This window comes from Lethenteron reissneri, chromosome 7, assembly GCF_015708825.2.
Source record: "Lethenteron reissneri isolate LAM-NWPU_2019-01 chromosome 7, ASM1570882v1, whole genome shotgun sequence".
In the NCBI taxonomy this organism is placed as follows: Eukaryota; Metazoa; Chordata; class Hyperoartia; order Petromyzontiformes; family Petromyzontidae; genus Lethenteron; species Lethenteron reissneri.
Genome location: NC_083785.1, coordinates 2,593,350 through 2,665,438, shown reverse-complemented (window position 1 = coordinate 2,665,438; position 72,089 = coordinate 2,593,350). Strand labels below are relative to the sequence as shown.

The window sequence follows — 72,089 nt, the reverse complement described above, 5'->3', positions numbered from 1 at the left end:
CAGTGGTAACCCTCTGTACAGGACTGCAGTGATAATTCCATAACTCGATTCGCAGTCGGGCTGAGCTTGTAATTCTCGTGCAGACGCAACACACAAGTCGCCCGGGTCTAAAGAATTTACAATTCATGATCATTAATTTGTGGGTTAATTATTGCCATTATTTTGAAGCGTAATAGCATACGCATCATGACCAAAGCAACGCATATTTGTTTCTACGTTTGTAAGCAACATCAGCAAATGCGATTGTCACATTAGCGTGTACTATTAACGACCCTAAGCTCTAGTTAACACAATTAGCACTCAACGTGTGCTTGATATATTGTACATATCCCAGTACTTTGGTTTAAAATATATATATATGTATTTCTGAATCAATTATTGGGCTGTTGGGGCAAGTGCTGCTAGCAAGCATCGATTAAGGCCGGCACCACACCGGCCGCCTTTGTCTCCCCATCGCTGAAATTTACACACGACACCAACGCACCTCCGGTGAGCACGGTTGGCTATGTACGGCGCAAAAAAAGTTCAACGTTCGCGCAAAGATAAAGATCCCCCTGTCTAGCCTTGTCTGTAGACTGTTGAGGAACGCGTGGTTACCGGGCAGATATTTAGGCTCTTTGGTTCTTCGTAGTTATAAAATTAAATAAATCACGACGTTTCGATCGCAACACAAGCGGCCGTCATCAGGCAAAGGAAGGAGCTATCGAAACGTCGTGATTTGTTTTATTTTATTTCTAACCACGTGACTTTGCCGAAAGAACCAAAGAGTATGGATTCCTGCAGTCACGAAAGCTTAAAATCAATGTTAGATATTCAGGCCTTGATGGGACACGGCACGACCGGGTGGTGTGGTACAACTCACTTCCAGCCGCCTTTGTCTCTCCAGTGTCGATGTTTTAAACACATGCAGTACGTCGCGGCTCCCCAGCTGCATTCACACAAGAAAAAAAGCAAAGATCCCCCGGATTGCCTGAACAGACTGTGGGGACAAGTGCTGTCAGCGAGTAGTACCGATGAAGGCCGCCACGGAACACGAAGGGGTAGGTGACCAGCGCCACGCCAGGCCGCCTTTGTCTCCCCAAATGAGTACCTGCACCAGGTACTCATTTGAGTACCTGCACCAGGTACTCATTTGAGGCTGAGTCGACCTGGGGGAAACCCAGGACCGGTTCAGATAATCGTCACTGGTATTGGCCGTGAGAGAGAATCCACAAAGAAAAAGATCCCCCGTGTAGCCTTAAGATATTTTAGGGGAAAGTGCTGTTAGCGAGCACCTATGAAGGCCGGCACGGCACACGAAGGGGCGGGTGGCCAGCACCACGCCCGGCCGCCTTTGTCTCCCCAGTGGCGATGTTTACACACTGCACCAGCTACTCATTTGAGGCTGGGGAGCGATAGTGTAGCGGTGAGCGCTACGCTGCGCTATGAACCGGGTTCAATTCCCGCTCACGGCCAACACCGGTGACGATTATCTGAACCGGTCCTGGGCCTCCCCTAGCTCGACTCGGCCTCAAATACACACACACGCACACGCGCACACAAACTTCCTGCGGCATTTTAACTTGACGGTTGCAAGTGTCACTAACGAGCACCGCTGCAATGTTGAACAGATCTCACGTCCCACGCTCCGCTTGCTGCGTGTTGGTGTCAGCCGTGTGATGCGCCGTGGCCATTCGCAACCCCCTCCCCCCTTTCTCGACTAACGCAACATGCAGCCTCTGCGGTACAGCTCGACACGACGGCGGCCACATCCGACCTACAACGCAGAATAAGTATTCATACTGGCGGAATCCGATGAGCTATGAAGCTCTTTAACACAGATGTCCGGCGCGCGCGACAAAGCATGGAGTGTTGTCAGGGTCAGGTAGTCGTTTCACTGCACCAGCTGCGTTCTATCAATCAAACAAACCCTTGCTTCATTAAAAATGAAGGCGCGTATATATATCATTAATAAGCTGTAAACGAAACTATAAACGAATTGTTTTTATTTTACCAGGTAAGGCCCGCTGGGCTGTACAGCTGTTTTTCAGAAGCGACCTGGCCACAAACGATAGCTCAACGAAGTGGATTATCACGTGGAAATGTATCGTGGCCAAGTAATCGAAACGCATGTTTTTAAATGTGTTGGTAAAAACCGGAGGACCCGGATAACAATGCACGCGACCACGGAGAGAGAGATAGACACGCAAACTACAAATATACAGCACGCATCAGGGTCGGGATCGAACCCACGACCTCCTGTAGACCGGGCGAAGTAGTTAACATCTCACCCTCGTAGCCCTCCATTTTATAATTCTCTAACAACTTTAAACGGTACAATTAGCACACTCATAATAATCAGGTTGCTATAAGTCCACACATTTGGCGAGAATGTTCAATTAAATCGTCTACAAAAAGTAACCCAAACCTGCTTTACACGAACCTTTACGTAAGGAGAAATCAATTTAGTGGCTCTCCGTATAAATCAAACGATGGTTTAATCCACGAGCATCGGTGCCGGATTACCTTAGTAGCAAAAGTAGCTGCATATGTAGTAGCTACGGGCCCCGCACTTTCAAGGGCCCCGCGCTAAACGCTTTCAAGCTATCAATTCCGGTTCAGTGATTCTGCACTTGCTCTATTACTACAGTACTATGGCTTGAAAGCATTTAGCGCGGGGGCCCTTGAAAGTGCGGGGCCCGTAGCCACTACATAGTAGCTACTTTTTGCTGCTAGGATCATCCGGCACTGCGTTGGGTCAGTCCCGTGATGTTGATGCGTGTCGGTGGCACGCATCAACAAAGCGTTTCAGAAGTCACTCCGTCCAACCGACATTTTAGCGCGTGGCACCGAATCGAACTCAGGTTATCCGGAGCACTGACTGCCTGCCACCGCTCCACCTCGCCCGCGACTCCGCATTGTCGAGTGTCTGTGCATCCAAAATGCCAGCAGACGCCTGGAAATGACTCGGTCTGTTGCGAGTTTAGACGCATTTAGCGCATCTGGTCCGTTGTATGCGCTGCACGCGGCCTCCACGTGGAGTTGATAGCGAGGTGTGATGAATCGTTCACATGAGCCGTGCCTATGGAAACACAGGCCCCGTGGCGGGCACAGTCGCTTCAGTTTGATCTCACGAGTGAACTCGCTCCTGCCTGCGTGTGTTAACTATACCTCGCCTGATATACATGCAGGAGGTGTCGTAGGTTCGATCCTCGACCCTCACGCCTGCTGCTGTATATTTGGAGTTTGCGTGTCTCTCCCTCTCTCTCTCTCCCCGTGGTGGCGTGGATTTTTTTACCCGGGTCCTCCGGGTTTTCCTTCCACATTTATAATCAACTTGCATTTAGAGTATTTGTCTGCTAGAAATTCGCACGTGATAAGCCACTTTCGTTGAGCGATCATGTGTGATGTGCGGGTCGCTATTAATCTCAGTGGGCCTTCCCTGGTAAAACAACAACAACAACAATAGTTAAGTTTTTAGTTAGTTGATATGGGATCACAACATGGGCTCATGCGTGGATGCTCAATGCTGTCCCTGCAATTCACGTAGCTGCTTTATTTCTTTTCTTTTTACGTATCGGAGGAGTGACGCGAAGTTTCCATCGCCGTGTTCCTGTTGTCAGTGGCCGTACTTGAATTTTTCCCCAATCGCCAGTTCTTGCAAATTATATTTCGTGATGCTGCCGCCGCTGCCGCTGCCTCGTCGCTGGCAGTCAGTTTAGAACAAAACGAGCAACAACGCCCTCGGACCTTTGCCCGAAACGTCGCCGATTATATATTTATTTTCTTGTAAAACAGTGTTGTGATTTGGAGCCTCGCTGAGCTTCTCGCAAGAGAGACTGCCCTCTTTACTTGCCCGTCGCCTGCTATACCCAAAGATGTATTCGGCATTGTGTCTGTATGTGCCGTGAGCGCGAATCGATTCCAAGCTCACGGCCAACGCTGGTGACGAATATCTGGAACCGGTCCTGAGCCTCCCCAAGGTCGACTCAGCCTCAAATGAGTACCCGGTGCGGTGTGTAGTAAACATCGTCACTGGGGAGACAAAGGCAGCCGGGCGTGGTGTAGGCCACCCCATCCTCTCGTGTGCCGTGTCGACCTTCATAGGTGCTCGCTTAACAGCACTTGCCCCAACAGTCTGTTACAGGCTATACGGGGTATCTTTGTCTTTGCTTTTGTTCTGCGCCGGCCTTCATACTCGCTTAACAGCACTTGCCCCAACAGGCTGTTCAGGCTATACGGGGGATCTTTGTCTGTGTAATACAATACAGTTTTTTCCATGCAACACAATACAGCCCTTTGTCAACCCACTGCTGGATGAAGGCCTCCCATAAGGCGTACACGAGTCATCGCGGTATGGAGCCTGACCGTGCTTTCAACAGCACGCTGATGATATATGCAGACACCGGTTACGGTAGAGCGAGGTTATCGATCGCGCCACTCTTGTTGACCGTGGCCGGATATTGAACCTCGGCTTGTCGGGTTCAAAGTGCCAGCCAGAGGAAGGCGCCGGGGCGTGTGAGCAAACGAAGAAAAACAACAAACAAGGTCCAGGGTCCCCCCCCCCCCCCCCACTCGCTCAAGGGGTTCTAAATACAGGAACCACGAATGTATACAAAGTAACGTTTTCTTTACATTCAACGTGCATAAATATAGAATAATTCTCACGTCACTCTGAACAAAAGAATGTAACTGCATTTAGTCTGTCAACGTATTTATAGATGTATGTATGTCACACAACTGCGTCAGTTCATAAATATAGAACAGAGGCCTCTCCCAACCCCCAAAAAGGCCACGTTCTGATGGGATGGCACCACCACTGCATCGTGCAGTGCGCTAATCACTGCGCCACCGCTCCACGGTGGCCAGATGTTGACTACCTCGCCTGGTATACACAGGAGGGCGTGGGTTCGATCCCGACCCTGACGCCTGCTGCTGCTGTATATTTGGAGTTTGCGTGTCGCTCTCTCCCCCCGTGGTCGCGTTGATTTTTCTCCGGGTCCTCCGGTTTCCCCCTCCACATTTAGAATCAACGTCGCGCGTTTAGAAAGTGCACTGGCTGTTCTACATTTCCACCTGGTGATGATGATGATGATGAGGCACGTTCGTTCAGCTATGTTTCATGATAGCCAGATCGCTTCTGAAAAAGCGCTACATAGTTCAGTGGGGCCTTACCTGGTAAACTAAAAATAACAAAAATTCGTTTTTTTTGTATGTAAGAAACGAATTATCAACTGCTACTGCTGCGTTGGCACTGGTGCACAAGCACACTTAATAACAACAACACAAACTTCACACATCCGTCAATAATAACATCCCTGGGAACTGGAAAAGTAAACTACTTATAAAATGCGACATATAGCATGCGAAATATCGCCGATTCATAGATTTAAATTAGTAGGGTAAGATTTACACCTGCTCTGCAGGAGGGCCATTGCCCGAAACGTCGTTTCAAGGCCACGGCGTTATTGCCGCATGTGTGGAGCTTCGTGATGGCTTGCGCCTGTGACCACTGCCAACGCAGCAGAAGCAGCAGGTAATTCGTTCAACAGCTCTCTGCATATACAAACAAAAACGACTAAATGGAAGGCGATAAGCATACTCTAAGTTTTTTCGGTAAAGTCACGTAGGTAAAAAATGAAATAAAAATAATAAAAATAAAATAATAAAAATCACGACGTTTCGGATTATTATTTTATTCTTATTAATTTTTATTTCATTTTTTACCTTCGTGATTTTACCGAAAAAACTAAGAGTATGAATCTTTGCAGTCACGAACGCTTCAAATCTAGGGGATAAGCATCTCAATAATTATATTTGCCGGAACGCTGCTACGGCTGGCTTGTACAAGCGATTATCGGCTTAAGGCACTATCACTAGCAGGCAATGTACGCCTATCAATAACCCTAAATCATTGCAACCCACATTTATATAATCTGACGAACGGGTTTATCAATATACACACATAAATATGTAAAAACAAAATAAGGCGAAGTGGATCTGGCGTGGACAAATGAATCACTGAAACAGCGTCCCGAACTCTTCTGGCTGAAGTGAATCATTGCAGGATGCACGAATTGCGTGTCGCTGTGTTTGTGTCATTGTGTTTGTGCCGTTGTGATTGCGACATTGTGATTGTGTCGTTGTGTGTATGTAATTGTGCTTGTTTCATTGTGACTGCAATTGTGTCTGTGTCATTGCGTCTGTGTTATTGTGTTGTGTCATTGTGTCTGTGTCGTTGTCCTTTACGTGTAATTGTGTCTGTGTTAGTGTGTCTGTGTCATTGCATTTGTGTCAATGTGTTTGTGTCATTGTGTCTGTTTCATTGTGTGTGTAAGTGTGTTCGTGTCAATGTGTTTATGCAAGTGTATTTGCGTCAATGTGTTTGTGTCATTTTGTTTGTATCTGTGTAAGTGTGTTTGTGTCAGTGTGTTTGTGTACTTGCGTTTGTGTCCCTATGACTGTGTACTTGTGTTGTGTCACTGACATTGTGTACTTGTGGCGTGTGTTTGTGTCATTATGTTTGACATCTCCACGTGACTGCGTTTCCACTGACCTCTGTTCACTGCCGCACACGACAGATTTCAGTCGGTGGATGGATAAGTCGGTCCGTGGGTGTGTGAGTTGGTGGGTGAGTGAGTGAGTGAGTGGGTGGGTGAGTGGGTGAGTGGGTGGGTGAGTGAGTGAGTGAGTGGGTGGGTGAGTGGGTGGGTGAGTGGGTGGGTGAGTTGAGTGGGTGAGTGGGTGGGTGAGTGGGTGGGTGGGTGGGTGAGTGGGTGGGTGGTTGAGTGGGTGGGTGTGTGAGTGGGTGAGTGGGTGGGTGAGTGGGTGGGTGGTTGAGTGGGTGGGTGGGTGGTTGAGTGGGTGGTGGGTGGATGAGTGAGTGGGTGGGTGGTGGGTGGATGAATGATCGAGCTGTTGCCAACTGCGCAGCTCCCAAACTTTGCAACAGCCTTTGCCAATGAGTCAATCATTTGGAGACATGTAATTCTGTCCTTTAGCACTCACCTCTTTATCCTGGCCGTTTACCCTGCAGGATCTGTTGATTTCCTGCTTTCCTTGCACGGTGGCGCATTGGTGGGATCTACGGATGATAGGCGCCACTTTATAAATGTAATTTATTTTAATAAATGTATTATGTTCGCTCAACTCTGCTGGAGTGGTGGTTTGCGGATGAGCCCCTGTGATGGTGAAACGCGTCCGCCTCTCTCTCCCTCTCTTACGTTGCCCATTGTCCCAGTGGTTGTGTTGGAGGAGGCCTGACAGCCGTGATGATTGTCAGTGATTATCTGTGGTTGTCTGTGATTGTCTGTGACTGTCCGTGATTTGTCCGTGATTATCTGTGATTGTCGATGATTATCTGTGATTGTCGATGATTATCTGTGATTTTTCCGTGATTTGTCAGTGATTATCTGTGATTGTCCATGAATAATCCGGGATTGTGCTTGATTAGTCCGTGATTATGTTATCAATTATCTGTGATTGCCCGTGATTTATCCCTGATTAGTACGTGATTAGTCCGTGATAAAGAAGACTCTGCACCCTCTGGATTGTGCAGGGTTGACCCAAGACTCAGGACATGGAGAGTTATTATATTTATTTTAACAAATCACATGAGTCTACGTGTTAAACAAATCACGCGGGGCTACTTAATTTACTTTTTTAAATGTTCAAACTGACTTCCAGTAACATTCATGCACGATGCATGCATTTTTTTAAAATGAATTAAGGACTTTATTTATTAAAAATTTCGGGAGTAATCTCTGAGCATTCATCAATGATGTTTTCTCTCAATCAACTCGGAGGTTCTCGGTCGAGGTTTGTAAACGACCGATTTAAGGTGACCCCCAAGGGGAGAAATAAAAACATGAATATGAATAAAGAAAATAGATAACAAAAATCTTTTGAAAAATATACTATTAAAATGCTTTACATCGAAAGTTAAAATAATAGAAATAACACGATGTGTCCAGACGTCTGGGCCACCGGGTATATATGTAATCTGCACGGCTATGCGTGTGATCGTTATCACAGCACCTTTGTCAATCCACTGCTGGATGAAGGCCTCCTCTCAAGAGTCTGCTGTGGAACTAACCACCCAAGCGACTGTCACGAGGCAGCGGGTGTCGTTGATTTGTCAGCACGGAAGGCACGTTACATTTATAAGTAGTCGTGCAAATGATCCGGAAATCCGAAACGTTTCCACCCGAAAGTCATCCCTGACATATGTGCGTTTGTTGAACTTCTTTCGCGCCGTACGTAGCCAACCGTGCTAATCGAAGGTGCGGGGGGAAGGACAACTAACTAAACACAAAAGGCGGTTCTAAAGAAATGAGTTTTCAATGTAGAGTATTTAAAAGTGCATAGCTCCCAGCGGCTTCCCAGTGTCGGAAGGAAAGAGCGTTCCAGACGGCCGCAGAAGCGCATCTGAAAGCGCCGCGCGATGCGGTGACCACCGCCGTCTTTTTCCCGATGGTTGAGCCAAAAGCCGCCGTTGCGATGATGACCGGAGTTCACGTTGACGTTGGTTTATAGGCATGCACTGTATATGCAATGATTCGTACTTCCCGTAACGCTCATCATCCATGCATCTGTAATGCTCCTTAATAGGAGCTCGCTAACAGAGCTCGTTAAAGTTGTTTATATTAAGGCGTACAAAAAAAAACATAACACACGTACATGCGTACACCTACAAGAGACAAATAGCCCCCGTATAGCCTTTAATAGACTGTTGGGGCAAGTGCTGTTGTCCGACACAGAACACGAGGGGGTTGTATGGCCAGCAACCACGCGGGACCGCCTTTGTCTTCCTTAGTGGCGATGTTGACTACACACCGCACCAGGCGCTCATTTGAGGCTGAGTCGACCTAGGGGGAGGCCCAGCACCGGTTCGGATAATCGTCACTGGGTGTTGGGTGGCCGCGAGCGGCTATCGAACCGGGGTCTCTCACCAGGTTCGTAGCGCAGCGCGCTAACCGCTGCGCCACCGCTCCTCACGCACTCACACACCAGGCATCCGTGAACTCCACCGCGTTCGTTTGCGATTCGCCGGTCGATCGGAGTCGAGCGTTTGATGAGCGAGGCTGAAGGTGGAGGCATTCGGGATGTGATGCGCCGGGTGCCGAAATATATTCCGGATCGCACACTCGGACTGAACCCGGTTGAACGTAATCATTGCACACACAGACACGAATGCACATGCTGTATATGTATGTATATATGTGAGTATACCTGATGTGGTGTGCAGTAAACATCGCCACTGGGGAGACAAAGGCGGCCGGGGATTGGTGTTGCCCACCCACCCCCTCGTGTGCCCTGCCGGCCTGCATAGGTGCTACTCGATAACAGCACTTGCCCCTACCCTATGTTAGGGCTATACGGGGGACTTTGTCTTTTTTGCATGTATGTATATATGTGGGGAGCGGTAGTGCAGTGGTTAGCACGCTTAGCTACGAACCCCTGGGGTCAGAGTTCGAATCCTGGTCACGAACAATAGCAACGGTGAATATTTCAACCGGTCTTGGGCCTCCCCTATGTCGACTCATCCTTAAATAAGCGCCTTTTGCGGGGTGTCTAAACATCAACACTGGGGAGACAAAGGCGGCCGTGTTTGGTGTTGGCCACCTACCCCCTCGTGTGCCGTGCCGGCCTTCATAGGTGGCTCGCTAACAGCACTTGCCCCAGCAGCTTGTTGAAGGCTACGCAGGGGATCTTTGTATTTGTGTTTTTTGTATGTATATATATGAACGGTTATGAGTTTAACACGTAGGCTCTCGCGACCAATTTCATCCATGATAGAGGTGGTTTTGGGTTAGATCGCGTAAATATAAATGCGTCGTTAAACCCGCCACCACCCGACACGGCAAACTAGTAAGGGTTCGACACGTAAACAGAACGTGCCAATTCGTTACTAGTTCAGCACACCGCTTGTGTGTTGGATGGGAACGATTTGGCCACGTTCTGTTTACGTGACGAACCTTACGAATTGGCTGTGTCGGGTGGTGGCGGGTTTAACGACACATTTATATTGACGCGATCTACCCCCCCCCCCAAAAAAAACCCCTCTATGATGGTTCACATATCGTTACACGCATATGCAGTGTGTGTGTGTGTGCACGGTGTAACCGTGTGTTGATGTGTAGCCGTCGAGCGTTCCACAATACATCATGTCCTCATGCTGTCGATACGGTTTAATGTACGCAGCATGCATACACATAACGCCTCTTACATTAATGACGATGGTGGTGGTGATGATGATGATACTGTACGTACTGGATATTGGCACACCCATTGGGAGCAAGGCCTGCGTGTGCTTATATCCGAAGTGGTTTGCTTACATCACGAGCGAGACCTTTGCCTTTCTCCCATCCGTGTGATGTAAGCGTGCGTTGCTTCGATGGGAACTGTGCTTATAAGAGATGTGCTTTAATGCAGGGCCAGCTATAGTAGTAATAATAGTAGTACAGTATGCGATTTAATTATACAAAAAAAATACTCCATTCTCCGGAGTCAAAGACGCGCAGTCTCTCCCTCCCCATACAATTTAAAGTAACAACAACAACAACCAGTTTGGAGTGCGTCCTATAATCCGGTAGCTGTGCGTGTGCGTGACCAGGTTTGTGTTGTCTCATTGACAACGTGCAATGAATGAGGCCCATCGCACGAAACGTCGCCTCCACATATACATTTATGGCCGCGCAGAGTCCTTGACGAACGTGGTGAGCTGCTGTTGTTGTTGTTGTTACTTTCCGGCGCGTCTTATAATCAGCACAATCGTCAATGACACTGTGGTGTTCACAGGGGACAAGAATATAACGCGAGGCGACGTTTCGGGCAATGAGCCTTCTGCGTAGCACGCAGAGAGAGCTGCACAGAGGCGAGCGTGTTCGTGTGTACACGCGCGCATGACGCGTGGTGTGTGGGGGAGCGGTGGCGCAGCGGTTAGCGCAATGAGTTACGAACCCTAGCGAGTGAACGATAATTATCTCAACCGGTGCCGGGCATCCCCTAGATCGACTCAGCCACAAACGAGTGCCTCGCTCGTGCTGTGCGTAACAAACATTCGCCGTTCGAGAGTAAAAAGGCGGCCGGGCGTGGTGTGAGCCACAGCACGCGGGCAGTTTGTTGTTCCTTCCACGGCCTTCATCGGTTGCTGCTCGCCAACAGCACTTGCCCCAACAATCCGTAAAGGCTATACACTTGGGGGGCCCCTTCACCTTTGCGTGTGCAGGGACGCCGCGGGACTCGCTCGAGACGCAGCGAACGAAATCAAAATCCTCTTGAGTAAGGGCCTCGCGCGCAACGGGGGCCGCGTCTCGCGAGCCGCGTGGAAGGGCGCAATCCGCCTGCGAGTGGTGCCGCGGGAGGGGGTCACGTGTGGGACGTCCGTTGAACTTCTTTCGCACCGTACGTGGCGAAACGTGCTCAGCGAAGGACAAACTAACGCAACACAAAGGAGCAGGTACATTGCCCGAAACGTCGCCCAGTGTTGTTGACCCACGGCGTGGAGCCGTGCTTGTTGTCGTGAAGCTTCGAGTTTGCCGTTCCATCTCTCTCCTCCCTCCGTCTCTCTCCCGCAGAGCTCAACGCAACCCGTTCCGCGCTCTGAGGTGCGAGCGGGCGGCTTAGACAACCCCTGACTTGACCGGGTGGTCGATGTGGCGCATTGCGAGAGCGCGTCAGCCGATCTGCGACTGATCCGCGTGCCGCCGAACACAAGACAAAGAGCCCGTTGCGTCGATGTCGTCTCGAACTCGCTCGCCGCTGCCACCAGCGCCGCTCCGAGGCGTTCACGCGCGGCTCGATACAGAACGTGGACTCGCTCAGTCGTGTGCAACAGAGGAAACCACTCCCCAGTTTATTAATTTTTTTGTAGAGCAAAACCGATCGTCGTTTCCAAATCGTGTCGAAAAGCTTCGCCATAAAAAAAACGACACACACACTCACTCACAGCTCCACACTCACAGCTCCACACAAAAGACAAAGATCCACCGAATAGCCTCAACACAGACTTTTGGGGAAAGTGCTGTTAGCGAGCACATATGAAAGCCGGCACGAGGGGGTGGGTAGCCAACGCCAAGCCCGGCCGCCTTTGTCTCCCCAGCGGCAATGTTTACACACCTCACCAGCAACTCAATTGAGGCTGAGTCGACCTAGGGGGAGGCCCAGGACCGGTTCGGATAATCGTCACCGGTGTTGGTGGGCCGTGAGCGGGAATCGAACTCGGGAAGCTGCGGCCGTGTTCGTAGCGCAGCGCTAACCGCTGCACCACCGCTCGCCACACACACATACACCGACACACACCGACAGCCCCAGCACCACTGAGCACGCGAGATGAACGCAGCCGAGGGTTCTTGTCAAAAAACCCGGACGTGTAAACCAAAGAGCCGCGATTCCGACAGGCTCAACGCGAACACACACGCACACAAACGTCCCCCTGTGTAGGCTGAACAGACTGTTGGGGGCGAGCGCTGTTAGCGAGTAGCACCCTGTGAAGGCCGGCACTGTTTCCCCACAGACACACAAAGACAAGTATGCCCCGTGTAGCCTTAACAGAATGTTGGGGCAAGTGCTGTTTGCGAGCACCTATGAAGGTCGGAACGGTACACGAGGGGAGGGTGGGTGACCACCACGCCCCACTGCCTTTGCCTCCCCAGTGGCGATGTTTACACACCGCACCGGGTACTCATTTGAGGTTGAGTCTCCCTGGGGGAGGCCCACGACCGGTTAAAATAATTGTCACTGGTGCTGGCCGTGAGCTGGAATCGAACTCGGGTCACAGACACCCACAGACACCCACAGACACACACAGACACACACAGACACCCACAGACACACACAGACACCCACAGACACACACAGACACCCACAGACACCCACAGACACACACTGACACCCACAGACACACACAGACACACACAGACACGCACAGACACCCACAGACACCCACAGACACACACAGACACACACTGACACCCACAGACACACACAGACACACACAGACACACACAGACACCCACAGACACACACAGACACCCACAGACACAAACAGACACCCACAGACACCCACAGACACACACAGACACCCACAGACACACACAGACACCGACAGACACACACAGACACCAACAGACACACACAGACACTCAAAGACACCCACAGACACACACAGACACCAACAGAAACACACAGACACACACAGACATCCTGCCCCGGCACGGCCCTCGTCAGTGCCGAGCAGACGAACACATTGAGGTGGTGGTCTTGGTGCCACACCACGTGGTTTGTGTTCAAGATGTCCTGCACCCCACCACCCCCCCCTCTTGCCAAACCTCCAACCCCCCACACCCCAACTCGCATTTACACACGGCACGCAGCACGGACAACCGATCCGCTCGCTATGCACACACTCACTTCTGACACACGTGCACACACATGTACACTGTGTGATAACGCGTACCAGTCAACAAAATGCGTACACTCGTCTCCGACTCACACACGCACATTCACAACACCCAGTACACACACACGCACACGCTTGCTACATACAAAGACAAAGATCCCCGTGTAGCCGACACAGACTTTTGGGGCAAGCGTCGTGAGCGAGCACCTATGAAGGCCGGCACGGCACACGAGGGGGGGGGGGTGGCCAGCACCACGCCCCGGCCGCCTTTGTCTCCCCAGGGGCGATGTTTACACACCGCACCAGGTACTCAATTAGGGTTGAGTCGATCTGGGGGAGGCCCATGATCGGTTCACGACATGGACACACAGTGCACACACCCATAACACACAGAACCATTGGGTTGGCTACGTACGGTGCGAAACAACAGACTAAAGCAGTGGTTCTTCTTAACCCGAGTTGCACGCACAGTCACACACACACAAGACACAGTCTACAGCAGTGGTTCTTCTTAACCCGAGTTGCACGCACAGTCACACACACACAAGACACAGTCTACAGCAGTGGTTCTTCTTAACCCGAGTTGCACGCACAGTCACACACACACAAGACACAGTCTACAGCAGTGGTTCTTCTTAACCCGAGTTGCACGCACAGTCACACACACACAAGACACAGTCTACAGCAGTGGTTCTTCTTAACCCGAGTTGCACGCACAGTCACACACACACAAGACACAGTCTACAGCAGTGGTTCTTCTTAACCCGAGTTGCACGCACAGTCACACACACACAAGACACAGTATACAGCAGTGGTTCTTCTTAACCCGAGTTGCACGCACAGTCACACACACACAAGACACAGTCTACAGCAGTGGTTCTTTTTAACCTGGGTTGCATCACGCACCCCCTGGAGATGCACGATGTCCTTTCTGGGGGTGCGACACGTGGCCGGATTTTTGTTAGAAGGGAAATCGTCGAAACACATATTGAGCACGGGCACATGTGAAACAGCTTACGTTGTTTCATCAAACCCTCTGTGTTCATGGACATTATAAATGTTTAACGATTGAGAATCAATGGGGTGCAAGGCTGCAGTAGAAGTTAAGCACCACTGCTCTATACACACACACCCCAAACCCATAACCGACACACACACACTACACACACTACACGCCCACAAAACACACACACCCGTAACCGACAGAAACACGCACAAACCCCCACAACACACACGCACACACGCCTAAGGCAAGCGCTCCCTGCATCTGACAGCACGGGGTCACCTCAGCCAGGCAGACCTCAATCACCGCGCGGACTGAATGACCGCCACCACCCCCCTCCATGTCACCTCGGCTGGCCCAATCATCCACGACGCAGGGCGTGCCACGTGTGCTTGCAGATGCAGCCTTGTTCTCGCGACAAAAGACCTCCCTCGTGTAACCTGCAAGCGCTGTTCGCGAGTAGTAGCACCGACTACGAAGGCCGGCAGGACACACGAGGGAGGGAGGGTGGGTGGGTGGCCAGCACCACGCCCGAACCGCCTTTGTCTCTCCCTCCCTCTCTCTCTCCAGTGGCGATGTTTACTTCACACCGCACCGGGTACTTATTTGAGCCTGAGTCGACCTAGGGGGTGACACCAGGACCGGTGCAGATAACAATCGTCACTGGTTCGCCGGTGTTGGCCGTGAGCGGGAATCGAACTCGGGATCCGCCGGGTTCGTAGCGCAGCGCGCTAGCCGCTACACTACCGCTCCCCCATTTGTTAAAAAAAAACACGTACATACGCAACTGCACTATTACCATTACCTGCGTCATTGTATTTCGCCGTGAATATAAATCGCTCTGCGTCTTCGATTGCAAAGAAGCGATTCGCGAGGCAGGCGCGTGCCACACGCTCACTCCGTGCCAAATCAAGTATTCCATGTTGCCACTGTTCTTTGTTGCACACACACCACACAGAGGGACAGGGGTGTATAAAGTCATATTGCCATTTATATACAATTATAACAAAGACAAAGATCACCCGTATAGCCTGAACAGACTGTCAGGAGCAAGTGCTGTTCGCGAGCACCTATGAAGGCCAGAACGGCGCACGAGGGGGTGGGTGGCCAGCACCTTGCCCGGCCGCCTTTGTCTCCCCAGTGGCGATGTTTACTGCACACCGCACCAGGTACTCACCGCACAAGTTATTTATTTAAGGTCGAGTCGACCTAGGGGCGGCCCAGGACCGGTTCAGATAATCGTCACTGGGTGTTGACCGTGAGCGGGAATCGAACTCGGGTCGCCGGGTTCGTAGCGCGGCGGGATAACCGCTGCACCACCGCTCTCTCCCCCCACCCCCCACCCACATACAATTATAACTCACACAAAAACAAAGATCTCCCGTATAGCCTTCAACAGACTGTTGGGGCAAGTGCTGTTGGCGAGCACCTGTAATTCACACAGGCAGACACACACAGGCAGACATACACACAGGCAGATACACACAGGCACACACACACAGACACACACACAGGCAGACACACACTTGAACAACAGTCTGATGCTTCATTCGTAATAGGTCACCCAGAGCCGCCTGTGCACCACACCGAGTAAACCACCGCCGCTGCCTTTCATCTGAAGCCCCCTCCGTGACATCGCCCCCCCCCCCCAAACATCACCTCCCCCCCCCCCCCACACTGGTGCACTCTTACAACTGCTGCTGCACCGACGATCGGAGCCATAATCGCGTGCAGGCGCAGTTTCAAACAGGAGGGGTAGCGGTGGCGAGGAGATGTTAACTACCTCGCCTGGTCTACAGGAGGTTTTCGTGGGTTCGATCCCCACCCCTGACACTGCTGTTATATTTGTAGTTTGCGTGGCTCTCTCTCATCATAACGGTGGCTAGGAGATGTTAACTACCTCGCCTGGTCTACCGGAGTTGTCGTGGGTTCGATCCCGACCTCTGACGCCTGCTGTTACATTTGTAGTTTGCGTCGCTCTACCATCATCATCATGACGGTGGCTAGGAGATGTTAACTATCTCGCCTGGTCTACAGGAGGTGTCGTAGGTTCGATCCCGACCCCTGACACTGCTGTTACATTTGTAGTTTGCGTGTTTCTGTTCGCGTGGAGTTCCCCCCCCCCCTCCACATTTAGAATCAAAGTCGCGCGTTTTCGACTATTTGGCTGCTGCTAGCAACGTCTCACGTGACGACGATGACGACGACGACGACGATCCGCGTTCGTGTCGACCTCTAGTTCGTGACGGCCATGGAGCTTCTGACAAAAGAGCTACGGGAGCTCGGTGGTGGTAAAGTGAATTTTATTTTATTTTATACGAATAGGGCTTGGAGGAAGTGGGATTTGGATAAAGGGCACCCCCTATTGGATTCCTTGCACCATTGGAAGGGGGGGTCAGTGACCGTGTCACGGGGACGCACCGCACTATTTCTACGGGGGGAGTGGAGAGGATTTGCGACACACGACTATCCCCCCCCCCCCCCCTCCTTTCTCCCGACTACACTTTTACTGAAATAGCTACGGGTGGGATTTTTTTTGGTAACCCGATCTACAGTAACATGTAGACTACAACTATATATATTGCACTGTTCTCATATTTTTTTGTAAAAAATAAATGTTTTAATTAACAAAAACCCGCATGTATCCGTGGATTCGGGGGCCCCCTTGTGGCAGACTGGGCCCCTATTCTTCACATGAAGCTGCTGCATTACACCCTCCCCCCCAACACTGTGGTTAGTCCGGACTAGTTACCACTTCTCTCATCTCGCCTCTCTCAGTATTGCGATTTCACACCGCGCCGTTCAACCCCCGGCCCGAGCCCAGTCCCGAGTTGGAGACACAGCGCTCCAAAATTCGCCTCGGATCGGATCGCCCCCTCCTCCTCCTTCCTCCATCCCCCACCACCCAGGATCTGTAAACAGTTCTCGGAATCCGCGTCAACAAACGGGCGCGGTTCCCCTTCAAGCGATGATCGTCGACGAGGTTTCTACCACGGTCACCATCGCGAGAGAGCAGACGCGCAAAACACCGCACGCTTTGATGTCTCCTTCTCTCCCTCCTTGTCTCTCCCTCCTCCCCCACCACCCCCCTTCTCTCTCTTGTTCGCTCCGTGCATTTCTGTGAAATGAACCCGCACAGATAGATGGGGGGCGGGCGGGGGAGGTGTAATAAAACTTGAGTGCAATTTTTTGTTGTTTATAAAAAAACACAATAATATTCATTCATCATTCGCATTGTTTCTCTTCTCCGCCTCCGCACGCGTGCGCACAGAACGCTGCTCACTGGGGGCGAGGTGGCGTCTTTGTTGCCCTCCTTCCCTGAGCCACGACGAGACGTCGCGGTGGCGAGGAGATGTTAACTCCATCTCCCGGTATACAGGAGGTCGAGGCACCGCTCCCGACCCTGACGCCTGCTGCTGCTGCTGTATATTTGGAGTTTGCGTGTCTCTCTCTCTCTCCCCGTGGTCGCGTGGATTTTTCTCCGGGTCCTCCGGGTATTCCCCGAAACGTTTTAGAAGCAAGAAGAGTGCACGTTTCGTGTATTTGGCTGCGATAAAAGTCCACGTGACGAGCCACTTCTCGTTGGACTATCACTTACAATAGCCCGGTCGCGTCTGAAAACAAGCGATGTAGCTCAGTGGGCCTTACCTGGTCAAATAAAAAATAATAGATAGTCGAGTTTTAGTTGACATTTACCACCGCTGCTGCATTGCCTCACCCCCATCACACGCCGCCCAGGTTAAACCTCCTGAACCTGTAGCTGGGTGGCAACGGGGCCACCGCGGATCCGATGTGCCAGCTGACTCGTGGGTGGTATACAGCCCCACTCTGCAGCAGCTGCTGCTGCTGATGATGATTCTGCTGCTGCTGCTGTTGCTGTAGCAACAGCATTCCTCGGTATCGCCGCGTGGAATGTGCAGGGCACAGGTCACCGTCTCGACCCAGGGCGAGTGCTGCGGGAGTGGGGAAGTTCTCCATGAAGCTGAAGGGCCTCTTGCCGAGGAGACCCACCACACTTGCAGCAGCAGCACCAGCAGCAGCAGCAGCAGCACCAGCAGCACCAGCAGCAGCAGCACCAGCAGCAGCACCAGCAGCAGCACCAGCAGAAGCAGCGGCCCCCGCTCCCGTGTGAGCGGGGTTCGATCCTGGCACCAGCGCAGAGCCTGACCCAGCACCTGACCCAGCACCCGACCCAGCACCTGACCCACAGCCTGACCCAAGGCCTGACCCAGCACCTGACCCAGCACCTGACCCACAGCCTGACCCAGCACCTGACCCACAGCCTGGCCCAGCAACTGACCCAGAGCCTGGCCCAGCGAATGTTCCAGTTCCCACCGCCGTCTGACCCCGGGCGTGTGCGCTCGAGGCGCCCAGATGGTGCGATGGAGGAAGAGGAGGAGTGGGGGGAGCGGCTCGCCGCCTCTTGGGCCAGGCGATGACCTCCCGCGTGGAGGAGCCGCCATCATCATCACCATCATCGCCACCATCATCATCGTCACCACCACCACTATCGTCACCCTCCTCCTTCATTAGCAGCAGAGGAGGAGGATGAGGAGCGCGAGTTTTGGACTGCCTGAGGCTCCTGCGGGGGGACATCGCCTTGTCTCCCTGCTGCACCAGCGCACTGCCGTCACTGCTGCTGTTGTTGCTGCTGTTGTTGTTGCTGCTGTTGTTCTTGTTACCATCATGACTGATGCTGTTGCTGATCTTGCTGCTACTGCTATAGATATTATGAGCAATGCTGTTGCTGCTGCTGTTGGTATTGTGAGTGATGCTGTTACTGATCTTGCTGCTACTGCTGTTGCCATTATGATTGATGCTGTTGCTGATCTTGCTGCTACTGCTATTACGAGCAATGCTGTTGCTGCTGTTGTTGGTATTGTGAGTGATGCTGTTACTGCTGCAACGCTTGCTGCTGCTGTTGGTATTGTGAGTGATGCTGATGCTGATCTTGCTGCTACTGATATTGATATTATGAGCAATGCTGTTGCTGCTGCTGTTGGTATTGTGAGTGATGCTGTTACTGCTGCAACGCTTGCTGCTGCTGCTATTGTGAGTTATGCTGTTGCAACTCTTGCTGCTGCTGCTGGTATTGTGAGCGATGCTGTTACTGCTGCTGGTATTGTGAGTGATGCTGTTACTGCTGCAACGCTTGCTGCTGCTGCTATTGTGAGTGATGATGTTGCTACTGCACTTGCTGATACAACTGCTGCTGTTATTATGGCTGCTACTGCTGTTATTGTGACTGCTGCCGCTGCTGATGGCACCGTGGCTGTGTCTGCTATTGTAACCGCTGCTGTTGCTGCTATCGTCGTCGATGCTGTTGTGTTCATTGCTGATCGTGCTGCTGCTGCTGCTTCCTTTGCTGCTGTCACCGCCGTCGCTACTGCTGGCGTGACTGCAGTTGTTACTGCCACAGCTATCCATGCTGCTGCTGCTGCAGATACTGCTGTTGTTGTTTTGACTAGACCTGCATTTGCTGTTGTTAATGATTTTGGCATTAACAGTTTTTGCGCTACTGATATCAATTGCATTGCTAGTGCTGCTATTAATATTGTTGCTGCTGCTATGTATTCTCTTGCTCCTGTTTCTGCTGTTATCAGTTGTATTGCTATTGCTGCTTATGCTATGGATTGTATTGATGTTGATAGGGATTGCTTTGCTCTTTCTCGGAATTACACTGCTGCTGTTACTGCTATGAATTATCTTGCCGTGTGTACGAATTGTTCTGCTGTTGATATCAATTATACCGGTGCCGCTATTGGTCGTGTCGTTGTTGCTATTAACGCTATCGATATTTGTACGAATTGCACTGCTGCTGATAGCAGTCGTATTTCTGATGCTACTGCTCATCGTTATGCTGCTAGGGATCGTGTCGCTATTGCTGTTGCTGCTATCAACTCTCTTGTTGCCATGAGTTGCATTGCCGCTGCTGCTGCTGCGTTTGAGACGACTTTTATTACTGCTGCTGTTTTTTTTGCTGCCGCTATGAATTACACGTGTGATGCTGCTGTTCATTCTATTGCTGCTGCTCTTGCTACTGCGAATTACATTTGTGATGTTGCTGTTGTGAATTACATTTGTGATGTTGCTGCTGTTGTGAATTAAATTTGTGATGCTGCTGCTATGAATTGCATTTGTGATGTTGCTGTTGTGAATTATATTTGTGATGTTGCTTTGAATTCTCTTTGTGGTGGTGCTGCTGCTGTTCATTATTTTGCTACTGCTGCTGCTACTGCTGCTGCTATTACAGCTGCTATAGCCACCGTCCCCGTTGCTGGCTATTGTTGTTGTGAACGCCTCTGCTGCGGCTGCTGCAGCTACTGCTGCTTTTCCCACCGCCACCGTCTCCCACACACGAACCCCGACGGCTCCGCGACGGGACCGAGCGGGTTCGGTCGTTCGACCCCAGCCTCGTGTCCCCGGGTGACCCTGGGCACCCCTTTGCGAGCTCTCGTCTCCCGCCTCCCCCGTGACGGCCTCGTCGCCCGGGTCTCGGCGGCGTGGCGAGCGCGCCCGGCGTCGCGATTCGAGACAAAGAATCCGCGAGTCCACGTGGCAGGCGACCGTGAGCGGCGCATCCACGCGCGGGCGACGAGGGGGGAAAGCTGGGCGAGGTGGGCGATGACGGCGACGAGGAAGAGGACGAGGAGGAGGTAGAGGAGGAGGAGGAGCGGGATGGTGGCGATGATTCGGAGGAGACGCGAGCAGCTCGGCAGGACTCGGGCATTGTAAGGGTTTCTTTATCCGCACTTTGGGCGAGCGAGCTGCCGCCGCTGCCGCTGCTGTTACCGTTAATGTCCGCGGTGATGATGGTGATGATACTGATGGTGATGTTGATGATGATACTGATGGCGATGATGTTTTCGCTTTCGCCGTAGTGAGCGCAGGCTCCGCGCCGCGACCGTCCAACAACGACGCGAAATACGACGATGGTGGCGATGATGATGATGACGACCATGGCGGCGGCGGCGGTGGTGATGATGGGGCTGCAAGTGGCGACGTTGCCGACGCTCTCGTTTTTAACGACGTCAATGACGACGACGACGTTGACGACGTCGACGAGCCGAGCGACTGCCGCAGCCTCGCCTGGGCCTCGCTGCAGGCAGCGCCACGGGCACCCCCGGAGGGGTTCCGCGAGGCACACGCGGCGCGCTCCGCGAACGCGGCGCACAGAGACCACAACAAAGACGAGGAGCAGCAGGAGGAGGGTGACGATGTCGCTGATGCCACTGCTCCTGTCGTTGTTGTTGTACAGGCCGATCCGAACACACGAGGCGACGGCTCCGCCACGGATCTCCAGCCGAGGAAGGCGCACGGATTACCCGCCGATCCACCTCCACCTCCTCCTGCTCCTGCCTCGCTGAGCCGCGCTCGCGGGTCATGGCGAGGCGGCGCGGCAGCGGCACTCGGCTCCGTGCGCACGCGGCTGCCGAAGGCGGCGCCGGCGAAGGCGAACTGCGCGAACTGCGGGAAGCCGAACGGGGACGCGGGGAACGGGCGGCCGGGGCGCGCAGGAGGAGCGGGAGGATGGTGGCGATGATGAAGAGGAGGATGATGGTGGTGATGAGGAGCTGGAGGAGGAGGATGATGGAGGTGATGAAGAGGAGGATGATGGTGATGAAGAGGAGGATGATGGTGATGAAGAGGAGCTGAAGGAAGAGGATAGTGGTGATGATGAAGAGAAGCTGGAGGATGAAGAGGATGATGGTGGTGATGAGGAGCTGGAGGATGAAGAGGAGGAGGCAGGCAGCCGAAGCCGACTCTCACTCCTCCTTCTCCGCCATCGCTGCTGCTGCTGCTGCTACCGCCGCCGCCGAACCCCGCCCGCCGGTAGCGGATGCTGTGCAGGGACGCGCGACTCGAGGCCGAGCTCGAGCCCGAGCCGTAGCTACACGAGCTCTCATCATCATCATCATCCTCATCCTCCTCGCTCGAGTCGCAGTAGTCGAAGCCTTGCTGCTGCTGCTGCACACTCTTGGTCACTTCACCCTCCTCGTCTTCTCCGTCATCATCGTCATCCTCCTCCTCGGAGATTCCAGACGAGAGACTCATGCTGCTGCTGTCGATCCCGCCGCGCGTTGCTTCTGGCGCCGTCGCCTCCTCCTCCTCGCTCCCTGCGGGCTCGCTCACAGTCTCCCGGCCCGGACACACTCGACCACCGTCAGCCGGAGCTGCTGCTGCTAGGGCTGGGGCTGCTATTGCTGCTGTTGTTGCTGCTGCTGTTGCTGCTGCTAGAGCTGCTGCTGTTGCTGCGTCTTCACGGCAGCTCGACAGCCAGAGGCCGCGGTGGGCCGGAGCCGCGCATTTGATGTCTCCACCGCCGCCGCCTCCATCTCTCTCCCCGCGTCCCGACCTCTCGGCCTCTTTCCCTCCCGGCCGCCACCTTCGCCGCCACTGCCGCCGCCGGGGACCCCTCTCAGCCGCGGCGCTCGGCCGAGAGGGCGACTCGCGGGGCGGCCTCGGGGGAGAGGCGCCGGACCTGCCGGGAGGAGTGGAGCCGCCTCCGGGCACGACGGGGCGCGCTCTCGTCGCAGCCACCGGCCCCGCGTCCTCTCTTCCTCCTCCTCCTGCCGCCGCCGCCACTCGCCACGCGCTCCCACCTCGCGCGAGCGCCGACCGCGCTTCGTTCCCAATGATGGAAGCGTTGTTGGTGGAGCCGCTGGAGTCATTGGAGTTGTTGTTGGAGCCGCTGGAGGCGAAGTTTTCCCTTGCGGCGGCGGCGGCCGTGGAGGAGGAGGTGACTAGGAGGAGGCGTCGTCGTCGTCGCTTGGCCGCGCCGAGGACGCGCTCCGCGCGACACGAGCGGCACAGCAGGCGCACGTCCGCGCGCGAGATGAGCGTGCACCTGGCGGCGCGCAGGGCCACCGAGCGGATGGCCTTGAGACGACGCAGACCTGCGAGGCCGCAGCGCTGCTTGGCCACGCGCAGGCGGTCCATGCGCTTGTGCACGGTGGTGCGAGGCACGTGGCGCAGGAGGTCGGTGAACACCTGCGCCAGGGCGAACATCTGGCGGCCGTCGACCAGCAGGTAGCCGAGGGTCGCGCCGTTTACGCGGGCGAAGCCCGACGCGGGGACGGTGTCTCGCTCGCACGACATCGGGTGCCTGGCGGGGAGAGGGGGCGAAGGAGGGGTGGTGAGGAGGGATGGCGAGGAGGGATGGCGAGGAGGGATGGCGAGGAGGGATGGCGAGGAGGGATGAGGACGGCGAAAGAAGTAGACAACAGCAAATTACGATAAGAGGAGTGTTTGCTCGGGAGGCTGAACGTGGGTTTGGGGGGGGGGAGTTGGAAAGTGGATGCCGCCGTTGCTGCAACGCATCGTGATCGGTGAGTGGCGCGAGATGATCACCACTACCACCAGCACCACTCACCACTACCACCATCACCACCACCATCACCACTATCACCATCACCACGACTGCCAGCACCGCCATCACCACCACTACCACCAGCACCACTACTACCACCACCAGCACCACTACCACCATCACCACTACTACCACCACCAGCACCGCCACCAGCACTACTACCACCACCAGCACTACCACCACCACCATCACTACCACCAGCACCACTACTACCACCACCAGCACTATCACCATCACCACTACTACCACCACCACCACAACCACCATCAGCACTACCACCAGCACCGCCATCACCAGCACCACCACCCTGAGCACTACCACCACCATCATCACCACCACCATCACCACTATCACCATCACCACGACTGCCAGCACCGCCATCACCACTACTACCACTACCACCATCACCACTACTACCACCACCAGCACCGCCATCAGAACTACTACCACCACTACCACCATCACCACCACCACCATTACCACTACCACCACCACCATCACTACCATCACCACTACCATCACCACCACCATCACCACCACCACCACCACCATCACCACTACCACCACCACCACCATCACTACCATCACCATCACCACCACCACCATCGCCCTACCACGTGGGGATTGCGCCGACTCGCTCAGCGCAGACTCACACACCACTACGTCGGGAGTTGTCGCCGCATTCGTAACATCGATGTGTGTGTGTGTCTTTGTTAAGATGTGTGTGTGGTACGGTGTGTGTGCGTGTGTCACGGTATGTGTTACGATGCTTGTGCGTGTGTGCGCACGTGTTTTCCTCGATCGCTGGAGTGATAGTTGAGCTCACGAAGAGAGCAACGATGATGTAACGAACGTGAAGAAAGCACTTCGCAGCCAGAACACAGAGAGAGAGAGAACAAACACACACACACTGCGGCTATTTGCACCGGCAGGCTGGGAATGCGTCTCGTCAAATTGGCGCTATTCGTTTATCTGCTACGAAAAAACACACAAACTCAACAAAAACCCTACAAAGCTGTAAGGACATGGGGGAGACACACTTGGCTGGGGGTGGCAAGAGATTGTCCAAACTCCTCCCGTTGTCAACCCCTGCCTTCGCCCGTGATTGGGAAATTCGGCCAAATCTCCCTATGGTGGTGGTGCTCGTCGTTGTGGTGCTGGTGGTGCTGGTGCTGCTGGTGGTGGTGATGTTGGTGGTGCTGGTGGGGCTGGTGCTCGTGGTGGTGCTGATGGTGGTGCTGGTGGTGATAGTGGTGCTGGTGGTGCTGGTGGTGGTGCTGGCGGCCGCGTGCGAGCAGATCGTTCCGCGGCTTTCCAATTGGCGCGGAGCAATTGAAAGTAATAACTCGACGTTTCAGGACGTTACCCAAAATAACATAGATTTTTTTTTAAATACACGCTTTAACGTATGTGTCTGTGTATATATACGGGTGTGTATATATATATATACACGTGTAAAGATATCCATATAGCTTTAAGAGACCGCATACATTAAGACAAAGATCAACCTATAGTCTTGAACAGACTTTTGGGGCAAGTGCTGTTAAGCGCGAGCACCTTCGACAGCCGGCACGGCACACACGAGGAGTATCGTTGCCCCCCCCCGACCGCCTTTGTCTCCCCCAAGTGGCCACGTGTGTACACCGCGCCGGGTTACTCAGCCGCTGCACCACCGTTCCCCGCAGTGGGGGACGCGCGCGTACCTCGTAGAAGCAGCAGCAGCAGTAGCAGCAGTAGTAGTAGTAGCAGCAGCAGTAGTCGTCGTAGTAGCTCCGGTGGGTTGAGCAGTGAAGTGGTTCACTCATTCCGCGTCTGATGCAGGGTGTAAGAGGGCGAACACGGCGTCTCCACCATCATCACCATCACGATCACCATCATCACCACCACCGTCATCATCACGGGAGAGCGGAGACAGACGGGGAAGCTGTATCACTGCTGGCGACCAGACGAGAATACCCGGTCTCTCTCCTCTCTCTCTCCACTGCTATATACCTTCATCAATTAATTTCCTAGAACTCTGCTATGATTGGACGGCGCAGACAGGTCATGGAATGGAAAAGGGTGGGAGGAGGGGGAGGCGGGAGGAGAGATGGAGACGTGGGGGGGTGAGGTGGGAGGGAGCGAAGCAGAGCCGTCATCCCCCCCCCCCCCCCACCACCCCCCTCACCACCCCCCCACCTCCCATCAATGCACAATGCCGCACCAAGGCATACATTTGTACATACATACAATCCATATTCAACCTCTACCTACTCTCTCATCCCTCCCCACACTCCGACCCATTAAGATGATTAGCATACGACGGAGATCTGCATCTCTGTGCAAGGTCAATTAAAATGTAAATACTCTACGAACAAACTGCTCTCGTGCGCGCGCTCGCCGGGAGTTTTCATCCGCATTGTTAGGCGCGGAAAACAATGGACACGGATTCGGATGGATTTTTGACAATTTTTGGAGGCACGTGTGTGTGTGTCTCTATGTGTGTGTGTGTCTCTATGTGTGTGTGTGTGTGTCTATGTGTGTGTGTCTATGTGTGTGTGTGGCTCTATGTGTGTGTGTGTCTATGCTATGTGTGTGTGTCTCTATGTGTGTGTGTGTGTCTATGTGTGTGTGTCTATGTGTGTGTGTGTCTCTGTGTGTGTGTCTCTGTGTGTGTGTCTCTATGTGTGTGTGTGTCTATGTGTGTGTCTATGTGTGTGTGTGTGTCTCTGTGTGTGTGTCTCTATGTGTGTGTGTCTGTGTGTGTGTGTCTGTGTGTGCGTGTATGTGTGTGTGTCTCTATGTGTGTGTCTATGTGTGTGGGGAGCGGTAGTGTAGCGGTTAGCGCGCTGCGCTATGAACCTGGCGACCCGGGTTCGATTCCCGCTCACGGCTAACACCAGTGACGATTATCTGAACCGGTCCTGGGCCTCCCCTAGGTCGACTCAGCCTGAAATGAGTACCTGGTGCGGTGTGTAAACATCGTCACTAGGGAGACAAAGGCGGTCGGGCGTGGTGCTGGCCACCCACCCCCTCGTGTACCGTTCCGGCCTTCATAGGTGCTCGCTAACAGCACTTGCCCCTACAGTCTGTTCAGGCTATACGGGGGATCTTTGTCTTTGTCTTTGTCTATGTGTGTGTGTGGCTCTATGTGTGTGTGTGTCTATGTGTGTGTGTGGCTCTATGTGTGTGTGTGTGTGTGTCTCTATGTGTGTGTGTGTCTCTATGTGTGTGTGTGTGTCTCTATGTGTGTGTGTGTCTCTATGTGTGTGTGTGTCTCTATGTGTGTGTGTGTCTCTATGTGTGTGTGTGTCTCTATGTGTGTGTGGTCTATGTGTGTGTGTGTGTGTCTATGTGTGTGTGTGTGTGTCTATGTGTGTGTGTGTCTCTGTGTGTGTGTGTCTCTGTGTGTGTGTCTCTATGTGTGTGTGTCTCTATGTGTGTGTGTCTCTATGTGTGTGTGTCTCTATGTGTGTGTGTCTCTATGTGTGTGTGTCTCTATGTGTGTGTGTGTGTGTGTCTCTGTGTGTGCGTGTGTGTGTGTGTGTGTGTCTCTATGTGTGTGTGTGTGTCTCTATGTGTGTGTGTCTCTCTATATGTGTGTGTGTGTGGGGAGCGGTAGTGTAGCGGCCACCCGAGTTCGATTCCCGCTCACGGCCAACACCAGTGGCGATTATCTGAACCGGTGCTGGGCATCCCCTAGGTCGACTCAGCCTCAAATGATTAGCTGGTGCGGTGTGTAGTAAACATCGCCACTGGGGAGACAAAGGCGGTCTGGCGTGGTGCTGGCCACCCCCAACCCCCTCGTGTGCCGTGCCGGCCTTCATAGGTGCTCGCTAACACCACTTGCCCCTACAGTCTGTTCAGGCTAAACGGGGCATCTTTGTCTTTGTGTGTGTTCGTGTGTGGGGAGCGGTCGTGCAGTGGTTAGCGCTACGCTGCAAACCCGGCGACCCGAGTTCGATTCCCGCTCACGGCCACCGGCACCATTGACGATTATCTGAACCCGTCGTGGGCATCCCCTAGGTCGACTCAGCCTAAATTAGTATCTGGTGTGATTTCTAAATATATCACCACTGGGGAGACAAAGGCGGCCGAGCTTGGCGCTGGCTATCCACCCCCCTCATGTGCCACTCGCTAACAGCACTTGCCCTCAAAGTCTGTTAAGGCTACACGGGGATCTTCGTATGTGTGTACGTCTCTGCGTACGTGAGCATGCACGCGTACGTGTGTGTGTATGTGTGTGCGTGTGTAAAGCAAAGTGCACCTAGCCTTGCACAACCGCCTTGTGTTGTTTGTGTGTACGCGTGCATTTGTGTATGAGAGACTCTGTGTGTGTGTCTTGTATCGGTGAGAGAGAATGTCATTGTGTGCGTGTCCTTTTGTGTGCGAGAGATCTTGTGAGTGTATGTGTGTGTGTGTTACACTCTGTGCGTGTCTCCCTTTGTGTCTTTGTGCGTGTGTTGATGCAACTCCGATTAGCACGGTTGGCTACGTACGGTGCGAAAGAAGTTCAACATACATACGGATAACCTTTATGTATGTGCATATAATCGGTATGTGTATTTTGAGAGATGCGTCTGTATGATTTTGCATCTCTGTGCGTACGTTTGGACTGCATCAGCTTTCACGATGCTCCATTTGTATGACCCGAACCAGAGCTTTCATGATTCGCAATTTACATCTGATCCACGTAGTTCCTCCTCCAGGTCAACTCGGCCTTAAATGACGACCCCGGTGCAGTGTGTAATAATGATCACACCGCTCCATCTCTCACGCCTTGCCGGCCTTAATAGGTGATCGCAAACAGCACTTGGCCCAACAATCCCATACGGCTAGAATTTGTATTTCGCGTCTTTAAGTCACTTCGTGTGTGCGTGTTTTTGTCACTTGCTCTGCCTGCTTGTTAGTGTGTGTGTCTGTGTGTGTGTCTCTTGCTAAGCCTGTTTGTTAGTGTGTGTGTCTTTGTGTGTGTATCTTGCTAAGCCTGTTTGTTAGTGTGTGTGTGTGTCTGTGTGTGTCTCTTGCTATGCCTGTTTGTTAGTGTGTGTATGTCTTTGTGTATGTCTCTTGCTCTGCCTGTTTGTTAGTGTGTGCGTGTCTTTGTGTGTGTCTCTTGCTATGCCTGTTTGTTAGTGTGTGTGTGTGTGTCTCTTGCTATGCCTGTTTGTTAGTGTATGCGTGTCTTTGTGTGTCTCTTGCTATGCCTGTTTGTTAGTGTGTGTGTCTTTGTGTGTGTCTCTTGCTCTGCCTGTTTGTTAGTGTGTGTGTGTGTCTGTGTGTGTGTCTCTTGCTATGCCTGTTTGTTAGTGTATGCGTGTCTTTGTGTGTCTCTTGCTATGCCTGTTTGTTAGTGTGTGTGTGTGTCTGTGTGTGTGTCTCTTGCTATGCCTGTTTGTTAGTGTATGCGTGTCTTTGTGTGTCTCTTGCTATGCCTGTTTGTTAGTGTGTGTGTGTGTCAGTGTGTGTGTCTCTTGCTATGCCTGTTTGTTAGTGTATGAGTGTCTTTGTGTGTCTCTTGCTATGCCTGTTTGTTAGTGTGTGTGTGTGTCTGTGTGTGTGTCTCTTGCTATGCCTGTTTGTTAGTGTGTGTGTCTTTGTGTGTGTGTCTCTTGCTATGCCTGTTTGTTAGTGTGTGTGTGTCTTGCTCTGCCTGTTTGTTAGTGTGTGTGTGTCTTTGTGTGTGTCTCTTGCTCTGCCTGTTTGTTAGTGTGTGTGTGTCTTTGTGTGTGTGTCTCTTGCTCTGCCTGTTTGTTAGTGTGTGTGTGTCTTTGTGTGTGTGTCTTGCTCTGCCTGTTTGTTAGTGTGTGCGTGTCTTTGTGTGTGTGTCTCTTGCTATGCCTGTTTGTTAGTGTGTGTCTTTATGTGTCTCTTGCTCTGCCTGTTTGTTAGTGTGTGTGTGTGTGTCTGTGTGTGTGTCTCTTGCTATGCCTGTTTGTTAGTGTGTGTGTGTGTCTGTGTGTGTGTCTCTTGCTAAGCCTGTTTGTTAGTGTGTGTCTTTGTGTGTGTCTCTGTGTGTGTCTCTTTTGTCTGATTGTTAGTGTGTGTGTCTCTGTGTGTGTCTCTTTTGTCTGATTGTTAGTGTGTGCGTGTCTTTGTGTGTGTATCTTGCTCTGCCTGTTTGTTAGTGTGTGTATGTCTCTTGCTTTGCCTGTTTGTTAGTGTGTGTGTCTTTGTGTGTGTCTCTTGCTCTGCCTGTTTGTTAGTGTGTGCGTGTCTTTGTGTGTGTGTCTCTTGCTATGCCTGTTTGTTAGTGTGTGTCTTTGTGTGTGTCTCTTGCTCTGCCTGTTTGTTAGTGTGTGTCTTTGTGTGTGTATCTTGCTATGCCTGTTTGTTAGTGTGTGTGTGTCTTTGTGTGTGTCTCTTGCTATGCCTGTTTGTTAGTGTGTGTCTTTGTGTGTGTCTCTTGCTCTGCCTGTTTGTTAGTGTGTGTGTCTGTATGTGTGTCTCTTGCTATGCCTGTTTGTTAGTGTGTGTGTCTTTGTATGTGTCTCTTGCTATGCCTGTTTGTTAGTGTGTGTGTCTGTATGTGTGTCTCTTGCTATGCTTGTTTGTTAGTGTGTGTGTCTGTATGTGTCTCTCTTGCTATGCCTGTTTGTTAGTGTGTGTGTCTGTGTGTGTGTCACTTGCTCTGCCTGTTTGTTAGTGTGTGTGTCTTTGTGTGTATCTTGCTCTGCCTGTTTGTTAGTGTGTGTGTCTGTGTGTGTGTCTCTTGTTCTGCCTGTTTGTTAGTGTGTGTGTCTGTGCGTGTGTCTCTTGCTCTGCCTGCTTGTTAGTGTGTGTGTCTTTGTGTGTGTGTGTCTCTTGCTCTGCCTGTTTGTTAGTGTGTGTGTGTCTTTGTGTGTGTCTCTTGCTCTGCCTGTTTGTTAGTGTGTGTGTGTCTTTGTGTGTGTCTCTTGCTATGCCTGCGTGGTCTGAAAAGAACAACGTTGATGATCGCCGACGTTTCGGGCAATGGCCCTCGTTCACAGAGCATAGCACAGACCCGTCTCTCTTTCTCTATGTGGTGCTGTGAAGAAACGTCGCCTAATTATGTACAGTCCTTTTTAAAGTTATTGGCGAATTGCTTTGAGTATTTTTTCCGTGTTATAAATCACACACGCACAATACCCCCCCCCATCCCCCACCCCTTCACAAACCCGCACTGACCGGCGTGGTGAAGTATGTTCAAACAATCCCTTACGGAGCCGACATCGCACTCCCGGTAGAGGCTTTAGTCCTGCAGCACCATCATCATCATTTTCACCATTATCATCTTCACCATCATCACTATCATCATTATCACCATCATTATCACTATCATTACCATCATCACCATCCTCATTATCACCATCATCATAATTACCACCACCATTATCACCATCATTATCACCACCACCATTATCATCACCATCATTATCACCATCATTATCACCATCATTACCATCATCATTATTAGCATCATTATCACCATCATCATCACTATTACCATCATTACCATCATCACCATCCTCATTATCACCATCATTACCACCACCATTATCACCATCATCACCATTATATCACCATCATTATCACCACCATCATCATTATCACCACCATCATTATTATCACCACCACCATTATCATCACCATCATGATCACCATCATTATCACCATCATTACCATACTCATTATCACCATAATTATTACCATCATCATCACTATTACCATCATTACCATCCTCATTATCACCATCATTACCACCACCATCATTATCATCACCATCATTATCACCACCCTCATCACCATCATTATTATCACCACCACAATTATCACCATCATCATTATCATCACCATCATTATCATCACCATCATTATCATCACCATCATTATCACCACCATCATTATCACCATCATCATTATCATCACCATCATTATTATCACCATCATTTTATCACCACCACCACCATCATGGTCGTCATTACCATCGCCCCTGCTCTGTGGAGGTATTTTATTGGACGTGGCGAATGTATTTTTTGCAGATGAAGGTCCGACGTAAGTGGTCGTTATTCCGTAAACCTTCCTCTCTCTGATCCATGCCATAGCCTAAACGCACTTAGAGTTTACATATATATACCCGCGTGTGTGTATATATATATAAAACACAATACTGAATTGACCGGTACTATTTTCAGTCGACTTTAGCATCACACTCCACGGCAGGCCAATTACTGTTCACCGATGACGACCGGGGCATGCGTGTGTGTGTGCGTAGGTATGTGTGTGTGTGTGCGTGTGTGTGTGCGTGCGCGTGTGTGCGCGTGTGTGTGTACGTGCGTGCGCGTTTGTGTGTGTGCGTGTGTGTGTGCGCGTGTGTGCGCGTGTGTGTGTGCGTGCGCGTGTGTGCGCGTGTGTGCGCGTGTGTGTGTGAGTATTTAACGCAGCAAGCTGGATCTTTAAGGCGAAGATTCGCCTCCTCCGTAAGCGTTTAAACCCATCAATACAACAACAAACACCCGTCCAGTTATAGGACGCAGACTCGACTCCGCGTCTGTACCAACATTGCATCCGTTCAGTGCTCGAACGTCCACGGGACGTTTGGTCACGTCACTGCGATCACGATCGTGTCGCGTCTACACCGTATAGGTATTCACGGCCGCTAATTATTGATGATTTTACTCAACGAGAAAACAACATTCCCTCGTTTTCAAATATGTTTTTCAAGAGCGTGCAGCCGTGTGCGTACGTATGATCACTGGGGAGACAAAGGCGGCCGGGCGTGACGCCTGCCACTCACGGTGTTGGCCGCTGACAGCACTTGCCCCAACAGTCCGTCGAGGCTATATGGGGCGCTGCAGTTGTGTCTTTGTGTAGTACACCGCCGTGTAGGTGGAGGCTGGGCTACATCACGCGAAATTCATCGTGAGTCTGTGCTCAGCAGTGATGATCAGGGCTGCAAGAGCCGACAGTGAATATCGGTGGCTCGCCAATTTCCCTTCGCCTTCAAACCCTCTCCACCACATCCTAATTGACAGTGTTGTAGTCGCATGGCTATATAAAGACAAAGATCACCCGTATAGCCTGCACATACTGTTGGGGCAAGTGCTGTTCGCGAGTAGCACCTATGCAGTCCGGCACGGCACGCGAGGGGGTGGGTGGGCCAGCAACCACGCCGGGGCGCCTTTGTCTCCCCACTACACACAGCACCAGGTACTCATTTGAGGCTGAGTCGACCTAGGGGGAGGCCCAGGACCCGTTCAGATAATCGTCGCCGGTGTTGGCCGTAAGCGGGAATCGATCTCGGGTCGCCGGCTTCGTAGCGCAGCGTAGCGCTAACCGCTACATCATCGTGTGTGTGTTTGAGTCTAGCATGGCTATAGCTGGCGAAACTCACACACGCGCACACGCGCGCACTCATGCATGTAAGTGCTGGATCAATTAAATGCCTTACATAGGGTGGGGGGGTTCGTTACTTGATTATTAATGGGAATAGCCACGGGGCCTTATAATTGGCCATGCCTACCATTAGAATGTGTGCGCGCGCGCGTGTGTTGCTGTATATCAATGATCTGTTCTCACATATACCCCCGGTATGTGTATACCTTTGTCTTTGTAGCGCTACGCTGCGTTACGAAACCCGAGTTCAATTCCCGCTCACGGCCACCGACGCCGGTGACGATTATCTGAATCGGTCCGGGACCTCCCCTAGGTCGACTCAGCCTCAAATGAGTACCCGGTGTGGTGGTGGTGTGCATAAACATCGCCACTGGGGAGACAAAGGCGGCCCGGGCGTGGTGCTGGCCCGCCCGTGTCGGCCTTCAATAGGTCCATAGAGGCACTTGCACCGACACTATATTAAGGCTATACGGAGGAATCTTTGTCCGTGTGACACGATGTAAATATAACAACATGTACGCAGATAAATCACGGCGTGCGTGCAATCGGGAATATGTGTTTCTGTACATTTCACGAACATTACTTGAATGTAAACATTCCCCCCCCACCCCTTCATTGTGCGTTCTTCAGGCACACACACAAAGACAAAGGTGCCACGTGGTATAGCTTTACAAAGCGCCAGGGCCAAGGGCTCTTCTGGCCGACACGGCTCGTGGTTGGTGTGGCTGTCGCCACCCTCGGCCGCCTTTGTCTCCCCAGAAAGTGATTATTGTTTTGTGTATCGGCAGAAGTGGGGACCCAAAAACATCATTCGGGCACCGTCGGTGATCGTGCTCGGCCGGGAATTGAACCCACAAAGATAAAGATCCCCCGTATAGTCTGAACAGACTGTAGGGGCAAGTGCTGTTAGCGAGCACCTATGAAGGCCGGCACGGCACACGAGGGGGTGGGTGGCCAGCTCCACGCCCGACCGCCTTTGTCTCCCTAGTGGCGATGTTTACACGCCGCACCAGCTACTCGTTTGAGGCTGAGTCGACCTAGGGGAGGGCCCTAGAACCGTTTCAGATAATCGTCACCGGTGTCGGCCGTGAGCGGAAATCGAAACCGAGTCGCCGCCGGGTTCGTAGCGCAGCGCGCTTACCGCTACACTACCGCTCCCCCCCCAACACACACACACTTGCACACACACACGTGCACACACACACGTGCACACACACACGTGCACACACACACACGTGCACACACACACGTGCACACACACACTGGCATGTAGCTGAGTAACTGGTGGTAAGTGGTTGGGGGAAGCGCGCCTCTTCGGCTTGCGTCTCTCCGCCACGGCACCGAGAATCATCGTTCCACTCACGCGCTCGACTGAAAACCCTTCCGCGTTGTATTCCTGTTAATAATATACAACGCTGCTATATTTAATTTAACACAAAAAATCGTCATCATCATAGTGATGATGACGAACGCGGTCAGCTTCTCGTGAGCGTTCGATGAGCCGTATGCGGTCGTTAGAATGCGTCCACTCGTTCGATAGGAACATTGCGCTCAAATGTGTGTGTGTGATGTTGGGTGTATGTGTGTGTGTGATGTTGGGTGTATGTGTGTGTGTGTGATGTTGGGTGTACGTGTGTGTGTGTGATGTTGGGTGTACGTGTGTGTGCGTGATGTTGGGTGTACGTGTGTGTGTGTGTGATGTTGGGTGTATGTGTGTGTGTGATGTTGGGTATATGTGTGTGTATTTGTGTGTGTGTGATGTTGGGTGTATGTGCACACGTGTGTGTGTGATGTTGGGTGTATGTGCACACGTGTGTGTGTGATGTTGGGTGTATGTTTGTGTGTGATTGGGTGTATGTGTGTGTGTGATGTTGGGTGTACGTGTGTGTGTGATGTTGGGTGTATGTGTGATGTTGGGTGTATGTGCACACGTGTGTGTGTGTGATGTTGGGTGTACGTGTGTGTGTGATGTTGGGTGTATGTGCACACGTGTGTGTGTGATGTTCGGTGTATGTGCACACGTGTGTGTGTGTGATGTTGGGTGTATGTGCACACGTGTGTGTGATGTTGGGTGTATGTGCACACGTGTGTGTGTGATGTTGGGTGTACGTGCACACGTGTGTGTATAGGTCGACTCAGCCTCAAATGAGTACCTTGTGTGGTGTATAAACATCGCCACTGGGGAGACAAAGGCTATTAGCGAGCACCTTCACAGGTGCTCGCTAACAGCACTTGCCCCAGCAGTCTGTTAAGGCTATATGGGCTGAGGGGGGTATTTGTCTTGTGTGTGTGTGTACGCGTTGTGCATCACAGTAGCGTACAACGTGATGAATGAAGATGCAATTGTGCCGAATGGATTGATCCAACCGCGGTTGTGGCCTTCCATCCAACCCCCAGCGACAGGGCCTCGGCTCAGGTCGGCTTCCCCCATCGCTGTTGTTGCGTGTGTGTACATATATACGTAGATAACTCAAGAAACAAGCAATACACTGGTTAGCTACAGCGAGCAACAAAATTGATGGGCGCACTGACGCAACAAAGACAAAGATCCCCCGTGTAGCCTTAACAGACTGCTGGGGGCAAGTGCTGTTAGCGAGCAGCACCGTTTGAAGGCCGGCACCACACACACACAGAGACAAAGACACACAGAGACACGGGTGCGTACTTCATAATTGGTGACCCATTTGCATTATATATATGTGTTCATTGTATGACCCGGGTTCGATTCCCGCTCACGGCCAACACCGGTGACGATTATCTGAACCGGTTCTGGGCCTCCCCCTAGGTCGACTCAGTCTCAAATGAGTACCTGGTGCGGTGTGTAGTAAACATCGCCACTGGGGAGACAAAGGCGGCCGGGCGTGGTGCTGGCCACCCCCTCGTGTGCCTCGCTAACAGCACTTGCCCCTACAGTCTGTTGAAGGCTATACGGGGGATCTTTGTGCTTGTGTGCTTGCCATCAGTGCAGTTGTACACACACACACGCATATGTGCTTTGTGTATATGTGTGTGTGTGTCTTAGGCATAACGCAGTAAAGCTTTGCATATTAGTTGCTATACTGTATATATACACATGTGTACACACACTTGTGTGGTCTCTCAAGCACATCTACCCAGCGTGTGTACATATACACATGAGCTATTATAATACCACCCATTGCATACCTGCATGTGTGTCGCATACACGATACGTATGCGATGTGTACACGTGCATGCAGTGTACGTGAAATTCCCAGTGTATATGTGCATGTCTATGGCATTTACACGACGTACGCACAAGGCATAAGTCATTCACATTATATCGATCCATTGTATACATGTGCATGTAAAACGCGTGTACATACTATCCACCAATATGTATACATGCATCTACTATTTACATGATATACACATTGTAAACACATGCATGTAGGAATGTTGTACATGCCATTACCACTCTGTATACATGCATGCATATGCTATTTACATGGCATATACCCAAAGTGTCTACGTGCATGCAAATTTTCCATTTACATTACAAATCCATTGTATATTCATGCACGTATAAGTTAAGTGCATGATATTCCCAGTGAGTATGAGTGCATGTCTATGGCATGTACATGACATGCACGTGCAATGTACTACATGTATGTTCTATACATGCATGATATTCCCAATACATATTTGCATGTGTATAACATTTGCACAATGTACACCGCGTGTGTGTATATATATACATCCATATCGCATTTGCATTATAAATCGATTGTATCCGAGTGTGTGTATGTGGTATTAACATGCTATTCCCAGTGTTAGTTGCATAACATGCACCAATTGTGTGTACATGTTGATACCATTTGTATTATTACACGTGCAATTTATATGCATACATAACGTGTGTACATGCTATTCTCCGTGTCTATACATGTATGTATATTGCCATACAAACTTAGTATGGATACATGCATATGCATGCTATGTACATTACATATGCTTATTGTCAATGTATGTGCAGTGTGTATGCATGCATGTCTATGCTGTTTACGCGATATACACCCAGTTTTGAAATAATTCGTGCATATGTTATTTACATTAACATTAAGTACATGTGTGTATATACATATACGTTGACCCAGCCTCAAATGAGTACCTGGTGCGGTGTGTAAACATTGCCACTGGGGAGACAAAGGCGGCCGGGAGGGGTGTTGGCCACCCACACCCCCTCGTGTGCTCGTGTCAGCCTTCATAGGTGCTAATCGCTAACAGCACTGGCCCCAACAGTCTGTTACAGGCTATACGGGGGATCTTTGTCTGCTCTTTGTGTGTGTATACACACACGAGTGAACGCTGTGTATCCATCACATTTGAATTACAAATCACCCCTCCGCGTTTGCCTCGGCCGTGAATACCGCATCTGAATAACGCCTTTTTGTTGTAGTTTGCCCCCACGGTATTCTACATATATATGTATACACACATTCGCGTGCTTATTTTATAACTTAGAGACTCAACAAGCACCCTCGGTTACTCGCTTGCACATCATTGTGGCGCGTCACATTCACAGTGAGTGTGCGTGTGTGTGTATACGTGCATTTGTGATGGTGTGTGTGTGTGTGTCAAGGCCGTAGCCATGTAGTCAACATTGGGGGGGACCAAATCTTCCAGGGGGTCTGGGGGTCCCAACTCAGAAATAAAATCTAAATTTGAAAACTCATTTCCTGCCTAAAATATTAAAAAATTCACTAACACATGGGATGGGCTTTTTATTTATTTTTTACAATAATGTCTAATAGTGTATTTGATTACTTTGCTCTGTTTTTACTTTTTTTACCATTTCTTGTTTCAGTGTATGTAATCGCAGAGATTAGGGATGTGTTTGCCCAATATATATATTATAATTACGGCCTTGGTGTGCGTGCGCGCAGAGGGTGACTGCACGTGTTCACGAACCTGGGTACACACGCCCGCTCATCTCGGCCACGTGTGCACTGTATGTGCTTGTGTGTTTATGTGTGTGCAGTGTATGTGCTTGTGTGTTTGCCTGTGTGTGTGTGTGTGGTTGTGTGTGTGCAGTATATGCGATTAAGTGTAGGGAGCGGCAGTGCATTCAATTCCCGCTCACGACCAATAACTTGCCCTAGGTAGACTCAGCCTTAAATTATTTCCTGGTTCTGTGTGTAAACATCAGCACTGGGGAGACAAAGGCGGCCGAGCGTAGTATGACATGTTCCGTCCTTCATAGGTGCTCGCCAACAGCACTTGCCCCAACAGTCTGTTGAAGGCTATACGGGGGATCTTTGTACGTGGGTACGTGTACACGTCTGAGCACACGGTATGCAAGCCTGCATACCACGTGTGTGTGTTTATTGATAGGACACCATTGTGTAGTGACGTGCGGTACAGCACGCGTGTCTTCCTATTCGCACACAGTCGCTCTCGATTCGAGTCCACGTACACAGGGGCCGGCCAGGCTCTATCCACTGCTGGCCGCTCCATCCCTCCGTGTCGACCTCTGCCGCCCTCCCTGAGCCCGCTTGCTATTGTATCGCTAAAGCACCGGGCTTCTCCTGCACAGACACACACACTATATATACGATCTCACACTTTTTTTACACGCTGTGGTTTTGTGTAGCTGCGTGTGTGTATGGGGAGACAAAGGCGGCCGGGCGTGGTGCTGGCCAACCCACACCCACCCACGCACCCCCTCGTGTGCCTTGCCGGCCTTCACAGGTGCTCGCTAACAGCACTTGCCCCGTCAGTCTGCTCAGACTATACGGAGCGGGGTCGTTCTTTGTCCGTATTATACATATATACGTACAGCCCAGAACAATGCGGTGAGTATGTTGCTGCCGCATCTCAGCGTGCTGTACAGAGACCGCGGGGTTATAATGCGCGTGCGTGTTAAGAGAGAAGCAGTCGTGCACGAAGGCTCACTCCGTGTGTGTGTGAGAGTCTCTGTGAGAGAGACGAGGAATGGGGGGGGGGGGTATTTAAACGTGGACACGGCGAGAGGCGAGCGGCACGGCCTGGCGTGCTCGAGGTGAAGAGAGTCAGAGAGCTGTGGCTGGCGGCACGCGGCCGACGCTTGCCCGGCAACAGCCACAACGCCCGGTCCACGCGTCGCAAGTACGCCACGGACCCCGTCACCTATAAACCCCCATAGGCGGACTCGGCCCTAAAACAAAGCGGGTGGTGGCACCGCAAGCACCGAGGAGACAAAGGCGGCCGGGCGTTGTCGGTCCTGACCACCCAACACCTCCAGACCGGACCGCGCTCGGCTCTTCTCGCTCCCGATGATCATTCAGCCCTGTCAGCTGGGGCTGTGCGGGAAAACTCATTTTAAAAACAACTATTGTTTTATTTTCTAATAGTATTTTACCAGGTAAAGCCCCACCGAGCTATGTAGATCTTTTTTGCTCAACCAAGTGGATTGTCATCATCATCATCACGTAGCGCAACGCGTAGCGCGCCCCAGCGTGCTCTGATCGCGCGGTGTCGATTCTGCAGCATGGAGGGGAAAATCCGGAGGAGGATTAAAATACAATCCACGGGAGGAGAGGGAGAAACCGCAAACTCCAAATATACAGCAGCAGCAGCAGGCGTTAGGGTTTCGGATCGAACCCACGGACCACCTGTATACCATGCGAGGGAGTTAACATCTCCTCGCCAACGCAGAGCAGAGGGGGGAGGTGGGGCAACGTGCGGCAACGGAGCCGCGTGTGGGGGGGGGGTCTTCAAGGAGCCGCTGCTTCGTGACCCTTCTCTGTCAAGGAACCCCACCACCATCACCACCACCACCACCATCACCACCATCACCGCCACCATCACCACCACCACCATCACCGCCACCATCACCACCACCACCATCACCGCCACCACCGTCTTCGTCGCATATTCACTCGCCTTGCACCGCGGCTCTCCACGTAGCGAGCGGGTTTTGTTTCTTTCACCGAATTCGGTCGAACATTGATTGTCTTTTGCTCGCCGATCCCTGCTGTAGCCACAGGCTGCTGACCGTGGGGCTTGTGTGTGTGTTGGGGGGTGGGTAGTAAAGTTAGCGAGCACCTATTAAGGGCGACACGGCCACACGACGGGGACGCGTAGGCCGTGAACTACGCTCGACCGTCTTTGTCTCTCCCGCGCGTTCCACAGTCGGACGAGGCCCCGCGGGGGAGGGGACCCCGCGGGGGAGGGGACCCCGCGGGGGAGGGGACCCCGCGTTGACCGGTGGTGGTCACCGCCGTGCTCGGGATCGTAGCGCCACCGCTCCGCGCACACAAGGCAAAGATCCCCCGTGTAGCCTTAGCAGACTGTTGGGGCAAGTGCTGTCAGCGAGCACACATAGCCGGCACGGCACACGAGGGGGTGGGTGGCCAACACCGCGCCCGCCCGGCCGCCTTTGTCTCTCCCACGTACACACACACAAAAGACAAAGATCCACCGTATAGCCTTAACTGGCTATTGGGGCAAGTGCTGTTAGCGAGTAGCTGTGAAGGCCGTCACGGCACACGAGGGGGTGGGTGGGTTGCCAGCACCACGCCCGGCCGCCTTTGTCTCCCCAGTGGCGATCTTTACACACCGATACACCCACCAGGCACTCATTTGAGGCCGAGTCGACCTAGGGGGAGGCCCAGGACCGGTTCGTCACGACCGGTGTTGGCCGTGAGCGGGAATCGAACTCGGGTCGCCGGGATCGTAACGCAGCGTAGCGCTCACCACTGCACCACCGATCCCCACTACACACAACACACACACACGCACGCACACTCCACACGCACACACGCACGCACACACGCACACACACACGCGTTCGTACGTAGGTCTGAGTCAGGGCGATCGCCTGACCGAGTGTTGGAGTCTCCGTTCGCGTGATTCACTGCGACTGCTTTGCTCGAGGAGTCTCTGATGCTCCACGACTCTGTCGCACCGGAGTTAGAACACCTCCACGAAATGCACTCGCCACGTGTACGTGTGTGTGTAGTGAGGAGCGGTGGGGTAGTGGTTAGCGCGCTGCATTACAAACCAGGCAAAAGCCGGGGTTCGTCTCCCGCTCGCGGCCACCACCGGTGACGATTATCTGAACCGGTACCTGGGCCCTCAAATGAGTTCCTAGTGCGGTGTGTAGTAAACATCGCCACCAAGGAAGACAAAGGCGGCCGTGCGTGGTTGCTGGCCACCCACCCACCCCTCCTCGTGTGCCGTGCCGGCCTTCATAGGTTGCTACTTGCGAACAGCACTTGCCCCAACAGTCTGTGAAAGTCTCTACGAGGGATCTTTATCTTGTTGTTGTTGTGTGTGGAGCTCTGCAAGCGTTGCGTGATTATATATCCGACAGACCTAGCGGTCTGCACGCCACACACACACAACGCATTCCACGACGCCGCCGTATCATCCCTCCGTTACGCTACGTGTGCGCACTGTCTACATGCAGCAGCAGCAGTGCACGGTATATGTAGACTGCATTGGTCTCTACGGTGGTAAGTGAATCACTTGGCCACGGCTCCTGCTCGAGATGAGAGAGAGTGGCATCCACGACGTCCGTTGCAGTATTACTCGAGTATGTTCTCTTAACGTCGTGCGTGATATAATTACAGATGATCGTGATGGGGTGTTCGAGTGACCGGTGTCAATTATTGTGACGTTCTACAAGGGGCAGAACGCTGAATCTTGTGTAGCCAGCGTATGAACTCGAAATTAAAGGGGGGGATATTTTATTTTTGCCCGCCAAGATACATTCGCAATGCTCGACCTAAAGTTCCACCCTGCTGCTCCAACTCTCGCGTTGAACACTCACACACTCACACCCTCTAACTCACACACACACTCACACACTCTAACACACACACTCACACCCTCTAACTCACACACTCACTCACACACTCTAACACACACACTCACACTCACACACTCTAACTCACACACACACTCACACACTCTAACACACACTCACACCCTCTAACTCACACACACACTCACACACACACTCACACACTCACACCCTCTAACTCACACACACACTCACACACTCTAACACACACTCACACCCTCTAACTCACACACACACTCACACACTCACACACTCACACCCTCTAACTCACACACACACTCACACACTCACACCCTCTAACTCACACACACACTCACACACTCTAACACACACACTCACACCCTCTAACTCACACACACACTCACACACTCTAACACACACTCACACACTCTAACTCACACACACACCCTCTAACTCACACACACACTCACACACACACTCACACACACACTCACACACTCACACCCTCTAACTCACACACACACTCACACACTCTAACACACACTCACACCCTCTAACTCACACACACACTCACACACTCTAACTCACACACACACTCACACATTCTCACACACACTCACACCCTCTAACTCACACACACACTCACACACTCTCACTCACACACTCACACCCTCTAACTCACACACACACTCACACACTCTAACACACACTCACACACTCTCACCCACTCACACACTCACACACTCTCACCCTCTAACTCACACACACACTCACACACTCTAACACACACTCACACCCTCTAACTCACACACACACTCACACACTCTAACACACACACTCACACCCTCTAACTCACACACACACTCACACACTCTAACACACACACTCACACTCACACACTCTAACTCACACACACACTCACACACTCTAACACACACTCACACCCTCTAACTCACACACACACTCACACACACACTCACACACTCACACCCTCTAACTCACACACACACTCACACACTCTAACACACACTCACACCCTCTAACTCACACACACACTCACACACTCTAACACACACACTCACACCCTCTAACTCACACACACACTCACACACTCTAACACACACACTCACACTCACACACTCTAACTCACACACACACTCACACACTCTAACACACACTCACACCCTCTAACTCACACACACACTCACACACTCACACCCTCTAACTCACACACACACTCACACACTCTCACTCACACACTCACACCCTCTAACTCACACACACACTCACACACTCTCACTCACACACTCTCACTCACACACTCACACCCTCTAACTCACACACACACTCACACACTCTAACACACACACACACTCACACACTCTAACACACACACTCACACCCTCTAACTCACACACACACTCACTCTCACACACTCACACACTCACACACTCTAACACACACTCACACCCTCTAACTCACACACACACTCACACACTCTAACACACACACTCACACCCTCTAACTCACACACACACTCACACACTCTCACTCACACACTCTCACACACTCACACACTCACACACTCACACCCTCTAACTCATACACATACTCACACACACACACACTCTCACCCTCTAACTCACACACACACTCACACACTCTCACTCACACACTCTCACACACTCACGCCCTCTAACTCACACACACACTCACTCTCACACACTCACATACTCACACCCTCTAACTCATACACACACTCACACATTCTCACACACACACTCACACAGTCACACCCTCTAACTCACACACACACTCACTCTCACACACTCACACACTCTAACACACACACTCACACCCTCTAACTCACACACTCACACCCTCTAACTCACACACACACTCACACACTCTCACTCACACACTCACACCCTCTAACTCACACACACACTCACACATTCTCACACACACACTCACACACTCACACCCTCTAACTCACACACACACTCACTCTCACACACTCACACACTCACACCCTCTAACTCATACACACACTCACACACACACACACTCTCACCCTCTAACTCACACTCACACACTCACACACTCACTCTCACATACACTCACTCACTCTCACACCCTCTAACTCAGACACACTCACACACTCTCACACACACACACACTCTCACCCACTCACACACTCACACACTCTCACACATACACACTAACTCACTCACACTCTCACACACTCACACTCTCACACACTCACACACTCACAGTCTCTCACACACACACACACACACTCTCACACACTCACTCACTCACACTCTCACACACTCACACTCTCACACACTCACACACTCACACCCTCTAACTCACACTCACACACTCACACACACACTCTCACACACTCACACACACTGTCACACACACTCACACACACACTCACACACTCTCACACACTCGCTCACTCACACACTCACACACACTCTCACGCACACTCACACGCACACTCACTCACACACTCTCACACACACTCTCACACCCACTCTCTCACACACACTCACACATACTTACAACAACAACAACAACAACCGCCATTCGCCACTAAGTGGCGGTGACGTCACCACGATGCTTGTGCCAGGCCAAGTGCACCTTGAGGCCACGTGAAGTGTCGAAAGCCCGCTGGCAGGAGGTCACGGGGCAGACCCAGGTGCCACGGGTCGACTGACCGAGATGACCGAGATGATTGGCTGATGCACCACCTGTGCCCCCTACTGTGCCAACTTGCTGTGCTTTAGCCACCCGGCGCTCCGCTCGTTGTTGTGAGCGTCGCTCCTCCGCCCTCCGTTGTTGTTGGAGGGCGACTGCCTCCAACTGCCCAGTAGCGTCCTTCACGAGCCTCCTCCACTGAGGCCGATCTTGACACCGCTGGTACCAGTCATCGGCAAGTCCACTCAGCTCCACGTCCTCCTGTACCACATCACTCCATCTCTTCTCCAGCCCGTGCCGCGCCCGTCTAGCCCCCTCGATCCGGCCGAACAAAAGCTGTTTAGGCATGCGGTGGCTGGGCATGCGGGCTACATGACCCAGCCAACGCAGCCTTGCCTGCCGGAGGAGCTCACTGATGGGACTTTGCCCAGATCTTTTAAGGATTTGTGAGCTCCTCACACAATCCAGCCTGGTTAAACCCAGGATGGATCGTAGGCAGGCCAGCCTAAATGTTTCCAACCGGCGAAGATGCTCCACCAGGGGGGTCCACGTCTCGCAAGCGTAGAGAAGGGAGGGAATGACCGTGGCCGAGAAAACCTGAAGCTTCGTGCGGAGCGACAGACCAGGTAGCTTCCACACAGCGTTACGCAACCGATGAAAAGATATTGCCGCTCGACTGATTCGGAGTGAGACCTCTGCTGATAGACTGGAGCCGGTCATAAGCACACTGCCCAGGTATGGGAAACTCTCCACTCTCTCCACAACTGCCCCATCACCAATTGGGAGTTGTGGGGGTGGAGTGTCCGATGGTACAAAATACCCAGGCAGGTGCTTAGTTTTGGTGGGGCTGATGGTAAGGCCCCACCTCTTGGTGGCACGCTCCAGTCTCAGCAGCAGCGTCTCCAACTCCTCTTCTGAATGAGCAGCTATTACCAAATCATCGGCATACATAACGTGGTTGACCAATAGGGAGCCATCCCTTGATCGCACCCGGGCGTCGATCAGCCTCCCATTATATCTGTACCAAATGGAAATTCCTCCGGTACAGCTATTGAAGGCTTCACGAACTACGCGGTCAAAATAGATGTTAAATAATGTGGGAGCCAGAGGACATCCCTGTCGCACCCCAAGGTGTACAGGGAAAGGATCCGACTCCTGGCCACGTAGTTTTACCCGGGCCCGCTCACCATCATGAAGGTCCTTAATGATCGTGAGCAGAGGGTCAGGGACTCCGAAAGCACGAAGAACAACCCAGAGCCCAGTCCTACTGATGGTATCATAGGCCTTGACCAGGTCAATAAAGCAGAGATGTAGGTCTTTTTGGAATTCCCTACACCTCTGCTGTAGCAGACGGACAGAAAATATGGCATCTGTGCAGGACCGCCCTTTCCTGAAACCGCATTGGGGCTCCGCAAGCCTCTCCTCAGCGTGCCTAGCAAGGCGATGTTGAATAATCCTTGCCAGGACCTTACCCGGCACACTGAGGAGTGAGATGCCCCTGTAGTTGTTACAGTCGGTACGGTCCCCCTTCTTAAAGAGGGGAACCACCAGGGCATCCTTCCAGTCCTGCGGAACCCGTCCAGTGGTCCAGACTGTTGTTATGATGTCATATAGGGCAGTCTGTGCACAAACGCCACCCTCCCTCAGCATTTCGCTTGGGAGATCATCTCTGCCCGATGCCTTCCCTGGTCTCAGACTCCGGATCGCCCTCAGTACTTCCTCAACAGCTGGCACCTCAGCCAGCCACTCACAGGGGGTGACCTCTTCCAATATTTGAGGCACCGCAGCCTCAGCAGGGTTATCACCACTTTGTGCCATGATGTTTTCCTGGCTGAGAGAATTTCCCTCCCCCAGGACTTCACAGAAATGCTCAGCAAATCTGCAAACCTGTTCCTGGGGGTCGGAGATTGGATCACCGTTTTTTCCTCTAATGATGGTAATAGGTGTGGCGCTGCAGGTTACTTTTTTGATGGAGTTAAATAGTGATTTGTGATCACGGGCCACTGAGGCAGACTCCATCTCCTCAGCAACCCGCGACCACCACCCATCCTTACATCGCCTTACGGCTCTCCGAACTTCCGAGCGAAGGCTGCGGTAAACCTCCTCATTCTCTGACGTGGGATGCTGTAGGCGATGAGAGTGGGCCTGACGCTTTTTCTCAATTAACCTGAACACCTCCTCTGTCAGCCAGGGTTTCTGGGGAGGTCTGGACCGCGTACCCAAAGCAGCCATTGCAGCTGCATGAGTCACAGTCTTAAACCTCGCCCATTTCCCCTCGACATCAGGTGGAGTGGGGGACGATGCCAACCCCAGCTGCAAGCGATGATGAAATTCTCGCTTGCAACTTTCATCAGCTAACTGAGACCAGGCCACTTTTGGTTGGAATGGGATCCTGGGTGTACACCCACCACCAGAGTGGAAGAAAGGCAGGCGCATCTTACAGATGACTAGTCGATGGTCAGAGGACAGATCAGCTCCACGGCAGGTCCTGGTGTCAAGGACATGGGTTCGCATCCGCTGGTCCGTCACTATGTAGTCCAGCAGATGTTCTTGCTTGGACCCGGCATGTATCCATGATGTTGTGTGGATGCGCCGATGCCGGAAGAGCGTGTTGGTAATTACAAGCCCATGGGCTGCACAAAAATCTAGCAGCCTCCTACCGTTATTATTGAGCTGATCTGGCCCATGCCTTCCAATCACTCCACACCAGGTATCAGCATCACGACCAACTTGGGCATTGAAGTCACCCAACAAGATGACTCTGTCCCGAGTGGCCACTTTAGCCAGCACCTGTGACAGGAGGTCATAGAAAGAGTCTGACTCATCGGCTTTGCCTGCATCCCTCCACGGATGTTCGTCTTCGGTGGGGGCATAAGCAACCACGACCACCACTCCTCGCCTCTGGTTGATGGGAAGGCGAGCCCAAAGTATCCTGGGGCTTACAGCTTCCCACACCTCACCGCCACGCTCCCACGCCCCCTTCATTCTTTTGTTCAGAAGAAGAGCCACACCCTGTTGTTTGGCAGTCTCCTGCCCCGAGTAGAGGACTGTCCACCCCTCATGGTGGCAGGAGCCAGAACCGGTCCACCGGACCTCCTGAATGCCACAGAGATCCAGGCGGTACCGGTCCAGCTCCCGACAGAGGAGTGGCAGCCTCTCCTCCGCAGTGAGCGTTCGAACATTCCACGTGGCCATCCGCAATGGTTTTTTGTTGTTTCTGGAGGAGCCCCGAGGGTGAAAATTCAATCTCCTGGCTCCGCCAAATGGGGTTTGGCCAGGAGACGTCATAAAAGCCTGACCCCCCGGGGCCTCCGGCACAAGCTTATTTGTTACAGGTTTATGTTTAATTCGTGGTTTAGTGGTGGTTAATTGAAGGTGGAGGGGTTACCAGCCCCTCACACCCGTCCAGAGCCCCCGTTTAGCCACTGTGGTGGTCACAGACGCCATGAGGGGAGAGGCCAATGGGCATTGGCCCTCCCCCCACAGCACTGCCCACGACAGTGTTGCCCGTCCGGCACCGCGAGGAGGTAGGAGGTTGTTTTGCCACACACACATACTTACACACACTCTCACACACACACTCACACACACTCTCACGCACACTCACACGCACACTCACTCACACACTCTCACACACTCACTCACACATACACTCTCACACACTCTCACACCCACTCACACATACTTACACATTCTCACACACACATACTCTCACACACACATACACTCTCATATACACACAGACACGAGACCCATTCTATTATCAATGAACCGAGTAATTTGCCATCCGTGGAGTGTGACGCCAAAGCCCAGGGAAAGCATGCAAAGCTAAGCCCTTGATATTAATATAGAACACAAGTGCAGCCAATGTCTCTGTGTGTGTGTGAGTGCGTGCACATTGTATACGCAGCGCGCGGTAGTATTTACTGCACCGGTGAATGTCATTCAGCAGACTCGCGTGGTGAGTGCTGTGTGTATGTGTTATTGTGTATAATACTTTAGCACACACGTGTACACACACACCACTGTGTGTGTGTGTGTTATTATGTATAGTACATTAGCACACACGTGTACACACACACACATACACACCACTGTATGTGTGTGTGTGTTATTGTGTATAGTACTTTAGCACACACGTGTACACACACACATACACACCACTGTATGTGTGTGTGTGTTATTGTGTATAGTACTTTAGCACACACGTGTACACACACCACTGTGTGTGTGTGTTATTATGTATAGTACTTTAGCACACACGTGTACACACACACACACACCACTGTGTATGTATGTGTGTTATTGTGTATAGTACTTTAGCACACACGTGTACACACACACCACTGTGTATGTGTGTGTTATTGTGTACAGTACTTTAGCACACACGTGTACACACACACACACCACTGTGTATGTATGTGTGTTATTGTGTATAGTACTTTAGCACACACGTGTACACACACACACCACTGTGTATGTATGTGTGTTATTGTGTATAGTACTTTAGCACACACGTGTACACACACACGCACACATACATACACACACACCACTGTGTATGTGTGTGTGTCATTGAGTATAGTACTTTAGCACATACGTGTACACACACATACCACTGTGTGTATGTGTGTTGATTCTTGTTGTTTTACCCAGGCAAGGCCTACCGAGCTATAATTTTTGCAGAAGCGACCTGGCCACAAAGCTAAGCGAAGTGTGTATACACTTAGTGCAAAGGCAAAGATCCCCCGTATAGCCTTAACCTACCGTGGGGGCAAGTGCTGCTAGCGAGCACCTATGAAGGACGTCGCCCACAATGGGGTGGGTGGCTAACGTCACGCCCGGCCGCCTTTGTCTCCCCAGTGGCGATGTTTACACGGTCAGCGTCAGTCGCACCCATTGGCCTCGTAACACAGCCGCGCAAGAAAGGCCGACGTTTCATGCAATGCCGCTTCTTTCAAAACATGCTTTGTGGATGTGTTAGGGGTTGTTGATGAGGGTTAGAGGGCTTAGAACGTCTCTGCGGTGTTGGGTGAGTAATGGAAATGGCCCAAACACCTCGTGAGCCGGACCATTCTCTCTCTCATCTGTTGGGCGATGTGAATGACGCGCGCGAGTTGAATCGCCCTGTGATGATGAATCCCATCGGCAGGAGGGGTGGGCAACCTCGAGCCCCCTCTAGTGGAGGCGTCTTCCTCCAGCGGCGGCGGCCGTAGAGACGAGGCATTTCAGGGCTGCGCCTTTACACATTTGTAAACGGCAGGTCCGGGATTTTAGATTCCGCGTGTTGTCGTGTCCATTATACCGTGTGTGTGTGTAAGTACATCACCCCGTTTGTGTGTGTGTGTACAGCACCCCGTGTGTGTGCATCACCCCGTGTGTGTACATCACCCTTTGTGTGTAGACCACCACGTGTGTGTGTCTGTCTGTGTGTACATCACCCTGTGTGTGTGTGTGTACATCACCCTGTGTGTGTGTGTACAGCACCCTGTGTGTGTGTACAGCCTGTGTGTGTGTACATCACCCTGTGTGTGTACACCACCCTGTGTGTGTGTGTACCACCCTGTGTGTGTGTACACCATCACCCCGTGTGTGTGTACATCACCGTGTGTGTGTACATCACCGTGTGTGTGTACACTACCGTGTGTGTGTACACTACCCTGTGTGTGTGTACACCACCACCCTGTGTGTGTGTGTGTTAGAGACGTGACCTAATTCCGGATTGCACCGCTTGCTGAGTGACATTGAAGCAACTGGAAAGCGACGCGTTCCATGTCGCGACGCGCTCCGCAATCGCCTCGTGCGGCAATTCGCGCGATCGAATTGCATTGCATCTACACGGTTAAGTGTGTACGTGTGTAAGTGTGTAAGTGTGTACGTGTGTAAGTGTGTAAGTGTGTACGTGTGTAAGTGTGTAAGTGTGTACGTGTGCGTGTGTAAGTGTGTACGTGTGTGTGTGTAAGTGTGTACGTGTGTGTGTGTAAGTGTGTATGTGTGTATGTGTGTATGTGTGTGTAAGTGTGTGTGTGTGTAAGTGTGTAAGTGTTATGTGTGTATGTGTGTAAGTGTGTACGTGTGTGTGTACGTGTGTACTCAGGCATGTGAGCGTGGCGTTTGTGTGTAGCGGTGAGTGTCCTGAACTACGAACCCGGCGACCCGAGTTCGATTCCCGCTCACGGCCAACACCGGTGAAGATTATCTGAACCGGTCCTGGGCCTCCCCCTAGGTCGACTCAGCCTCAAATGAGTAGCTGGTGCGGTGTGTAGTAAACATCGCCACTGGGGAGACAAAGGCGGCCGGGCGTGGTGTTGGCTACTCACCACCCCCCACTCCCTCGTGTGCCGGCCTTCATAGGTGCTCGCTAACAGCACTTGCCCCAACATTATATTCACGGGGGGATCTTTGCCTTTGTTTGCTAAAACATGGCGGCTGCGTCGTAGATGAGAGCTTTGTGCGTCGTCGTGACGATCGCGATCGAGTCTCGGAGCGTACTCGGGGGTCGGCGTCGTCGGTGCGTGTTGGAGTTGCAGTGGGGGGGGGGGGGGGGGCGACTCGCGACAGCCTCGTTGCACGCGGCGCAATCTCACGTGCAATCCACACGCAATCCCCGCGTGCAATCCACTCGTGCAATCCACACGTGCAATCCACGCACGCAATCCCCGCGTGCAATCCGCGTGCTAATCCACTCGTGCAATCCCACTCGTGCAATCCCCGCGTGCAATCCACTCGTGCAATCCCCACGTGCAATCCACATGCAATTCTTAGCAACGTGGTCATCCGCTCACACGGATAACCATGTTGCTGCCAAACAAAGACAAAGCAACCCCCTCCCCCCCGTATAGCCTTAACAGACCGCTAGGGGCAAGTGCTGCTCAGCGAGAACATATTCAGGCCGGCGCGGTTCACGAAGGGGGTGTAGTGGAAAGCGCCACGCCTGGCCGCCTTTGTCTCCCCGAGTGGCGATTCGTGTTTGTCTTCACGCATCGCGACAGGCCGCTTAGTTTGAGTCTTGAGTTCGACACGTGCCCGCGTACCCGGAACACGCTTTCACGAAGTTAACACAACGACGGAATAACACAAGGGGCCGTCCATAAATGACGTCACGCGATTTTTGACCCCCCCCCCCCTCGTCACACGGGGTCACAAAAGGTCAGACCCCCCCAAATATGACGTCACAAAGTTCTGCCCCCCCACAAAAAATAAAACATGCTTCAAATCGCTTTAAACTATTGTCATTGTGCGTATTTAATGCGGCGCTGCACTTTGATGTTGTGGGAGAAAACATTTATTTAAAAGTCTATTTAATTAAGTAGAACGTGTTGTCTATATTTATTTAAAGTTGCGCATTTTGATGGGACGTCACATTTCTAACCCCCCCTCGTCACACATCGTCACAAATGTCTGACGCCCCCCCCCCCTAGGTGCGTGACGTCATTTATGGACGGCCCCCAAACATAAAATCGAGACATTTTATATTTAAAAAAAGATGAAGAAGAAAAGCCATTGCCCGAAACGTCGCCTATTCACACACATGTGTGTTACACTGATGTGTGTTCCGTGCCAGGCCAGGCAGTGATTGTAGTGAATATACACGCCACCTGTTGGACCACACAGTGATTGTAGTGAATGTACACGTCACGTGTCACTCCAGGTAGTGATTGTAGTGAATGTACACGCCACGTGTTAGACCAGGTAGTGGTTGTAGTGAATGTACACGTCACGTGTCACTCCAGGTAGTGATTGTAGTGAATGTACACGCCACGTGTTAGACCAGGCAGTGGTTGTAGTGAATGTACACGTCACGTGTCACACCAGGTAGTGATTGTAGTGAATGTACATGTCACGTGTTGGACCAGGTAGTGATTGTAGTGAATGTACACGTCACGTGTTGGACCAGGTAGTGGTTGTAGTGAATGTACACGTCACGTGTCACACCAGGTAGTGATTGTAGTGAATGTACACGTCACGTGTCACTCCAGGTAGTGGTTGTAGTGAATGTACACGTCACGTGTCTACCAGGTAGTGGTTGTAGTGAATGTACACGCCACGTGTCACACCAGGTAGTGATTGTAGTGAATGTACACGCCACGTGTCACACCAGGTAGTGCTTGTAGTGAATGTACACGTCACGTGTCACACCAGGTAGTGATTGTAGTGAATGTACACGCCACGTGTCACACCAGGTAGTGATTGTAGTGAATGTACACGTCACGTGTCGGGCCAGGCAGTGGTTGTAGTGAATGTACACGTCACGTGTCACACCAGGTAGTGATTGTAGTGAATGTACACGTCACGTGTTGGACCAGGTAGTGATTGTAGTGAATCTACACGCCACGTGTTGGACCAGGTAGTGGTTGTAGTGAATGTACACGTCACGTGTCGGGCCAGGCAGTGGTTGTAGTGAATGTACACGTCACGTGTCACACCAGGCAGTGATTGTAGTGAATGTACACGTCACGTGTCACACCAGGTAGTGATTGTAGTGAATGTACACGTCACGTGTCACACCAGGCAGTGGTTGTAGTGAATGTACACGTCACGTGTCACACCAGGTAGTGGTTGTAGTGAATGTACACGTCACGTGTCTACCAGGTAGTGATTGTAGTGAATGTACACGTCACGTGTCACTCCAGGTAGTGATTGTAGTGAATGTACACGTCACGTGTCACTCCAGGTAGTGATTGTAGTGAATGTACACGTCACGTGTCACACCAGGCAGTGGTTGTAGTGAATGTACACGTCACGTGTCACACCAGGTAGTGGTTGTAGTGAATGTACACGTCACGTGTCTACCAGGTAGTGATTGTAGTGAATGTACACGTCACGTGTCTACCAGGTAGTGGTTGTAGTGAATGTACACGTCACGTGTCGGACCAGGTAGTGGTTGTAGTGAATGTGCACGCCACGTGTTGGACCAGGTAGTGGTTGTAGTGAATGTTCACGTCACGTGTCACACCAGGTAGTGATTGTAGTGAATGTACACGTCACGTGTCTACCAGGTAGTGGTTGTAGTGAATGTACACGTCACGTGTCTACCAGGTAGTGATTGTAGTGAATGTACACGTCACGTGTCACACCAGGTAGTGGTTGTAGTGAATGTACACGTCACGTGTTGGACCAGGCAGTGGTTGTAGTGAATGTACACGTCACGTGTCACACCAGGTAGTGGTTGTAGTGAATGTACACGTCACGTGTCTACCAGGTAGTGGTTGTAGTGAATGTACACGTCACGTGTCTACCAGGTAGTGATTGTAGTGAATGTACACGTCACGTGTCACACCAGGTAGTGGTTGTAGTGAATGTACACGTCACGTGTTGGACCAGGCAGTGGTTGTAGTGAATGTACACGTCACGTGTCACACCAGGTAGTGGTTGTAGTGAATGTACACGTCACGTGTCTACCAGGTAGTGGTTGTAGTGAATGTACACGTCACGTGTCTACCAGGTAGTGATTGTAGTGAATGTACACGCCACGTGTTGGACCAGGTAGTGATTGTAGTGAATGTACACGTCACGTGTCTTGGCTGTGCTCGGTGAAACCAACGCAGCAGCAGCAGCGCCGGCATCGTCCAAATCATTTGATTCACAAAATGGGCGACCCCGAGTCGAGCACAGCGGGCGGCGTGTGTGTGTTAATGTGTGTGTCTGTGTGTGTGTCTGTCTGTGTGTGTGTCTGTGTGTGTGCGCGTCTCTGTGTCTGTGTGTGTGTGCGCGTCTGTGTGCACATCTGTGTGTGCGTGTGTATGCGTGTTTGTGTGTGCGTGCATGTCTGTGTGTGTGCGTGCGTGTATGTGTGTGTATTCGTGTCTGTGTGTGTGCGTGCGTGTATGTGTGTGTATTCGTGTCTGTGAGTGTGTCAGTGTTTGTGTGTGCGTGTGTGTCTGTGTGCGTGTGTGTGTCTGTGAGTGTCTGTGCGTGTGTGTATGTCTTTGAGCTTTCTGTGTGCACGTCTGTGTGTGTGTCTGTGTGTGCGTATTTGCCTGTGTGATTGTGTGTGTGTGTCTTTGTGTGTATGTGCGTATTTGCCTGTGTGATTGTGTGTGTGTGTCTTTGTGTGTGTGTGCGTATTTGCCTGTGTGATTGTGTGTGTCTTTGTGTGTACGTATTTGCCTGTGTGATTGTGTGTGTGTGTCTTTGTGTGTGTGTGCGTATTTGCCTGTGTGATTGTGTGTGTGTGTCTTTGTGTGTGTGTGCGTATTTGCCTGTGTGATTGTGTGTGTCTTTGTGTGTGTGTGCGTATTTGCCTGTGTGATTGTGTGTGTGTCTTTGTGTGTGTGTGAGTATTTGCCTGTGTGATTGTGTGTGTGTGTATTTGTGTGTGTGCGCGTATTTGCCTGTGTGATTGTGTGTGTTTGTCTTTGTGTGTGTGCGCGTATTTGCCTGTGTGATTGTGTGTGTGTCTTTGTGTGTGTGTGCGTATTTGCCTGTGTGATTGTGTGTGTCTTTGTGTCTGTGTGCGTATTTGCCTGTGTGATTGTGTGTGTCTTTGTGTGTGTGCGTATTTGCCTCTGTGATTGTGTGTGTGTCTTTGTGTGTGTGTGCGTATTTGCCTGTGTGATTGTGTGTGTGTGTCTTTGTGTGTGTGTGCGTATTTGCCTGTGTGATTGTGTGTGTGTGTTTGTGTGTGTGTGCGTATTTGCCCGTGTGATTGTGTGTTTGTGTGTGTCTTTGTGTGTGTGTGTGCGTATTTGCCCGTGTGATTGTGTGTGTGTGTCTTTGTGTGTGTGCGTATTTGCCTGTGTGATTGTGTGCGTGTGTTTTGTGTGTGTGTGTGTATTTGCCTGTGTGATTGTGTGTGTGTGTCTTTGTGTGTGTGTGTGCGTATTTACCTGTGTGATTGTGTGTGTGTGTCTTTGTGTGTGTGTGCGTATTTGCCTGTGTGATTGTGTGTGTGTGTCTTTGTGTGTGTGTGCGTATTTGCCTGTGTGATTGTGTGTGTGTGTCTTTGTGTGTGTGCGTATTTGCCTGTGTGATTGTGTGTGTGTCTTTGTGTGTGTGCGTATTTGCCTGTGTGATTGTGTGTGTGTGTCTTTGTGTGTGTGTGCGTATTTGCCTGTGTGATTGTGTGTGTGTTTTTGTGTGTGTGTGCGTATTTGCCTGTGTGATTGTGTGTGTGTCTTTGTGTGTGTGTGCGTATTTGCCTGTGTGATTGTGTGTGTGTGTCTTTGTGTGTGTGCGTATTTGCCTGTGTGATTGTGTGTGTGTGTCTTTGTGTGTGTGTGCGTATTTGCCTGTGTGATTGTGTGTGTGTGTCTTTGTGTGTGTGTGCGTATTTGCCTGTGTGATTGTGTGTGTGTGTCTTTGTGTGTGTGGGCATATTTGCCTGTGTGATTGTGTGTGTGTCTTTGTGTGTGTGTGCGTATTTGCCTGTGTGATTGTGTGTGTGTCTTGTGTGTGTGTGCGTATTTGCCTGTGTGATTGTGTGTGTGTCTTTGTGTGTGTGTGCGTATTTGCCTGTGTGATTGTGTGTGTGTGCGTATTTGCCTGTGTGATTGTGTGCGTGTGTCTTGTGTGTGTGTGCGTATTTTCCTGTGTGATTGTGTGCGTGTGTCTTTGTGTGTGTGCGTATTTCCTGTGTGATTGTGTGTGTGTCTTGTGTGTGTGTGCGTATTTACCTGTGTGATTGTGTGTGTGTGTCTTTGTGTGTGTGTGCGTATTTGCCTGTGTGATTGTGTGCGTGTGTCTTTGTGTGTGTGTGCGTATTTGCCTGTGTGATTGTGTGTGTGTCTTTGTGTGTGTGTGCGTATTTGCCTGTGTGATTGTGTGTGTCTTTGTGTCTGTGTGCGTATTTGCCTGTGTGATTGTGTGTGTCTTTGTGTGTGTGCGTATTTGCCTCTGTGATTGTGTGTGTGTCTTTGTGTGTGTGTGCGTATTTGCCTGTGTGATTGTGTGTGTGTGTCTTTGTGTGTGTGTGCGTATTTGCCTGTGTGATTGTGTGTGTGTGTTTGTGTGTGTGTGCGTATTTGCCCGTGTGATTGTGTGTTTGTGTGTGTCTTTGTGTGTGTGTGTGCGTATTTGCCCGTGTGATTGTGTGTGTGTGTCTTTGTGTGTGTGCGTATTTGCCTGTGTGATTGTGTGCGTGTGTTTTTGTGTGTGTGTGTGTATTTGCCTGTGTGATTGTGTGTGTGTGTCTTTGTGTGTGTGTGTGCGTATTTACCTGTGTGATTGTGTGTGTGTGGTCTTTGTGTGTGTGTGCGTATTTGCCTGTGTGATTGTGTGTGTGTGTCTTTGTGTGTGTGTGCGTATTTGCCTGTGTGATTGTGTGTGTGTGTCTTTGTGTGTGTGCGTATTTGCCTGTGTGATTGTGTGTGTGTCTTTGTGTGTGTGCGTATTTGCCTGTGTGATTGTGTGTGTGTGTCTTTGTGTGTGTGTGCGTATTTGCCTGTGTGATTGTGTGTGTGTGTTTTTGTGTGTGTTGTGCGTATTTGCCTGTGTGATTGTGTGTGTGTGTCTTTGTGTGTGTGTGCGTATTTGCCTGTGTGATTGTGTGTGTGTGTCTTTGTGTGTGTGTGCGTATTTGCCTGTGTGATTGTGTGTGTGTGTCTTTGTGTGTGTGTGCGTATTTGCCTGTGTGATTGTGTGTGTGTGTCTTTGTGTGTGTGGGCATATTTGCCTGTGTGATTGTGTGTGTGTCTTTGTGTGTGTGTGCGTATTTGCCTGTGTGATTGTGTGTGTGTGTCTTTGTGTGTGTGTGCGTATTTGCCTGTGTGATTGTGTGTGTGTGTCTTTGTGTGTGTGTGCGTATTTGCCCGTGTGATTGTGTGTGTGTGCGTATTTGCCTGTGTGATTGTGTGCGTGTGTCTTTGTGTGTGTGTGCGTATTTTCCTGTGTGATTGTGTGTGTGTGTCTTTGTGTGTGTGTGCGTATTTACCTGTGTGATTGTGTGTGTGTGTCTTTGTGTGTGTGTGCGTATTTGCCTGTGTGATTGTGTGTGTGTGTCTTTGTGTGTGTGTGCGTATTTGCCTGTGTGATTGTGTGTGTGTCTTTGTATGTGTGTGCGTATTTGCCTGTGTGATTGTGTGTGTGTGTGTCTTTGTGTGTGTGCGTATTTGCCTGTGTGATTGTGTGTGTGTGTCTTTGTGTGTGTGTGCGTATTTGCCTGTGTGATTGTGTGTGTGTGTTTGTGTGTGTGTGCGTATTTGCCTGTGTGATTGTGTGTGTGTCTTTGTGTGTGTGTGCGTATTTGCCTGTGTGATTGTGTGTGTGTGTCTTTGTGTGCGTGTGCGTATTTGCCTGTGTGATTGTGTGCGTGTGTTTTTGTGTGTGTGTGTGTATTTGCCTGTGTGATTGTGTGTGTGTGTCTTTGTGTGTGTGTGTGCGTATTTGCCTTTGTGATTGTGTGTGTGTCTTTGTGTGTGTGTGCGTATTTGCCTGTGTGATTGTGTGTGTGTGTCTTTGTGTGTGTGTGCGTATTTGCCTGTGTGATTGTGTGTGTGTGTCTTTGTGTGTGTGCGTATTTGCCTGTGTGATTGTGTGTGTGTCTTTGTGTGTGTGCGTATTTGCCTGTGTGATTGTGTGTGTGTGTCTTTGTGTGTGTGTGCGTATTTGCCTGTGTGATTGTGTGTGTGTTTTTGTGTGTGTGTGCGTATTTGCCTGTGTGATTGTGTGTGTGTCTTTGTGTGTGTGTGCGTATTTGCCTGTGTGATTGTGTGTGTGTGTCTTTGTGTGTGTGTGCGTATTTGCCTGTGTGATTGTGTGTGTGTGTCTTTGTGTGTGTGTGCGTATTTGCCTGTGTGATTGTGTGTGTGTGTCTTTGTGTGTGTGTGCGTATTTGCCTGTGTGATTGTGTGTGTGTGTCTTTGTGTGTGTGGGCATATTTGCCTGTGTGATTGTGTGTGTGTCTTTGTGTGTGTGTGCGTATTTGCCTGTGTGATTGTGTGTGTGTGTCTTTGTGTGTGTGTGCGTATTTGCCTGTGTGATTGTGTGTGTGTGTCTTTGTGTGTGTGTGCGTATTTGCCCGTGTGATTGTGTGTGTGTGCGTATTTGCCTGTGTGATTGTGTGCGTGTGTCTTTGTGTGTGTGTGCGTATTTTCCTGTGTGATTGTGTGTGTGTGTCTTTGTGTGTGTGTGCGTATTTACCTGTGTGATTGTGTGTGTGTGTCTTTGTGTGTGTGTGCGTATTTGCCTGTGTGATTGTGTGCGTGTGTCTTTGTGTGTGTGTGCGTATTTGCCTGTGTGATTGTGTGTGTGTGTCTTTGTGTGTGTGTGCGTATTTGCCTGTGTGATTGTGTGTGTCTTTGTGTCTGTGTGCGTATTTGCCTGTGTGATTGTGTGTGTCTTTGTGTGTGTGCGTATTTGCCTCTGTGATTGTGTGTGTGTCTTTGTGTGTGTGTGCGTATTTGCCTGTGTGATTGTGTGTGTGTGTCTTTGTGTGTGTGTGCGCATTTTCCTGTGTGATTGTGTGTGTGTGTTTGTGTGTGTGTGCGTATTTGCCCGTGTGATTGTGTGTTTGTGTGTGTCTTTGTGTGTGTGTGTGCGTATTTGCCCGTGTGATTGTGTGTGTGTGTCTTTGTGTGTGTGCGTATTTGCCTGTGTGATTGTGTGCGTGTGTTTTTGTGTGTGTGTGTGTATTTGCCTGTGTGATTGTGTGTGTGTGTCTTTGTGTGTGTGTGTGCGTATTTACCTGTGTGATTGTGTGTGTGTGTCTTTGTGTGTGTGTGCGTATTTGCCTGTGTGATTGTGTGTGTGTGTCTTTGTGTGTGTGCGTATTTGCCTGTGTGATTGTGTGTGTGTCTTTGTGTGTGTGCGTATTTGCCTGTGTGATTGTGTGTGTGTCTTGTGTGTGTGCGTATTTGCCTGTGTGATTGTGTGTGTGTCTTGTGTGTGTGCGTATTTGCCTGTGTGATTGTGTGTGTGTTTTTGTGTGTGTGTGCGTATTTGCCTGTGTGATTGTGTGTGTGTCTTTGTGTGTGTGTGCGTATTTGCCTGTGTGATTGTGTGTGTGTGTCTTTGTGTGTGTGTGCGTATTTGCCTGTGTGATTGTGTGTGTGTGTCTTTGTGTGTGTGTGCGTATTTGCCTGTGTGATTGTGTGTGTGTCTTTGTGTGTGTGTGCGTATTTGCCTGTGTGATTGTGTGTGTGTGTCTTTGTGTGTGTGGGCATATTTGCCTGTGTGATTGTGTGTGTGTCTTTGTGTGTGTGTGCGTATTTGCCTGTGTGATTGTGTGTGTGTGTCTTTGTGTGTGTGTGCGTATTTGCCTGTGTGATTGTGTGTGTGTGTCTTTGTGTGTGTGTGCGTATTTGCCCGTGTGATTGTGTGTGTGTGCGTATTTGCCTGTGTGATTGTGTGCGTGTGTCTTTGTGTGTGTGTGCGTATTTTCCTGTGTGATTGTGTGTGTGTGTCTTTGTGTGTGTGTGCGTATTTACCTGTGTGATTGTGTGTGTGTGTCTTTGTGTGTGTGTGCGTATTTGCCTGTGTGATTGTGTGTGTGTGTCTTTGTGTGTGTGTGCGTATTTGCCTGTGTGATTGTGTGTGTGTCTTTGTATGTGTGTGCGTATTTGCCTGTGTGATTGTGTGTGTGTGTGTCTTTGTGTGTGTGCGTATTTGCCTGTGTGATTGTGTGTGTGTGTCTTTGTGTGTGTGTGCGTATTTGCCTGTGTGATTGTATGTGTGTCTTTGTGTGTGTGTGCGTATTTGCCTGTGTGATTGTGTGTGTGTCTTTGTGTGTGTGTGCGTATTTGCCTGTGTGATTGTGTGTGTGTGTCTTTGTGTGCGTGTGCGTATTTGCCTGTGTGATTGTGTGTGTGACTTTGTGTGTGTGCGTATTTGCCTGTGTGATTGTGTGTGTGTCTTTGTGTGTGTGTGCGTATTTGCCTTTGTGATTGTGTGTGTGTCTTTGTGTGTGTGTGCGTATTTGCCTGTGTGATTGTGTGTGTGTGTCTTTGTGTGTGTGTGCGTATTTGCCTGTGTGATTGTGTGTGTGTCTTTGTGTGTGTGCGCGCGTATTTGCCTGTGTGATTGTGTGTCTTTGTGTGTGTGTGCGTATTTGCCTGTGTGATTGTGTGTGTGTGTCTTTGTGTGTGTGTGCGTATTTGCCTGTGTGATTGTGTGTGTGTGTCTTTGTGTGTGTGCGCGTATTTGCCTGTGTGATTGTGTGTGTCTTTGTGTGTGTGTGCGTATTTGCCTGTGTGATTGTGTGTGTGTCTTTGTGTGTGTGTGCGTATTTGCCTGTGTGATTGTGTGCGTGTGTCTTTGTGTGTGTGTGCGTATTTGCCTGTGTGATTGTGTGCGTGTGTTTAGCGCGCATCGAAGATTGGAGGGGGGCGGTAAGGGCAGTGGTTAGCGCGTGTGTGTGTGCGAGTCTGTATATGTGCGCGTGCGTGTGTGTGTCTGTGTGTGTGTCTGTGCGTGTGTGTGTCTGTGCGTGTGTGTGTCTGTGTTTCTGTGTGTGCACGTGTGTGTCTGTGTGTCTGTGTGTGTGCATGAGTGGCGTTCCCTGCTCCTCCTCGCGCGCCCCACGTCACTCCATCATTTTACAGATTTGTTGTACACTGACGTCACCTGCGTCATCATCGTCATTGTGATCATCATCGTCGTCATCATCATCATCGTGGCCTGTGGTGATTTCTCTGCTGCTGTGCTGTGCTGGCTATGACGACGACGGTCACGGGGCAGACCCAGCAGGCGCCGCGGGTCGACTGACTCGAGATGACTGCCTGATGTTCACCACCTGCGCCAACTTTTGCTGCGTTTTATCCGCCCGGCGCTCAGCGCCTTGTTGTTGTGAGCGACAGCCTCCAAGTGCTCAGTAGCAGCAGCAGCGTCCTTCACCAGCACACACAGAGAAAAAGATCCCCCGTATAGCCTGAACGGACCGTAGGGGCAAGTGCTGTTAGCGAGCATCACACGCACACAGCAATACATTGACGACAGCCGGGTTAACGCTAAGGGCACATTGATCTGCCGTGCGACTGTGTGTGTGTGCTGTCGTGTGTGCGTGTGTGTGTATCGGTATTGTGTGTAGATTCGTTATGTGTGTGCCATTGCGCGCTATTGTTACGCGTGTGCTGTGTTGTATAGCGTGGTGTGCGGTGTCGTTTGTGTGAAATGTGTGGTTTTGTGTGTAGTATTATGTGCGTGGTATGGCGTGGCCTTTAAGTGTACGTAGCCTGGTACAAGCGCCTTGGGGACGTCACCGCCACGTATTGGCGAATGGCGGTTGTTGTTGTGGTATTGTGTGTTGTTACGCGTGTGTGGTGTGTGTGTGTGCTATTGTTGTGTGTGTGTAGATGTGTGTGTGTGTGTGCAGCTGTGTGTGTGTGTGCTATTGTTGTGTGTGTGTAGATGTGTGTGTGTGCAGCTGTGTGTGTGTGTAGATGTGTGTGTGTCCGGTAGTGTAGCGATTAGCGCGCTGCGCTATCTGAACCGGTCCTGGCCCTCCCCTAGGTCGACTCAGACTCAAGTAAGTACCTGGTGCGGTGTGTAGTTAACATCGCCACTGGGGAGACAAAGGAGGCCGGGCGTGGTGTTGGCCACCCACCCCCTCGTGTGCCGTGCCGGCCTTCTTAGGGTTTGCTGTGTGTGTGCTATTGTTGTGTGTGTGGTGTCGTTGTGTGCTGTGTGCGTTGTGTGTTGTGTCAATTGTGTGTATGTTGTGTTGTGTGTTATGCATGTTATGTGCGCGTTGTGTGTATGTTGTGTTGTGTGTGTCATGCATGTTATGTGTGTGCTACGTGTGGATGCTTTCTTGGTGATTCGCACTCAAGCTCGTGGCAAAAAAAATCAATGAATCATGCTGCGTGGAAAGCTCTGCGCGTCAAATGGCCGTGAGACACGCACACACACACACACACAGGCACACACACACACAGACACACACACACACAGGCTCCCACACGCACAGACACACACACGCACACACACAGGCACACACACACAAGCAGGCACACACAGGCAGGCACACACACACAGGCTCCCACACGCACAGACACACACACGCACACACATACACAGGCACACGCACAGGCAGGCACACACACACACACACAGGCTCCCACACGCACAGACACACACGCACATACACAGGCACACGCACAGGCAGGCACGCACGCACAGACACACACACGCAAGCACACACGCGCACACACACACGCAAGCACACACACAGGCACCCACACGCACGCGCACACACACACACAGGCAGGCGCACACACACGCACACACACAGGCAGGCGCACACACACGCAGGCTCACACGCACACACACACAGGCACTCACACGCACGCACACACACACACATGCAGGCTCCCACACACACACACAGGCACATGCACGTACACACACACATGCAGGCTCCCACACGCAGGCACACACACACGCATGTACACACACACAGACACCCACACACACATGCAAGCTCCCACACGCAGGCTCACACACACAGGCACCCACACACACACACGCAGGCTCACACGCACACACACACAGGCACCCACACGCACACACACACGCACACACGGACACACACAGGCACCCACACACACACGCAGGCTCACACGCACACACACACACGCACCCACACGCACCCACACACGCACACGCTCACTCCCGACTTTGCTGCGGTTGCGTGGAACCAACCGCGCGAGACAGATGCCACTTTCAAAAGGCGCAATTGTGGGAGGAGGAGGGGGGGGCATGAGGTTTTATCTTGAAATTCGCAGACACGAAGGCGCACAGGGGTTGAGGAGAGACACTCGCTTGGGCAGTTTGATGGTTGTGCGGTTAAAGGCTGCGGCTCGCCTCTACCGCCAGTGCCCATCAGTCGACCTTATGCGTGTGTGCAGCAGCAGCACCGCACACGCTTGAAATACGACAACAACAACAACAACACGGCGCTTGTGCCAGGCCACGTGCACGTTGAGGCCACGTGAAGAGGTCGAACGCCCGGCCGGCAGGAGGTCACGGGAGAGACCCAGCAGGTGCCACGGCTCTCGACTGACTGAGATGAGTGGCCAGATGCACGCCACCTGTGCCCCCTATACAGCACACACACACACGCACACACAGGCGTGTGTATAGTACTGTGTGTGTGTGTGCGTGACGGTGGTAGCAGTCCGTGCTACGCCGCGCTAGGAACCCTGAAGAACCTCCAGGGTTCGATTCCCGCTCACGGCCAACACCGGTGACGATTTCTCTGAACCGGTGCTGGCCTCTTCCCTAGGTCCCTGGTGTAGAAGTTGTGTAAAAAACATCGCCACTCTGGAGACAAAGGCGGCCGGGCGTGGTGCTGTCCACCCAACCCCCCTCGTGTGCCGTGCCGGCCTTCATAGGTGCTACTCGCTAGTGTGGAGAGAACAAACACATCGTTACCCGTCCATACCCCGTGAACTTGCAATTTCGGAGCACCCGATCACAAAAGCCTACACACAAACACACAGACACACACACAGCCTACCCCTGCAGACAACAACACCGCCCCTATCCCACCCCCCCATCGCCTACCGACTCGCTATGATACAGACAGGGCTGTCGGGGACGAGTGCTGTGAGCGAGCACCTGTAACAGCGCTAACCGCGACACCACCGCTCCCCACACACAGACACACAACCACACACACACAGATAAAGATCCCCCATATAGCCTTAACAGACTGTAGGGGCAAGTGCTGTTAGCGAGCACCTATGAAGGCCGCAACGGTACACGAGGGGGTGGGTGGCCAGCACCACGCCCGACCGCCTTTGTCTCCCTAGTGGTGATGTTTACACACCGCACCAGGTACTCATTTGAGGCTGAGTCGACCTAGGGGAGGCCCAGGACCGGTTCAGATAATCGCCACTGGTGTTGGCCGTGAGCGGGAATCGAACTCGGGTCGCCGGGTTCATAGCGCAGCACGCTAACCGCTACACTACCGCTCCCCACAGACACACACACAACCACACACACAGACACACACACAGACCCACACACACACACAACCACACACAGAGACACACACAACCACACACACACAGACACACACAACCACACACACAGACACACACAACCACACACACACAGACAGACACACCACCACACACAGACACACACACAGACACGCACACAGACACACACACAACCACACACACACACACAACCACACACACAACCACACACAGAGACACACACAACCACACACACACAGACACACACACACAACCACATACACAGACACACACAACCACACACACACAGACAGACACACCACCACACACAGACACACACACAGACACGCACACAGACACACACACAACCACACACACACACACACAACCACACACAACCACACACACAGACACACACACACACACAACCACACACACAGACACACACAACCACACACACACAGACAGACACACCACCACACACAGACACACAGACACGCACACAGACACACACACCACCACACACAGACACACACACCACCACACACAGACACACAGACACGCACACAGACACACACACATACACACAACCACACACAGACACACACAGACACACGCACACACATAACCACACAGACACACACACAGACACACACACAACCACACACACACAACCACACACACAGACACACACACACCACCACAGACACACACACAACCACACACACACAGACACACACACAGACACACACACAGACACACACACACTGTCCACACACACAACCACACACACACACACAACCACACACACAACCACACACACACAGACACGCACACAGACACACACACAACCACACACACACAGACACGCACACGGTTAGCGCGCTGCGCGATGAAACCGGCGACCCGAGTTTGATTTCCGCTCACGGCCAACACCGGTGACGAGCATCTGAACCGGTCCCGGGCCTCCCCTAGGTCGACTCAGCCTCAAAATGAGTACCTAGTGCGGTGTGTAAACATCGCAACTGGGGAGACAAAGGCGGTCAGGGCGTGGTGCTGGTAACCCACCCCCTCGTGCGCCGTCTTTATAGGTGCTCGCTAACAGCACTTGTCCCAACAGTCTGTTAAGGCTACACGGGGGATCTTTGTTGTATGCTTGCATTGTTGAGGAGTCTGTACGTGTGTATTGTGTGTATATATTGTGTGTGTGTATGGTGTGTATACATTGTGTGTGTATTGTGTGTATTGTGTATCGATCATGTGTGTATTGTGTATATATTGTGTGTGGTGTGTTGTGTGTGTTGTGTGTGCGTGTATTGTGTGTATTGTGTATAGTGTGTATATTTATTGTGTGCATTGTGTGTGTTGTGTATACATAGTGTGTATGTGTCGTGTGTGTGTTGTGTGTGTATTGTGTGTGTATTGTGTGTGTTGTGTATACATTGTGTGTATTGTGTGTGTATTGTGTGTGTGTTGTGTATACATTGTGTATATTGTGTGTGTGTGTCTTTCTGTGTGCACAGAGGCAGTCGGAATCCATCGCAAGGATGAGACCAAGCGACCGGAGCGGCTCCTGTAACATCAACAACAATCACACACGCACACACAACACACACACAACACACACAACATGCACACAACATACACACAACACACACACAACACACACAACACACACAACATGCACACAACACACACACAACACACACACAACACACACACACAACACACACAACATGCACACAACACACACACAACACGCACACACAACACACACACAACACACACAACATGCACACAACATACACACACAACACACGCACAACATGCACACAACATACACACACAACACACACACAACACACGCACAACATGCACACAACATACACACACAACACACACACAACACACACAACATGCACACAACATACACACACAACACACACACAACACACGCACAACATGCACACAACACACACAACATGCACACAACACACACACAACACACACACAACACACACAACATGCACACAACACACACAACACACACAACACACACACACACAACATGCACACAACACACACACAGCACACACACACAATACACACACACAAGACACACACAACACACACAACACACACAACACGCACACAACACACACACCATGCACACAACACACACACACAACACACACAACACGCACAACATGCACACAACACGCACACAACACACAAAACACACACAACACGCACACAACACACGCACAACACACACACAACACACACACAACACACACACACATGCACACAACACACACACAACATGCACACAACACACACACACAACACACACAACACGCACAACATGCACACAACACACACACAACACACAAAACACACACAACACGCACACAACACACGCACAACACACACACAACACACACACAACACGCACAACATGCACACAACACACACACAACACACACAACACGCACAACATGCACACAACACACACACAACACACAAACACACACAACACGCACACAACACACGCACAACACACACACAACACACACAACACACACACAACACGCACACAGCATGCACACAACACACACAACATGCACACAACACACACACAACACACACACAACACACACAACATGCACACAACACACACAACACACACAACACACACACACAACATGCACACAACACACACACAGCACACACACACAATACACACACACAAGACACACACAACACACACAACACACACAACACGCACACAACACACACACCATGCACACAACACACACACACAAACACACACAACACGCACAACATGCACACAACACGCACACAACACACAAAACACACACAACACGCACACAACACACGCACAACACACACACAACACACACACAACATGCACACAACACACACACAACACGCACAACATGCACACAACACACACACACAACACACACAACACGCACAACATGCACACAACACACACACAACACACAAAACACACACAACACGCACACAACACACGCACAACACACACACAACACACACACAACACACACACAACATGCACACAACACACACACAACACGCACAACATGCACACAACACACACACACACAACACACACAACACGCACAACATGCACACAACACAAACACAACACACAAAACACACACAACACGCACACAACACACGCACAACACACACACAACACACACACAACACACACACAACACGCACACAACACACACATAACACACGCACACAACACACACATAACACACGCACACAACACACACAACACACACACAAAACACATGCACAGCACGCGCACACAACATGCACGCAACACACACAACACAACACCCGCAACGCGGTGACAGAAAGTCAGAGAGAGAGAGAGAGAGCGGTGGTGGTGGTGCAGCGCTGCCTGCACGAAAACCAGCACCAGCACGAGTGGCTGACAACGACCACCACCACCACAACCACCACCACCACTACAACCACCACAACCACCACTACAACCACCACAACCACCACCACAACCACCACTACAACCATCACAACCACCACAACCATCACTACAACCACCACAACCATCACTACAACCACTACAACCACCACAACCACTACAACCACCACCATTACAACCACCACTACAACCACCACAACTACCACCACTACAACCACCGCAACAACCATCACCACAACCATCACCACAACCACCACCACAACTACAGCCACCACAATCATAACAACCACAATCACAACCACCAGCAATCACCACCACAACCACTGCAACAACCACCACCACAATCACAACAACCACCACAACCACAACCACCACAACCACCATCACGACAACCACCACTCGACTGCACCCGTGGCATGAGGGTGTCTTGGTTACACGCTCGTGTGCACAGCCACACGTAACAAAGACAAAGATCACCCGTGTAGCCTCAACAGCAATACGCAAAGTCGACTTCTTCACTACACTCAAGTCACATTCTCTTTACAGTTGTATATGTTTAAACAGCTATAGATAGCATGTATATTTTATATCATTGTATATAATTTTCTAATTTTATAATGAGTATTATTATTCATGTGACGACGGCGCTTTGAGTGTCAGATTTGTGTTCGGGAACAAAAAAATAAACTTGACTTGATTTGACGAACAGGGGCAAGTGCTGTTAGCGAGTAGCACCCATGAAGGCTGGAACGGCACACGAAGGGTTGGGTGGCCACCACCACGCCCGGCCGCCTTTGTCTCCCTAGTGGCGATGTTTACGCACCGCATCAGGTACTCATTTGAGGCTGAGTCGACCTAGGGGAGGCCCAGGTACCGGTCCGGTGTTGGCCGTGAGTGGGAATCGAACTCGGGTCGCCGGGTTCGTAGCGCAGCGCGCTAACCGCTACACTACCACTCCGTGAGCACACACACACGAACACACACAAACACACACGAACACAAACACACACCAACACACAAACACACACAAACACAAAGACACAACCACACACGAACACACACGAACACACACGAACACACAACCACACACGAACACACACGAACACACACGAACACACAACCACACACGAACACACACGAACACACACGAACACACGAACACACACAAACACACACAAACACACAAACACACGAACACACACAAACACACAAACACAAACACACAAACACGAACACACACAAACACACACAAACACACGAACACACGAACACACAAACACACAAACACACACGCACACACGAACACACGAACACACACAAGCACACACAAACACACAACCACGCACATAAACACACACAAACACACAAACACACACACAAACACACACAAACACACACAAACACACAAACACACACAAACACACACGAACACACACAACACACACACGAACACACATTAGAACACACCAAAACACACAAACACACACACAAACACACAAAGACAGACAGTATTATTTGCCCATATTTATGAACCTTATCCTAACGATGCATGTTGCCTTCCGCTGCACGTGCATACAACACCGCACGCATACTACGTCCAGTCTAATTCACTATAGCGTGGGGAGCGGTGGCGCGGTGGTTGGCGCACTGCGCTCCATTGTCCTGGTGTGACACCAGGCATCAACCCGCACTGACCAGCGTGGTGAAGTAAGGTCAAACAACCCACGTAATCGAAACGGGGTGAAGATGCTGTCATCCAGCAGTGGATTATTCGAAAGACAAAAAAAATCCGATAGCCCTGTATATCGTAAGTTAAGGCTTTTGAGTCATACCGGCTGAGTTAAAATTCCATGCAGAAGTCAACTCAACCCAATCATCAATCATCATCACGCCTCCGGGGTCCGTAAAATAGGTACCACCTGGTGTGGACGCGCCCCCGATATGATAGGAGGGCGTAAATCGAAGTGCGCGCTTGCATTAACGGCCTTGTGGTTGCCGTCATAGTAACGTGGAATTTCCACCGGGGTGGCTGTTCTTTGCGTCCGCGGCGTGACTGATGGCTCACGCACGAGGGGACACGCATGCACGCACGCACCCTACAAAGCCCCATCACAAGGGAAAAACACAAAGACAAAAACACGTGTTTATTTTGCCCGTATCGAAACGGCTGTACGCGCCGTATGAACATGACAACTCAATTTCTCTGTACAAGAATACGGCGTAAGCTGTGTGGGTTGACACGTATGTACTACTACCACCACTACTATAATACAACTAATACTACCACTACTACCACCACTATACCACAACTACCACCGCCACTATAACACTACTACCACCACCACTACCACTATAACACTACTACTACCACCACTACCACTATAACACTACTACCACCACTACCACTATAACACTACCACCACCACTACCACTATAACACTACTACTACCACCACTACCACTATAACACAACTTCTACCACCACCACCACTATAATGCAACTACTACTACCATACCTGTCAACTCCTTATCAGTGCCAACCTCATTACAGACCAATTCAGACCTTGATGGTCACAAACAAATAGACAATAATTTGTTTTGCTCGTATCGAAACGGCTGTGGGCCGTATGGACCTGAAAACTAAAATTTCCCCGTAAAAGAGCACGGGGTAAAAACCGTGTGGGTTTACAGGTTTGCGTCTCTGGGACAAAGTATAAAACACGCGCACCGTGCAACGCACCGCGCCCGACCACTTAAACGACAACAATAACAACAACAACACACTCCGATTGCTGTGACAAGTAGTAAACTACAAGACCATTTTACTGGTAGGAACCTCCTGGTTACACCAGCCCACATGGGATTATTGTTTAAGGGCACCACGGGGTGACCAGCCCCTCCCCACCCAGCCCCACCCCTCCCACCATCCACCCAGCCCGAACCCTCCCCACCCAGCCCCTCCCCACCCTCCCCACCCAGCCCCTCCCCACCCTCCCCTCCCCACCCAGCCCCTCCCTCTTCACCCAGCCCCTCCCTGCACGACGGACACAATAATCCCCTGTGGGCTGGTGTAACCAGGAGGTTCCTACCAGTATAAATGTCAGTGATAATGATTGTTGTCACCTCAGTGCAGTGCGCTAACCACTACGCCACCGCTCCACACCCAGACAAGGCAGGGACAGATCAAACAAATGATCCGTTCTGTGCAAACCACTTCGCGTCGTCGCTGTTACTTGCCTCGCCGTTGATGCAATCACACGCGACACGTGCCACCTCGGATTGTTAAACAAAACCACAACTATAATCTTTGGTTCTTTCGGTAAAGTCGCGCAGTTATTTCTTTACCGAAGGAACCGAAGAGTATGGATTCCTGCAGTCACGAAAGCTTCAAATCCAGATACAACCACAGCTGTACAAAATACCTATCCAGAAGTTTTATTCGCAAACTTTTGGAAATAACGAAGGTCACGGCAATAAAGGTTTTCGGACACATTCCATTGATTCGCTTTCTTTTTTTATTTAAAGGGGGCCCTTCAATCCGAAACGTTTCCATTTATCTTCGAAGGGCATCGTCCACAACGTTTATCTTACGTCGTGGATGAGCGTGCGCGTCGCCCCACGTGGTTCCACCATCACGGTTCATCTCCAGAGCACATTCTCGACAGACCGCGGCAACGGCACCTGTCAATCAAGTGCCACCAGATTCATCTTCTTGGTTCTTTCGGTGAAGTCACGTAGAAGGGAAATAATAAAATAATAAAAATATTAAACAATCATCATCAGGTGTGGATTTCACACCTGATGATGATTGCTTGTGTTGCAGTAGAAACGTCGTGAGAATGGTATTGTTGTGTGTGCGTGTTGTGTGTGTTTGTGTTGCGTGTTGTGTGTGTTTGTGTTGTGTGTTTGTGTTGTGTGCGTTTTGTGTGTGTTTGTGTTGTGTGCGTGTTGTGCGTGTTTGTGTTGTGTGTGTGTTGTGTGTGTGTTGTGTGTGTGTTGGGTGTGTGCGTGTTGTGTGTGTGCGTGCTGTGTGTGTGCGGTGGTGTAACGGTTAGCACGCTGTGCTACAAACCTGGCGACCCGAGTTCTATTCCCGCTCACGAACAACACCAGTGAAAGGGATTATCTGAACCGGTCCTGGGCCTCCCCTAGCTCGACTC

The 72,089-nt window shown here is 51.3% G+C and overlaps 1 protein-coding gene across 2 annotated transcripts; it reads left to right on the top strand.

Moving 5' to 3' along the window:
- Positions 1–23,457: 23,457 nt before the first annotated feature.
- LOC133355788 (histidine-rich glycoprotein-like) lies at positions 23,458–69,540 on the top strand. 2 transcript variants are annotated; one of them, XM_061573154.1, is made up of 2 exons: positions 23,458–23,713; positions 65,949–69,540. In XM_061573154.1, the coding sequence occupies exon 2, from the start codon at positions 66,217–66,219 to the stop codon at positions 67,711–67,713; it is 1,497 nt and encodes a 498-aa protein (XP_061429138.1). In that variant the 5' UTR covers positions 23,458–23,713; positions 65,949–66,216; the 3' UTR covers positions 67,714–69,540. The 2 variants fall into 2 exon arrangements, with proteins under 2 accessions (XP_061429138.1, XP_061429130.1); XM_061573146.1 differs by lacking the exon at positions 23,458–23,713 and adding an exon at positions 63,398–63,462.
- Positions 69,541–72,089: the final 2,549 nt, after the last annotated feature.

Excerpts from the sequence above, each read along its gene's own strand:
- LOC133355788 (XM_061573146.1), top strand. The coding sequence starts at position 65,973 with ATGAGACCAAGCGACCGGAGCGGCTCCTGTAACATCAACAACAATCAC.